This window comes from Enhydra lutris, unplaced genomic scaffold, assembly GCF_002288905.1.
Source record: "Enhydra lutris kenyoni isolate GAN:26980312 unplaced genomic scaffold, ASM228890v2 scaffoldscaffold2, whole genome shotgun sequence".
NCBI classification, from domain to species: domain Eukaryota; kingdom Metazoa; phylum Chordata; class Mammalia; order Carnivora; family Mustelidae; genus Enhydra; species Enhydra lutris.
Genome location: NW_019154086.1, coordinates 88,474,583 through 88,546,671, shown reverse-complemented (window position 1 = coordinate 88,546,671; position 72,089 = coordinate 88,474,583). Strand labels below are relative to the sequence as shown.

General features: G+C 37.0%; 1 pseudogene; it reads right to left on the bottom strand.

Annotated features, from left to right (window-relative positions):
* Positions 1–22,074: 22,074 nt before the first annotated feature.
* LOC111146779 lies at positions 22,075–56,055 on the bottom strand (annotated as a pseudogene).
* Positions 56,056–72,089: the final 16,034 nt, after the last annotated feature.

Here is a 72,089-nt window from a genome sequence, read left to right as displayed (position 1 = left end):
TCAACAAATAACCTGCAACTTCTTCCACTGTCATTACATGTTGAAGTGGAAATTAGTTCTTTGTGTCACATTTTCCAGTATGAGAAGAAGAAAAGATTTATCTTTTGTCAAAGTTACTAAGAAAATCACTAAAGAGCCTATATATCTTTAGTCTTATTAGACAATCATTTTGTTATTTTTGTGAGATTCTGAGAGAAAGTGACAGAAAATGTTAAGAACCAATTTATATGGACTCTGGTCCCTCAGAGGTTGGCACTTTATATTAGGGAGAGAAGTCTGGCTATCACTTTATGTGTTCTTAGAAACTTAAAAATGTAGGCTAGGACTACTGAAAGAGTCCTTGAGATTTTATAATTTGGATAGTAAAAGAAAGTATATCTGTGAAGGATCTGGGATTCTTCCATGTTCAAAAAGTGCTGTAAGCACTAGTAGTGAAGAGAGAGCAGTGGAGATTCAGTGGAGTCTACAACATTTTGGGATTTCTGTTCTTAAGGATGCTGCATTTCTCTATAGTCCTTCATCTGTTGTTCTTTTGTGCTTCCATTATCAGAATTTTGATAGAATCAGCACTAGAGTCCTACAAAAATTCAAGCTATCCTAGGTCAAATTTTCTTTTTTGTAATAAAACTAAAATATTTAAGCTAAGAATGGTAAGTGATCTATGTAATATAGATATAAAAGGCTCAGTATTACAACTAAATTTTATAAACCCATTTTACCAGCCTTTATTGCTTGCAGTTATCTTTAAGGTTATAATCCTTATTCATCCAGAGTGCAGGATATTTTCTACTTCTTGGAGTCATGAATATCAGAGATTTACTACACACTTGGAAAAATATTTCTTCCTTTTTTTAAACTTTTATTAATCTTGCTCCATTTAAATATCAAGTGACACTTAAGTCCAGTATTTTAAGACTTTCTGCATTCCTTAGTATTTTTTTTATTTCAGCTACCTTTTAAAAATGAATTTTACGTTTTCAGATAGAGTTATCTAAATTTTCTATCCTTAAAGAGAAATAAGTTCATCATTTGTTCATTGTGAATGCCTTTCTATGAACACACTTAACTTGGCTCTTTTTTTCCTGAAGTATAGATTCCAGAGCTGCCAAAGTCAAGGACTTATGTTGTTACACAAGCAAAACAACTTAAAAAAAAAAAATAACCTTTCTTATTAGGTTATCTTTTAAGAGCACTCTATATGATCTGTGATTTATGATAATCACAAATTATCTTTCATTTTTCAAAATAAAAGCTCATCTACCACCTTTTTAAAAAAAGATTTTATTTATTAATTTGACAGAGAGGGAGAGATCACAAGTAGGCAGAGAGGCAGGCAGAGAGAGAGGGGAAAGCAGATTCCCTGATGAGCAGAGAGCCTGATGCAGGGTTCGATCCTAGGACCCTGAGATCATGACCTGAGCCGAAGGCAGAGGCTTAACCCACTGAGCCACCCAGGCGCCCTTCATTTACTACTTTTCTACCCTCTCACTGAGCTTAGTAAGACCCCCCTTTTTTTTTTTTTTGCAACTTGTGATTTTTTTTGATATAAAAAAATTTATTGTTAACTGAAAATTGGGAGGTTTCTCAGTGTCTCCCCTCTTTCTTGTCACTTAAAACTATATTCCCTAATTTCTTGTCATCACTGATCTCTGGGGAAGATATATTCTATAGACATTTATAAGAAAGAAAATCTACTATTGTGATTCATTCTTATCTATTAAGTCTACTTATGAGACAAAAACAAACATGAGTTTACATTTACACAAAACTTGTAATCAAAAATGTAAAAGTAGTGACACCAACAGTAAACATCCCACGAACCTATTTTTAGCCCACCTATGAATCTTAAAATTAAGTTGTACCTCCACCATGATGAGCACTGTATAAAGTATAGGACTGTTGAATCACTATATTATATACCTGAAACAAATATGTCACTGAATGTTAACTATGCTGGAATTAAAGTAAAAAAACTTAATTAAAAAAAAAGATGTACCCTCTTTCCCTTTCTCAGTGCCTAATTATGGGAACTTTCTAGTCATTCTAGCAAAATGAATTTGTTCATGATCCCTTCTTGATGGTACTGTGTAAACTAAACTAAACATGTAAGTCTTTTGAAGTTTCCTTTTTTTTTTAAGTTGTTGGTTTGGAGTTTTGACAACTGGTGTGAAAATTCCCAAACTACGTGTGAATACTTGATAGATAATGACTATATATACTACAAGAACAGACATAAAGTATGATTCCATCTAAATCTGTCAACTTAGACCATAATTAGTATAATTCTATATTGTTTTAGGTGCATTACATCATTTAGTTTTAAAGCAAACAAATATTTCATCAGAAGAAAAATGTGTAAATGTCGAGTCAGCAGAGCCTAGAGCAATTTCCTGTGCCTTAACTTCAAGGAAATCTTGCAGAGACAAGTGTTTTAGAAATTTCTGAAATAAAGCTAAAATACCAAGGGCAAATGTCACATTGTTTCATTGAATTGAAATAAAAGTGAAGAGCCCTTGTTATGAAGATTGTAGCAAAAAAGAGACATCATGGTAAGAGATACATTATGTTTCAATGAATAGCATGCTACACATATTTGGACCATGGAACATGTAGCATCAGATAAGAGGTTTGAACTGTAGGAATTTGGCTTTTTGGATTGCTTTGCAGTGCTTTTCATTTTCAAAAAAGAAACAGACAATGTGTTTCCAGGGAATTCCTGTCTCTCTTGGATGGTATTTGGTGTGGATCCTCAAGTATGTCATCACTATCCCTTGATAAAAAAGTATGTCTTTTAAAGCAAAGGGCAACCCTCTGCAGCCAAATAATCATATATTTTTCTCTGAAGGCTGGGTGCGAGGATGGCCACTTTATCCTCTGGGAATGGCTGTGTTTTTTTTTGATTCTCCCACACTCTGGGAATTGTCCTTAGGCAACTTTGGATGGATCCATGCTGGGCTTTTGAGGGTAGAGTTTTAAAGCTCAGAAGAGGAGGTTGAAAAACAATCTTTTTCATCTCCAAATGAAAATTCAAAGAGTTTTTTTTTTTTTTTTCTTTGAACAGAATGTAATTAGCCCAAGTGGAATTGGGCCAAGAAAGAAGCATTAACAGGCTAAATGTGCCTCCAGTTCTTGGAGGATTCCAAAGATGGGTTCATTCTTGACTGTCATGAGGAAAAAGTATAGCATCTATGAAAGTCTGAAATAGGTAAATGGGAGACGTGAAAGAGAGAAACAGTTCAATTTTCTCACAAAGATGACAACCGAAGCTCACCACCCCCTCCCCAATCTAAAAATCCAAAATTCTAAAAATCTAAGCCATCATTGGAATGTTCCTGCTGGGAACAGGACAGATAATATATGTAGCTGGCACTGTCAACAGAGAGAAACTATTGTTCTAATCGGGGAATGGAGGCCAACTCCCTTCAAGACATAAAGAAAAGCTAATGTAGGACACATCTAAAGTAACTGAAATGAGAAAGGGGGAAAAAATCTCAAATTAACTGAGCAGTGTGCCAGCTGACCAAATGTAAAACAAAACAAAACAAAACAAAACAAAATAATGTCCTTCCCTCAAAATAAAAAAGAAGAAGAAAAAGGAACATTGGTCTCTCTGCTTGCTCTGTGCTCATTTTGGCTTGCTTCAGATACTTTTCCAAGTTTAAGTTTGAAATCTGATGACTCCCAGGAGTAGAAATGTTCTTTTCTAGGTGTCATTTTTAGCTATTTCTGTCAAGCCCTTTAATAAAATATCAAGGAGAACCATCATTTAAAAAAAGAAAAGGAAAAAAAGGATATGGTAGATGGTTGATTCCAGAATAAAAGGTAGTAGAAATATAGTAAATTTACCTAAAGAAGGGGGATTTCTTTGGTTAGTAGAAAGAAGTCTGAGAACAGTGCCTTTTGAAATATGACATCTGGAACTCACTAGAATTAACTACTTGTTGGAAAAAAACCTCTCTAGATTAAAAAAAAAAATCTTAGCCAGAAGTTTTTTTCTTTTTTTTTCTTTTTTTAAACAAAATGCCTGTTATTTCATTTTAGGCGAAAAGACAGTCCAGAGTTTTGGAGATAAAGTTGTGTTTATGTGCTTTTGTAACTCAAAGGCAATTTTGATTTTAATATCAAACTCTTTCAGATTTTGGCTCAACATGAGAGCAAATGCCCCAGAGTGTTTGTTTTAGTCTTTAACTGAACCACTTATATGTGAAACTTGAAAGAGATCTTTAGTGTCTCTTGCAAGGATATTTCATACTTGCAATATGGGCTGGTAAGCTGGAGGTTGAAACAACAGGCTTTAAACCTCCAGCTGAGTGAGGCTGGATAAATAATATAACTGCTTGGAAAATGGTGATAATAACACTTGACTTCTTATAGCATAGTTTTATACAAAAGATTAAATGAAATAATAGATGTGAAAGCACACTAAAATCTTTAAAAAGTTGCATAAAGTAAGGTGCTATTTTCCTTTGTGTGTGTTCTTTCCTCAGTAAACTTGCTTTATACTGAGTTTCTTTTCAAATCTTTTTCTTTTTCTTTTTTTAGATTCTTTTTTCTTATTTATTTGAGAGAGAGAGAGAGTGAGAAAGAGCATGAGAGGGGAGAAGGTCAGAGGGAGAAGCAGACTCCTCGTGGAGCTGGGAGCCTGACATGGGACTCGATTCTGGGACTCCAGCATCATGACCAGAGCCGAAGGCAGTTGCTTAACCAACTGAGCCACCTGGGCGCCCTCAAATCTTTATTTCTATCTCATCTCTTTGAGTTGTACTTATTTTACTATATATATATATATATAGTTATATATAACTGTCCATTATAAATATCAAATATATTTATATTATATAAATATATTTATATTATATAAAAATATATATACACACATATATATACATATATATATATTTTTTAAAGAATTAAATGGACAGTTGTTTACATGGTTAAGTTTTTCTCTTTGTTTATTTCTGTCAATTTCTGGAATTCATTTCAGAGATTTTTGACTCAAGGCAGGAGACTTAACTCCCTGAAACCATGCTTTGTCCCACTTTACCAGAATGCACAAGAATCTTGGATAGGAATGGAGGCAAGGGAGCCCAATATAATTTTAAAGACATTACAAACACTTAACATTCCCTAAAATAATATGAACATTTATGGGGCGCCTCGGTGGTTCAGTTGGTTAAGCATCCAACTCTTGATCTCAGCCCAGGTCTTGATCTCAGGGTTGTGAGTTCAAGCCCTGTGTTGGGCTTCACACTGGGCATGTAGCTAACTTAAAAAAAAAAAATGAGGGGCGCCTGGGTGGCTCAGTTGGTTAAGCGACTGCCTTCAGCTCAGGTCATGATCCTGGAGTCCTGGGATCGAGTCCCGCATCGGGCTCCCTGCTTGGCAGGGAGTCTGCTTCTCTCTCTGACCCTCCCCCTTCTCATACTCTCTCTCTCAAATAAATAAATAAAATCTTTAAAAAAAAAAAAATGAGATTTATGCTTACATATGGGGAAAATACAAAGAGGGGGTACTAGAAGAAAATACATGTGTGAAAAGTAGTGGCAGCCCCAGGAGAAAATAGGCAATGACACGTCACTGTGGGATAAGAATCAGAGGGTTTTAGAATTATCTAGTAATACCCACAGCATCATGATATAGGCATCTTTTAAATAACATCTCGAATGAGGGCCACTTGTATTGATTTTTACTTTTCAAGTGAACCAAAACTGCTGTCTCTTGTATGGTGTTTCTTCAACTTTACTGTCCATGTAAGTCACCTGGAGACTTTTTCAAAATGCATATTCTGATCACAGTCTCTGGGGTGATAGCTGGGCTAGTGAAACAATTCAGTGTTTCTGACAAGCTCTCAGTCAGTGCCAACGCTGCTGCTTCTCAGACAATAATTTGAGTAGGTACGCCGAATGTCACTATAATTTTTTTCCCTTACAAGTAACACTCCAAAAATCATATCTATGGAGAAATTGTGGCTATGGAAATACTATACCGGAAAAGTTTCCATTTTTGTATGGCTTTATTGAGCTGAAATTGATGTATAACAAAGTGGCATTTTTAAGTGTAAAATTTGATGAGTTTCGACATATGGTGTATAATCATGAAACCGTTACAACAGGCATGATAATGAACATTTCTATCACTCAGAAGTTCTTTATGCCTCTTTGTAACCTTTCCTTGATTTCCCCTCTCTGCATCCCACATACCCACTAATCTGCTTTCCATTATTTTAGATTTTCCATTTTCCAGAATTTTATATAAAAATTATACAATATAATATGTACTTTTTATTATCTAGTTTCACTCAGCATAAATATGAAATTCATCCATTTTTCCATTTTTGAAAATTGGGTTTTTGTCTCATAATTGATTTGCATGTACTTTTTATTGCTGAGTAGTATTCCATTGAATGCATATCCCACAATATGTTTATCCATCCAGCTGCTGATAGACATTTGTGTTATTTCTAGTTTGGGGCTATAACTTTAAACTGTTATGGGTATTCACAGACATGTCTTTGAAAGGATATATTTTATTTCTTTAGGAGAAGAATGACTGAGTTTATAGCATGTGTATGTTTAGTTTTCTAAGAAATTACCAAATTATCAGAGATGATAGTATCATCCTACATTCCCACCAGCAATGCTTGAGGATTCTGTTTGCTCCCTCCCCACTTGCTTAGTTGGTATGAATGACTTTTAATTTTAGCCACCCTAGTGGTTATATAATGGTATCTCATCATGGTTTTAATTTGCATTTCTCTAATCGCTAAGGATGTTGAGCAGGTTTTCATGTTTATTTTGCCATTCATATATGTTCATTTGTGAAGATCCTGTTCAAATGTTTTTTCATTTTTGAAAACTGGAAGTTTGTCTTGGTATGCTACACTAGTTGTTTTTTTTTTTTTTTTAATATATATATATTCTAGATCAGGGATTGAAAAACATTATCTTTAAAGGTCCAGAGAGTGAATATTTTAGTCTTTATGGGCCATGTGATTTTTGTTGCAACAATTTCAACTCTGGTCTTTATCATGAAAACAACATATAAGACCTAAATGGATGAATAGGGCTGTGTCTCAATAACACTTTATCGCAAAAACAAATGGCAAGTCACACTTAGCCAATGGGCCTTATTTTGCTGATTCTTGTTCCAGATGAAAGTTCTTTCCCAGGTATATGCTTTGTAAACATATTTTCTCTGGTTGTGGCTTGTCCTTCCATTTCCTTAACAGTGTCTTAAACAAAGAACATCGGTTCTACATTTTGATGAAATTCAGTATTTTGTTGATTTTTTTTTGTAGTTCATGATTTTTATGTTTTATTTAGGAATCTTTGCCTAACCCAAGACTTACTCTTAATTTTTTCCCAAGCTAAGGGCTCTTGCTTTTTTTTTTTTTTCCCCTTACTCCAAATGTATATACAAATTGTACAACACTATTTGTTAAAAGATTATCCTATCTCTGTGGAATTGCCTTGGCATCTTTGTTGAAATCAATTGACCATATGTGCATGGGTCTTTCTGAGGACTTCCTTTATAGTTCCAAGGATCTATATATCTAGCCTTACACTAATCACATACTAACTTTATTATTAGAGTTTGAAAATAAGTCTTCAAATAGTGTTGTATAAGTCTTTCAACTTTGTTCTTCTATTTCAAACTTTAACCATGTTGGGACTTTTGTATTTCCATATAAATTTCCATAATAAAGCATGCTGAGATTTTCATTGGGATTCACTGACTCTATAGCAAGAGTTTGGGAACTATGCTATAGCCTACAGGTCAAATCCAGCTTTCAATTTGTTTTTGTGCTGCCCTTCAGCTAAGAATATATATATATTTTTAAGCAGGTCAGTCTAGGAAGAATTTGCACTTTACATTTAATCTTCTTATTTCTGAGCATGCTTTATCTCTCCACTTTTGTAAGACTTCTTTAGTTCTATAAATATTCTATAGATTTTAGTGTACAAATAGTCTACATCTTTGTCAAACTTATTTTGAATCATTTAATATTTTTGATACTCTTGTAAATGGTATTTTTCCCATTACATTTTCTGGGATTTTTTGTTATAGATTTTAATTTTTATATATTGAGGTTGATTTGTGATTTTGCTATACTTATGTATTAATTATAGTTGCTTTTAAAAAAAAATCTAAGATTTTCTATCTAAACCTACTTGACTTTTGTAAATAGTGTTAGTTCTTTTTCTATCATAGTTTTTACCTTTTTTATTCCTTTGTTGAAGCCTGTATTTAGTGCCTATAGTATAATGTTGCATTGAAATGGTAAGAGTGAACAACCTTGTTTTGTTTCTAGTCTTAAGGGAAAAGTATTTAGTCTTTCATTATTGATTTTCCTTTTTTTTAAAAAGATTTTATTTATTTGAAATGGAGAGTGAGAGAGAACACAAACTGGGGGGCAGAGGGTGAAGGAGAAGCAGTCTCCCCACTGAGCAGGGAGCCATAGGTGGGGCTCCATCCTAGGACCCTGGGATCATGATCAGAGATGAAGGCAGACGCTTAACCAACTGAGCCACCCAGCGACCTCAGTTGTTGATTTTTCTTAGATGCCTTTTATTTAGTTGAGGAAGTTCTTTTCTGTATTAGTTTCTTAAGACTCCTATAACATATTATTACAAACTTGGTGGCTTATGGAACACAAATTTATTTTCTAACAGTTATGAGGGCCAGAAGTCTAAAATCAGTTATACTGGGCCAGAACCAAGGTATCATCCGTGTCTAGAAGCTCTAGGGGAGAATCAATTTTCTTACCTTTTCTAGCTTCTAGAGTTCCATTCCTTGCATTCTTTGGCTTATGGCTGTTTCCTCCGTTTCTAAAACCCATGACATAGATTCCTTAGATTCTGAGATCATCACAAAACCCTTATTTCTTCTGTACTAGAATCTCCAAATTGCTTCCTTCTTATTTTGGAATTCATGGTTGCATTTAGGACTCATGTAGGTAATTCAAGATAATCTCATTTCAAGATCATTGACCTACTCATACCTGCAAAGTCCTCTTGCCATATATAATAACATCGACATGTTCCAGTGATTAGGAAACAATTATTCAATCTACCACAATTTCTATTCCTAGTTTACTAAGTTTTACAATCATAAATGGATTGAATTTTATCAAATGCTTTTTTTTTCTCTATTGAGAATACCATATGATACTTTTATTTAATTCTGTCTTATGGTGAGTTATATTGTTTGATCTCCAAATGTTAAATAAAACTTTCATTTCTGAGATAAATCCCACTTAACCATGATGTATAATCCTTTATACATATATTTGAATGCCATTTTATAAAATGAGATAAAGAATTTTTCATCTGTGTTCATGAGGGTCATTAATATGTAGTTTTGTTTTGATTTTTTTGGGCTCTTGTTATCAGAGTAACACTGGCCTCAGAATGAGCTGAAATATCAGTTGGTGTTATTTTTCCTTAAATATTTGGTAGAATTTACCAATGAAGTCTTACTTTGCCTGGAGTTTACTTATTGTGAAAATTGTTAAGTACAAATTCAGTTTTTAAAATAGAAAAGAGACACCTGGGTGGCTCAGTCTGTTAAGCATCTGACTCTTAATTTCAGCTCAGGTCATGATCAGGATCATTAGATTGGGTCCCACCTCAGGCTCTGTGCTGGGCTTGGAGCCTGCTTGGGATTGTCTCTCTCCCTCTGCCTGCCCCCCAACTTGTGCGTGCATGCACACTCTTTCTAAAAAAAAAAAAAAAAAAAAAAAATAAGAAAACCCAAAATAAAATAGATATAGGGATATTCTGTTTGTCTATTTCTTCTTGAATGAGCTTTGGTAGTTTTTTCTTTAAAGAAATTTTGTTCATCGAAGTTATTGAAATTATTATAATTTTTCATAATATTCCTTTATTATTATTTTAATGTCTATAGCATCTGTAGTGAGTCTCTTTTCCTATTTATGATATTGGTAATATGTTTCTTCTTCCCTTTTTCTGGCCAAAAGTTTATCAATTTTATTTATATTCTCAAATAACCTGCTTTTGCTTTCATTGATTTTCTTTGTTTTTCTTTTTCTCTGTCTCATTCTCTTCCCTGTCTCTCTGTCTCTGTCTTTCTCTATATACACATATGTATATATAACTTTATTCTTTCACGATATATGCTCTTAATTTACTTTCTTCTGCTTGCTTTGAATATTATTTGTGCTTCTTTCTCTAATTTCTTGTTGTAGAAGCTTAGTATATTGATTTCAGATCCTTCTGTTTTTCTTACATAAGCACGTAAAGCTTTAATTGTCCCTCTATGAACATTTAACTTGCTTTTCACAAACTTTGACATGTTGTGTTTTCATTTTTATTTAGTTCATATACATCCTAATTTCCTTTTTGATTTCTTCTCGATTATTTACAAGCATGTTGTTTTGTTTTAAAAAAATTCTAGATTTTCCATATATTTTTCTGTTACTGATTTCTAATCTAGTTATCATCAGATGTCATAGTTTTTATGTTTTGAAATATTTTCTATTCATTGAGACTTATTTTATGACCCAAAATATTTTGGTAAGTGTTCAAAAAATGTGTATTTTGTTGTATTTTTCATCTTTAGATATTTTATTAGTTTTTAATTAAAAAATTTTTTTTCCATGTCTCTCCTTAGTATGCCCACTTTTATCTACTTTTCTGGATATATAGAGCATATTTACAGTGACTGTTTTAACATCTTGTCTACTTTTTAATGTGTATCATTTCTGCATCTGATTGATTTTTTTCTGTGCTACTTTGCTACTTTTTTTTTTTTAATTGGATATCACATAGTGAGTTTTATATGTAGTGTGCTACAGTTTTTGCATCCTTTTAATATTTTTGGATTTTATTCTGGGAAGCATTAAGTTGCTTCAAAACGAGTTGATCCTTTCTCGGTGTAGCTTAAAGGAATATCCTTCTAAGGATTCTTTCTGCTCAGTGCCCCATATTTTAGGAAGCTTTCCACTCTGTATGCTCATGCTCATGATGAAGGCTCAAAGGGAGCCCTCTGCAGACCTCTGGTGTCTTCTGTTGTGTAGCTGTCCCCCTTCCCTGTGCTGTAGTCTGGAAACTTCCCTAAATAGCAAATGAGACAATTTTAGGGCTTACCTTGTTTTTTCCCCTTGTCTCAGAGGTCATTGTTCTGTAACAGTGGAGTAAAGATGGAGGCAGAAGTAAAAACAGGAGAAGGAGAAAAGGGATGGGATGACTGGCTGATGGACATTGGGGAGGGTATATGCTGTAATGAGGACTAGATATTATATAAGACTGATGAATCACAGACCTGTACCCCGAAAAAAATAATACATTATATGCTAATTTTTAAAAAATTAAAAAAAAACCCAGATCAGTTTTTAAATGCTGTTCCTACCCTAGACATAATGAGACATCTGATTCAGGTGGGTTCAGATTTAGAAAGTATTAAGTGACCAGTCATTTTTAATACTATTGTGTATACCTTCAACTCATTTGAAGTCTTTTTTTTTTCTATTTTACATTTTTTAGGAGAGAGTAGCACAGTCAAATCCAACTCACCACATATGTAGTATCTTCACTTTATAGTTGAATATTACTGGAGAAAAATACAAGTAGAACAATTGTTTCCCCTTAAAATCTATAATCATATATGTATAGATAGATAGAGATATATAATACTAATATTAAGGTTGTTAAAGAAAATAAAACAGTTAATTAACATAGAACAATTTGAAGAGTCTTATATAATTTTTATCTTTGTAACTGGACATAGTGAACTTTACAGAAATGAATCCAATATACATTTCCTTTCAAACCTATGCATTTGAAAGAAGCCTTAGCAAGGGAGGTATTTCCTTAGCTGTAGAAGCTGGTTCAGGCACATGAACCTGTGAGATAGACAGAACTTACTTTGGTATAGGGTATATGAGTAGAAGGAAGGATTGAATTGAACTGGAGGACAACATTAAATCTATTGCCTCCACTAGCAGAATGTGTTAGAAATATGAGATCAAAACCTAGCTCTTGGTTAAAATCCCTTCGAACTGTTAACTACTGATACGGGAAAAAAAGGAAATAAAATGAACTATGTTAAAAAAGAAGGACTTTATTAAATTCTGTTTTTTTGCATGTTATGATTTTACCAAGAATAGTAGATAACATTTTATGTTAATATATTAGCTGCGTTTCATTTCAAGTGAATTGAGGCACCATTAACTTATACAAAATAAATGTGCTTATGCATGTTATACTCCTTTATTCTGGTTCTCTAATTCTCACATTGATAGCTTGGACATAAAATAGTGCTAAGAAATATACTTCTAGGAGGTGTATGAACTTTTGACATCTGTTTAAAATGAAAGAAAGCAAATACTTTGTTGAGGGTAAAAATGGACTTTAGATTTAGAGTGAAAACATAAATGGTGATTTCTGAAAAGTGCTTGCCTTTTTTTTTTTTTTTAAAGGTTACAGTGTTTCATACAAGTCTAATTTAACCAATAGGACTATATATTAGAGTTGTATCATGGAAGAGAATAGAAAATAGTTACATTATAAATTCAGGGACAGTGTTAATATCTCACAACATGTATTTATTAAAAATTGGAAGTTTTAGCACCATTTTCTGTTCCAGTCTCTATTAGATTAGATCTTTGATCATTGGTGCCTCAACTTGGATGATATTATAAAGTTCTCTTGAGGCAAAGGTTTATTACAGAATCCAAGGAATTTTCATGGGTCAAGTAACATTAAGGTGGACCCAGACTGGAACAGCAGCAGGCGGTCTCTTTTGTCCTCTAAGAGATATGAGCTATGATTTGCTACTTCTCACCATCTAAGGAATTTAAAGTAATATACAATATAATCTCATCCATCACTGTAATGTCTGGCAGGTAATGCTGTTAAAACACAACTGGCCAATAACATAATTTCTATTAAATAAATATGTTGCAGCTGCAAAAAGCTTAGTGACTTTTTGCCCATGGTCAGTTACTGAGTCAGCATAGGGCCAGGAATAGAAATAGAAAATTCAATAACTTATATATCTTCCATATTTTTGCAGCACACAGAAAAACAGTCCCTAAGATGAATGACATATAACATGCTGAGTCTTTGTTCCTCCCAGTAGATTGCATTAGCGTGCCTTCATTGGTTTTTGCCCCAAGTTAATTTTACTTATTAGGTCTGTGAAAAACATGGCCATGTCCTTGGGGCCTCTGGACATGCACACCGAAACAAATCAATTATTTGAAATGCCACAGAATAAACTATCAGAATAAGCTCCTTGGGAGAAGAAAGGTGTCATATAATTCAAAGCAATTTATAAATATCTACTTTCAGACACAGTGTGAGACCTGATCCAAACTTCTTTGAAGGAGATTTAAACAGAGCTGCCAATATTTTCTCTTGTTTCAGGCCTAGAGTAATGTTAAGGCAGCAGAGTTCAAGTATTTTCTCTAATATTGGTAGAGCAATGTAAAAATAATGTATTTACTTATGAAGGGACATACATAGAAAATTACTTTGATTCAGACAGCTCTAGCTTGTAAAGTAGAAATTTATTCCCACTGGGATAGTGAAATTTCAGTGCTATTGAAAATATTTATAAAATAAAATTCTAAAGTAGATGCTTTTCAGATATTATGGGAGTAAGATCAAAATTCTAATATGTTGCTACTAAACATGATAAGGATGATCAGAGAAGGGAATTATGAGTCAATATAAAATATATAAAAATGAGTCAATATTATAGCAGTTATAAAGAAAAAGTCTATGAACATGAATTTTAAATAAGTGGAGTAAAATTATTAAAGTTAAGTTTACATAAGTATTAAGGAAACTGTAATTATGTAGTTTCAGAATTAAAGCAGCCATCTACACAAATATAAGAAAGAAAAGAATTTAATTCATCCTGAAAAATAGCATAGCTTAGTATGAAGATGAATATAAACTAGGCATTAGGATTAGAAACTGACATTTATAAAGCATCTGACTTAAAAATTTTTAAATTTATTTTTAAGTTTTTATTTAAATTCCAGTTAACATACAGCGTAATATTAGTTTCAGGTATACAAAATATAGTCAGTGATTCAATACTTCCATATAATACCTGGTGCTCATCACAACTGCCTTCCTTAATCCCCATCACCTATTTAACCCTCTCCTTATACCACCTCCCCTCTGGTAACCATCAGTTTGTTCTCTGTAGTTACAAGTCTGTTTCTTGGTTTGCCCCTCTTTCTTTTTCTCCCCTCTTTGCTTGTTTCTTTCTTTCTTTCTTTCTTTAAAGATTTTATTTACTTACTTGACAGACAGAGATCACAAGTAGGCAGAGAGGCAGGCAGAGAGAGTGGGGGTGGGAAGCAGGTGCTCTTCTGAGCAGAGAGCCCGATGTGGGGCTTGATCCCAGGACCCTGGGATCATGACCTGAGCTAAGGCAGAGGCTTTAACCCACTGAGCCACCCAGATGCCCCTGCTTGTTTGTTTCTTAAATTCTGTATGTGAGTGAAATTATATGGTATTTTTCTTTCTCTGACTGTCTTCTTTCACTTAGCATGATTCTCTCTAGTTCCAGCACTGATCACCAGGGAAATACAAATCAAAACTACAATGAGATATCACTTCACACCTGTCTGAATGGCTAAAATCAACAATACAAGAAACAACAGGTGTTGGCAAGGATGTGGAGAAAGGGGGATACTCTTACACTGTTGGTGGGAATGCAAACTGGCACAGCTACCCTGAAAAACAGTATGGTGGTTCCTCAGAAAGTTAAAAATAGAACTACCTTCCAATCCAGCAATTGCATTATTAGATATTACTAGATATTTACCCAAAGAATACTAATTCATAGGAATACATGCTAATGCTAAATACTAAAATACTAATTCATAGGAATACATGAACATAGCAGCATTATCTACAATAGCCAAATTGTGGAAACAGCCCAAGTGTCCAGTGACTAATGAACGGATAAAGAAGATATATATAAATACATATATATTTATGTATATAAATATATCTCCACACAATGGAATGCTACTCAGCCATAAAAATAATTAACTAATCCTGCTTTCAATGTTAACATTTTGCTCTGTGCTACACACATTAAGATCACACATCTCTATCCCAAAGGAGATCAGCATTCACAATCTAGTGAGAGATACAGACAAGACAATAATTACAATAAAGTGGAATAAATGTATTTTTTCTGAGAGAGTAAAGGATTCTGTGAGGTCTCAGAAGAAATTCTTCCTCCTTATTCCTATTCTACCTCTTAGTACATGTTCCCATTTTAAGACATTTTTAGTTGATTCTTTTTTAGGTCTCTGGAAGTTTATAATCTGTATAGACTTATTTTGTATATAACACTTTAAAACATCTCAGCTCTGCATTTGACTCCAGCCACTGCTCTGGCAATCCATTCTTGTGCAGGTTTCCACTAACCTCATGCAGATATAACCTGAGAGCATTTTATTTCAGCCATGTGCTTAATTCTGCCTTCCCGTGCCAAAGCTTACTGATGCTGCAGAGAACCCATCCAGCACTGACATGTATGGAACATGGATGTGTGAGTATTCCAATCCCATAGGACCACTCTTTAGCCAACAGGGGTTGGGAGTCAGTGCCTCAATGACTCATTTCATAAGACTTGTCAGATGGTCTGGCAAGAAACAACAGTAAGTTGCTTGAAGTAGCCAAATCCATTTTTCAACTTTACCTACTCTCCTCTTTCACAACCCCTGTACTTAACTCCTACTTCCTGAGCTTACTTCACAAATAAATTATTTGTGCACACACCTCTGTCCCACACTGTGATTTGTGGAGAATCCCTGCTAATACAACTGGTTCTGGGAATGGCCTTTAAAAGCACACACTCTGGACAGGATTTTAGAGTGAGATCATTTGCTGTTAAAAAGCTAATAATAATCCCATTCCTGGTCTTAAGAGGATGGAGATATCTTCTGTCCTGTAGTACCATAAAAGTAGTCTCATCTGTTTTGGTCAGGATTCCCCAGAGAAATAATAAATAGGATGTAGGTATGCATATAGAGATTTATTTTGAGGAATTGGCTCATATGATTATGTGGGCTGGCAATGTTGCTTTTTGGAAGGTAGGTCTAGTGCTGGAAAATTCCCTCAGTTTTTGTTTATCTGGGAAGATCTTTATCTCTCCTTCATTTCTGAAGGACAGTTTTGCCATGTATAGTATTCTTGGTTGGTATTTTTTTTTTCCCTTCAGTTCTTTAAACATATCATCCTACTCTTTCCTTGTCTGCAAGATTTCTCCTGAGAGATCTGCTAATAGTCTCATGGGGATTCTCTTGAATGTAATGAGTCACTTTTCTTGTTTTCAGAATTTTCTCTTTATCTTTGATCTTTTGATAATATAATTATAATGTATTTTGACATAGACCTCTTCAGGCTCAACCTATTTGAAAAGTTTTGGGCTTTTTGAATCTAGTTGTCCATTTCCCTCTACAGATTTGGGAGTTTTTAGCCATTATTTCTTTGAAAAGTCCTTCTGTCCTCTTCTACCACTTCCATGGACTCCCATAATGTATATATTGTTTCTTTTGATGATATCTTATAGATTTTGCAGACTATTGTCATTCTTTTTCATCCTTTCTTTTTGCTCCTCTAACCAGATAATTTCAAATGACTTAGAGTTCACTAATTCTTACTTCTATGTGATTGAGTTCAATGTTGTGTAGCTCTATAATGAATTTCTCAGTTCAATCACTGTATTCTTCAGTTCTAGAATTTCTCTTTGTTTTTATGGCTTCTGTTTATTTGTTGATCTCCTCATTTTGTTCATGTATTGCATTCCTGATTTCATTCAGTTGTCTATCTATGTTCTCTTGTAGTTCACAGAGCTTCTTTTTGATGTTAAGTAGTTTATATATCACCATCCATTTAAGGTTAATGACTGAAGCTTTATTAGTTACCTTTGGTGGTGTCGTGTTTCCCTGATTATTCATGATCCTTGTATCAATATCTGTACTTTTGAAGATATGGTCACTATTTCTGGTCTTTATAGGCTGGATTTATAGGCTGGCATTCACCAGTCACCTGGTGTAGGATTCTAGATGAGCTAGTTGTGGTATCTGTAGTCACCTGGAATCTCTTATGGGGGTGGGGCATGGGCAGGTAAATAGGACCTGCTGCTGGATTCCAAAGTTGTGCAGGATCTGATGCCAGAGTCCATGGTCAGAAGAGACCAAGCATCAGTGTTACATGGTTAGGCACACCTGCTGTTGGGGCCCCACAGTCAGGAGGGGCTGTATAGAGATGATTTGCAGCTAGGCAAAGCCATTGGCAGAGATCCACAGTGTAGTGAAGCTATTGATGGGGTTTTGTCAGTTGGGTAGGATCAGAAGCAGTGCTCCACAGTCATACTGGTGGGGTTCCAAAGTGGGGCAAGGCTACTGATGAGGCTCCTTGGCAGGGCTGATAGGCAGCGCCCCTGGGTCAGGTAAAGCTTTTGTAGATGGGCCAGGCTCTTTAGGGACTGCATGGTTGACAGAGCCAATAAGCAGGGTTATGTGGTCTTGAGGTCAATAACAGGGCTTTGTGATTGGGCAGGGCTAGTTGAGGGGGCTTCTTAGTTGCAGGGCTACTGGCAGGGCTCTCTAGTAGTACAGAGACTTCAGATAGCTTCTTTCATTGGGCAGGGTGGTTGGCGGAGCTCAAGATCAAAATCAAGATCTTGATCTTGATTTTCTGGTTGGGAAAACTGGTAAAGACTTAGTGGGGCAGCAGTTACACAGGCTTGTAAAGCCACTGGTGGAGGTCAAGGGACTAGTGCCAAGATACACACCTGCTAGCATCTAGAAGTCCTGTTCCTTTTATTTGTTACTAGTTGGTATGCCATGGTGACTTAAGGGATAGGTGATATGGATAAAATATTCCTTTTACCCATTTTAATGTGGTTTCTGATTTATTTTTACTACACTGGTGTGTTGTAACCTTGCCCTGAGTTTTGTAATTTTCACAAAGATATTCTCATTCATGGATAGTTGCCTAACCAATCAATGTTTCTGTTGGTGGAGGCAGTGGGAATCTAAAACTAAGGGGTCTCCTATTCTTTCTGACATCACTGAAATGGTCCAGTTCAAAACGTGCAGGGTGGGTTGGCATACTGAGGATCCAAGAAGTTTAGGCCAAAAGTTGTCAGGCTAGAGAGCTAGGAAGGTCTAGAGTTGCAGTTCAAGTCCAAAGGCTGTCTGCTGATGGAACTTCTTTTTGCTTTTGAGAGGCCAGTCTTTTGCTCTTATTAGTTGAGGCTCACTGACACTATGTGGGGCAACTGTCGTTATTCAAGGTCCAATTTAAATGTTAATTTCATCCAAAAACACTCTCATAGAAATATCTAGAAGAATGTTTGACCACATATCTAGGCATCATGACCCAGTCATGTTGACACATAAAAATAATCATTTACACTCCCGTGAAGAAGGTAAATGAAGGTATGAAGGAAGAGAAGGTGTTGGGTTATACCATAACTATTGCATTTGAATGGAAAGGGATAATGAAAATTTTAAGGATTGCAGAGTTGTCTGCCTATAGTAAACTGCTTTCAATGCACTGAGAAAAGAAAATGACTGGTTCATTTTAGGTAATGATTAATTCAAGGTATAGTATCAAAATCAGAGGTACTATATTGGCAGCTTCGGAGGACATTTTCACCTATATTTTCAAAGAATATTATTCTGGAAATGAGGTCCATCATCTAATTATAAGTGTAGCAGACCAATAAAGGATGTATAGACTTAACATTTTCCTGTGTCAGAGACAAGATCTTCATAAAAGGAACTATAAGCCTGAGACTTAGGTTGGAGACTGTGGGCTGGCAAATGTGGCCAGATTTCCCTAAATTCACTGTACTAGCAAAGAATCTGCATACTAGAGAAAAGGCTATTCTTGTTTGGAGAACCTGTAAAAACCTCAACCAAGCCCAGTAACTTAAAACACGATGCTTGGTAGTCTATAACTTCTCTTGCCAATCCCCATTTCCTTCACCCTACATTATGACGAGAGTTTAACACATTCTGAGCTAGAAAACAAAATTCTTGGGACACTGGATGGCTCAGTTGGTTAAGTGTCCAACTCTTGATTTCAGCTCAGGTCATGATCTCAGGGTTGTGGGACTGGGCCCTGTGTTGGGTTCCATGCTCAGCACAGAGTCTGCCAGAGATTCTCTCTTTCTCTCCTCTCTCCCTATGTTCCTCCCCCCACTCATGTGCATGCTTTCTCTCTCTGTCTCTCTCTGAAATCAATCAATAAATAAAATCTTCAAAAAATATTAAAAAAAAGAAAAGAAAAATTCTTTCTATGGGAGGGAACAGTTCACAAACAAGAAGAATCATAAGATTTGGCTAACATATGCTGTTAGGAACTAGAGGAAAGTATGTAGGATCTTGTGGATATTAGAATTCAAGGTATAAACTATAAGCCTGGGTTGGGAAAAACCTATTGTCATGGGGTCATGTTTTAATGTTTTGGTAAGTCTAACCTGTTTAGATATATCCCTGATATGGCTCCTCATAGTTTGGAAATAACAATGATCCACAGCAATAACATGGAGGTACTGGGATTGCTTTAACATAGGAGTGAGGAAGGGGCTAGAAAGCTCAGGAAAATGAGAATATCTGAATGGTTTTATTCTATCAGACCAGAGAACCCCGGAACCAGAGAACTGTTTCCTGGGAGGTCCCAGAGAACATTCACTTTACTGAGACAATAAGAAATGTACAATAAGAAATATACCAGCATCTTGGAGGATCTCCGTGGTAGTTACTATCTGTAGGTTGGTGTGAGGAGTACAAGAGGATGCCATGAGACTGGGTTCCCTAGAATCAAGAGAATAAAGGGAATTATTGAGGCTAGACACCAGCTTGAAGCACATAACTTGCAGAGACAAATTAGATATAATTACTGAAAATGGGCCACAGAATTGAGAGTATTGAATATCCAGATTTTCCCAGATTTTCTGTGCTGACAAAGACTCTGAATGCTAGAGGAAAACAATCAGGGTGTTTTGTTCCACAGTGATTTCCGGGCATAGCTAATAGATTATGGTGCCCACAGTACATGATAGACAATTAACCCAATATAGTACTATCTGGGTTATAGTAACAACAACAGTGACAAAAACAGAAATACAATATCTGACAAGCAAAAGTCTGAAGTTAGACCCTGTGTTGGAAAAATTATAGTGCGTCACTCAGTTTTCAGATATAAATTCACACACCCAGTACCCACTGCTTGAAAAGAGGTTAGATTCTACTGAGAAATACCTTTGCAACATCAACACATAGTTTGTGAGAGAAATTCAGGTTTTTCCTAGGTAGCTGTTTATTTACCAAGGTAACAATTCTGGGGAAAAGAAACACTTAGACTGTGAGCAGAGTTTGGATAAAGATCTGAGGTTACATGTTACCAGATGACCCAGAATGCCATTATGGTCTTCTGGATAAGGTTGGGGCTTATGGAGTCCAGGAACACTGATCCAAGTCAGTTTCATGATGAAACCCATGGTCCATGTATCTACTCTGAGAGTACTTCCCTAGCCATTGGGTGTATGTTTTGTGCCCAGTGGAACTTGAAAATTCATTTCCTGACCTGTGAAATAAGAGGCCATTATTGTAGGAAGCCTCATGGGATGCCCCGTGGTCTGCTTCCTCATTGCCAGCAAAAACAGAAATTCAGAAGCAACAGTACAATCCCAGAGGAACTGCCCAGTTTAGTGCCACCATGAAAGATTTAAAGGACTATGGAGAGAGGAGTTGGTAAAATCATATGCCTATTTAATTTGCCTCTGTGGGCCCTCTAAACACAAATTGGTCATGACAGATTATGATGCAATAAATAAACAAATGATACTCCACTCTCAGTTCTTTTGTTGGATATGGTATCTTTATTAGAAAATATAAACACAATCTAATGGTATATGCAGGAGAGAAGGAAAATTCTGCTAGGGGAAACTCTGATGAATTATTTTGCCTGCTACATTTTTTATTGATATAATTCATGAAGAATGATCCATTTTGCCTTCCTTTTTTAGTGCTTAGTCTGAGAGCGAACCCAGGAAACTAAGTCTTAGGAGGAAAAACTGCTTTCATAATCTCAAGGTAAGCCACCAACAGGCTTTACTGATAAAACCTTCAAAGCTTGAAGAGATAAGAAAGGCAAGCATGTATTCTATTAAACATTTCAGTAAATATGTAAAAATCAGTAATTATGAACATAGGGTTTGTAGAGTTAAAAATGCAACTATTTTCATGCTTTAAGTATTCAGTCCTGATAAGAGTTTTAAGGATAATTTGTTCTAAAAGATTTAAAAATAAAACTTACATTCAAATACACACATGCGCGCACACACACACACACACACACACTATATATGAGTGTGTTATATATTGGGAATTCTCTGTATGATTAACATTCTGGACTGTCCTAATAGTGTCAAATAATGAGAAGCCAAACATGACCCACATCTATGTTACAAAGATAGCACAGAGAAGGAAGAGTGGGAGGATGAATCATTCTTGTCTTTCTTTTATGCTCAATGGTTTTGATAAGTTCAGCAGATGATTATAAAAACAGCAGCGATCTGGGGCACCTGGGTGGTTTAGTGGTTTAAGCCTCTGCCTTTGGCTCAGGTCATGATCTCAGGGTCCTGGGATCAAGCTCCGTATTGGGCTCTCTGTTCAGCAGGGAGCCTGGTTCCGTGTCTCTCTCTCTCTCTGCCTGTTGCTCTGCCTACTTGTGATCTCTCTCTCTCTCAAATAAATAAATAAAATCTTAAAACAAAACAAAACAAAACAAAACAAAAAAACAAGAACAGCAGTGATCTGTTTCCAAATAGCGAGATCCTTCATACTGGCTCACCAGTTACACAAACGCTAAGTATTCATAGAAGGACTACAGGTAACCTTTACTTCTCTCTGGTCCCATTACCAAGCCTCTACTTCACTTATGACATTACTTGTTAATATTTTGCATCTCAAAAATATACAGGTAAACACAAGCTTGCTAATTTTCACTTAACCAAATAAATTTTAAAATAGATAAATGTTAAATTTTCACAACACTAACCTTAGTTTTCATATTCATAAAGCATTTTAGAATTACCCAAACATGAAAATTGGGAATGTATTTGCTTATTTGGAAGAGTCAAAAGCTGAGTCACTTCACTTTTCCTATTGCTTCCAGTTGCTAGAATACTGGCAACTCACAAAAATATATTTAACATATCCATGTAGATTCCCAGCACTGAATTGATGGGATCATATTTTTGAACTTTATATATTGGTACTATTTCTGCATGCTTGATTAATTTTTGCTATTATTTAGAAGGACCACACTGAAAAGAACTAATCCACCATAAACTGCCACAGAATAGAGTGGAACCAGCCACAGTGGTAGGTGGACAAAGCATAGATCCTAGTGAGGATATGAAGATGAGACCAAGGCCTGCTCACAAGGATGTTCCCATGTTCAGAAATTTTCCATTGAGTGCGCACGTGGCCATAGTGGAGGGGCCTCTTCTGATGCCCACTGTGTACTATGCAGCTCTGATGAGAAGAGCTCTCTCCCACCAATATTTGTGAGAGGAACCTCTATGACACTCTTCACATTAGAATATGCTAACTAATTAAGTTGCTTTGTGTCTTGGGCTCTGGTCATATGCTAGTGATTGTACCCACATTCCAGCTCCAGTTATGGCTGCAAAGGTTGTACTGGTTGTCGTCCAAGAGCCTCTCATCATGAAGTTCATAAGAAGAGTTCTCTTTACCTCCATGGTGGACAAAGCTGTAAAATCAGCACTTCCTGCTTAGTACGTATTCTTAGAATGATTTCTATCCTTAACATACCAAGGCCAATTTATAGCCTTTTCAATGGTTCCAATTTCATTATATATTCCTAAGCCATAGTAGCACCATGCTCCAAGACCAAGCAGGCCATCCACCAATAAGCCATCTTGTCATCTGATCAAATTTAAGTATTTTTCTATCAATGGCTCCAATACTGCCTCCTTGAGTTCTTGACCAGCTTTTCCACACCAGATACCAGGTCGTTGCTAGGTGTTAAGCATATTCCCTGCTGCATGTTAAGAGCCATTGATTCTTTGTGATGGAATTCTTCACAGAGAGGAGACCTTGGTGAAAGCTGGATAGAAAACTCTGGAAAGTGGTGTCCATAAACACACAAGTCTTGCAGTCAGCACAGTGGATTTACCAAGCAGATTGAAATGGTCAGTCCCTTCTGAACCATGCAGTTACCCTTCTGAACAGGCAAAATGCAAGTGTGCACACCTCCCTAGCCCTTCACCCACTCCTTGCTTCAAATTTTCTTAAGCTGCTAAAATTTAGAGTGCATTTACTACTTTAGCCTAGCTTATTCTGAATAATATAATATTCCTATTTGGGGCATTTCTCTTTTACTATTGGCAGCATGTCTTACATGAGTAGTTACAAGTTAGCAATACTATCATTAGGGACGGATTAGAAACAATTTATAATATAAAAAATTAATTTCTCTGGTGCTTAATATATTTCTAAAAGAAAGAGCACTTGTTATAAAATAAACATAACAAATATTTTCAGAGTATTATTTTTGCCAATATTTTGATCTGTGTTGATAGATTTCTTAGTATTATAAATTTCTTATTGAAAAATGATTTGTAAAAGGGAAAAATAGGTTTATAATAAACTTTGCCTTGTCAAATATGACAATTAAAAAAAAATTGTCCAGGGGCGCCTGGGTGGCTCAGTGGGTTAAAGCCTCTGCCTTCGGCTCAGGTCATGATCTCAGGGTCCTGGGATCAAGTCCCGCATTGGGCTCTCTGCTCAGCAGGGAGCCTGCTTCCTCCTTTCTCTCTCTGGCTGCCTCTCTGCCTACTTGTGATCTCTCTGTCAAATAAATAAATAAAATCTTTAAAAAAAATTGTCCAATAATATTGAATTGATTTTGAAGAAGGTCATGTGAATACTACAAACAGACTGCTGTGTCCTGAATTATGTCTTCTAAAATTCCTATCCTGAACCCTCCATGATGGGATTAGTGCCCTTGTGAAGGAGGAAACGACACCAGAGCTGTCACTGCCATGTAGGGTCACCCACAACCAAGGAAGAGGGCCCTCTCCAGGAATTTCATCTGCTGGCAGCTGAATCTGAGACCCTCAGACTCTAAACCTATGAGAAATAAGTGTCCGTTGCTAAGTCTCCTGGTCCAAGGTATTTTGTTACAGCAGTTTGAGTAGACTAAGATACAGGTCTAACATTTTCTGATGTTTTCTTTCTCTAAAATCTTGGTCAGGATATTGTAAATATTTACCATTACAATTTACCCTGAGGTAAAGTGTTAGAAAACTAAGCTAGAGAAGGAGGACATCATGTAATTATATATGTAAAGTATTATAGACCTTAAATAGAGCAAAATCTTCTCAGGTTCCAGTAAAAAATATGATTCATGCAATTTGTGTATGTGCTTGTTCAGAGTCAGGAGGTTGTAACAGCGGGGTTGTAGTGGTAAGAAATGATCAAAAGAGCCCTATTTAGAAATTATGCTTTGAAATCATTAGTTAACATATCTTTGATTCTATTACTATTGGGTATAAACTGAAGTTTTAAAATATCCTTACTATTCATGGAGGTATATGCCCTAGTAAAGCAATGATTTTCCAGTGTATCTTCAACCATACAAAAAATTTAATATGATGGGAAAAAAAAAGTCTACTCTTTTGAGTGATAGTTATGTCTTTTTGGTTCTATTGTCAATAAAAATCCTAGCACTAGTGGAGAGTGAGTGTAGAGATTCTGCAGAGACCTGTGGAATTGTACCATACTGATATGGGAAGCTTTTGAAACAAGAAGACATGGGAAGGACTGAAGGCACCAGGCCATGTTAACAGGCTATTTTGTGCAATCATTTGCTGAATAATGTCCATAATTATAAAGAATATATAGAAGTGTGTGATAAAATAGCTAACTTTGGTATATATAGTAATATATAATAGAAGTATTTAGCCTGTCTGCTGTCCTGTGATTTGTGGTTTCTCAATGAGACAATAGAAAATGGGAAGGGGAAAAGACATATTGCCTTGACCATAATATCTTCTCAAAATAATTTTTAAATGAATGTGTAGTGAATCCAGTTTTCAGCATGATGGTTTTGCAGTTCATGACACATCTAGATGGAGTGTTTAGCTCTCTCATTTTAAACTGGTCATTTGAGATTTGAGTAATTAGTTTGGAAACTAAGTGGAGGAAATCCCAGCCATGTGACACCCATTATTTGTTGATTAAATTTTACTTTAGCATGGTGTGGCATAACTTTTGTGTATGTATTTTTTTTTTTAAGATTTTATTTATTTACCTGACACAGAGAGAGATCAGAAGTAGGCAGAGAGGCAGGCAGAGAGAGAGGGGGAAGCAGAGAGCCCGATGCAGGGCTTGATCCCAGGACCCTGAGATCATGACCTGAGCCGAAGGCAGAGGCTTAACCCACTGAGCCACCCACTGAGTGCACCTTGTATATGTGTTTTTGTTCACCCTAAGCTTGTACTTCAAATTTGCAAGGCTAATTGCTGACTGAATCTGAGAACATGAGTTTTATTGGTCCTATGATGTAAATACCCTTATGCAATACCCCTAGCTTATCCAGCAAATTCTAAAATAATACTGTCTCCCACTACTACATTTGACCTTTGAGGTGAATACTTTTTCCTCAAAATTAGACAGGAGACAGTTTTTTTCTTTGTATAGCTTTCATCTTTTTCTTATTTCTCAGCACTCCTTTAAGTTTGCTGATACATGTAGACTTATTGACAAAGAGGAGAAAGATAAAGTGTATAGATTTGCTTAAATTATGAAATTTAATATTTTCATTCCAAATTTTATTCCAAATTCCAAAATTTCCTGAGCATAAAAATTATATTTTCTCATATGAAAGTATAACAGATGTGAATTTATTATCTTTGTATTATTTATATTTGTATTATCTTTGTATTATTTCAGATTATCTCATAGGTCACATAAGCAGAATGCAACCCTGGTCTGGTCTTCACCACTCACTAAACAAAATGTTCATATTTCTTTCTTCAGGTACTATACTAACATCTCTGGAGGCAATAAGTGTTCATTTTTTTTCTTTATTTTTATTAAATATTTATTTATTTGAGAGAGAGGTAAAGAGTGGGGAAAGGAGCGGAGTCTTTAAGCAGACTCCCCACTAAGCGCAGAGCCTGATATGGGGCTTGATCTTATGACCCTGAGATCATGACCTGAGCCAAAACCAAGAGTTGGCCTTAACAAACTGAGCCACCCTGGGGGCCCCTAATCAGTCTTTGAATAGGTGAAAAAGTATTTTCATTAACTGTTTTATTAAACTTTTACCACTTTTTCCTAGATTTATTTAGCAGGATGCTGCTATGTCTTTCTGAACATATGTACATCATGTCAATATGACCGATGAAAAACAACTCAGTGTATGTTACCCATTTTCCCTGAAGTCTCTGGCAGTTTGTCATTCTGAACTACATTTGTAGGCTTCAAAATACAGAAATAACAAAAGCATGCCTGATATTATTTATATACATGTTTTAAAATTTCACAAAAATTAATATAAAGCTAATGTGTGGAAGGCCTTAATGAAAACACGCCCCTGAAGATGTCATGGGAATTAGGAAGAAAAGGAGGCAATGGAGGTTGGAATTACAAAAATAATTTTTCTTTTTTAAATAAAATAAATTGATTAAAGGAGATTAAATGATATTTCATAGAGGGTATGATAATGTTTGCCTGTTTACATTATTTAAACATTAATGCAACATGGACGATATATTCAAGTAAAACAGTTATCCTTTTGGAAATATATTGTTTTTGTCATTTTTCAATACTAAGAGTGACAAAAAAAGTGAAATATGTCTCATTAGGTCACAAGATTTCTAGATGTCTTCTTCTATAATGGCCAATTATAAAATACAAATACATATAATAATTTTTTGTTGTTTAGAGAGAAAGAGAGAGTGCAAATTGGGGGCAGCAGACCGGAGGGAGAGCGAGAATCTCAAGCAGGCTCCATGCTCAGCTCAAAGCATGATGTGGGGCTTGATCTCACAACTCTGAGATCATGACCTGAGCCAAAACCAAGAGTCAAGTGCTTAATTGACTGAGCCATCCAGGTGCCCCAATGAGGTTTTTTAAACATAATAGTTGCATTACTCTTAACCGTGTTGTGCAATGCAATTTTACCTATGTTCAGAGTACATGACAAGGAAATTAGTCTTAATATATTTACTTTGCTTAGATATATCTTCTGCCTCTAACTTCTTTATATTACAATGGAACAAATATATGTTATTCTGTTTGTTACATTTTGAAGGTAAGTGACGAGACAGCTGTATGTTTCTAAAGTGGTAGAATTTCCATGTAGCCATTGCAATTCAGGTGAGGGTCTATCTTAGAAATATGAGAGTCAATACATGTAAAAATTAGAGGGTACTTGGGCTTAACTGGCTAAAGTCATATAAATTAAAATGTAAAAATGTTAATTTTAAAATTTATAATAAAAATTGGAAGAGAGATCAGAGTTCAGTAGTTGGTATACTCTCTTGAAAGGCAAATCACATGCAAACCGAAGACAATTAGAAAGTTGGTAGTAGGAATAGAATCAGAAGAAGAGTTGATCAGATTATATTAATGGCTAGTGTTAGGATGTATGGAATAGTTACTAGTATCAGACAAATCCTTTTGTGGTCCGGAACATTCTTTTCCAAAGTTCTGTGAGGAGTATGTATCTTGGTGGATATCAGTGGAGGAGAGAGAATTGTTGTGGACCAGGTAGTCTTTCTCCTCAATTTTAGAATGATAAGTGATCTGTTTGCAGCTTAAATCACCCCTAGGTGGGGAGAATCTGAGGATTCTAATATAGATTGAATATTTTCTCAAAAGAATCTCTGCAAGACACAATGGAAATGTGACTGATTATGTCTTGAATTTGAGAATAGTAGCTCAAGAGCTGGTAAAATTCAGTTTTAGGGAGAAAGAGGTTATATTTTTACATACCTGCAGTTTAGTGAAATAACACTCACATTCAATAGACATAGGATCCCAGATAGACAGTGGTCATATTTTTGTCCTCATTTTATCCCGTCTCACACTACCATTTGATATAGCTCACTAGCTCCTTTCTTAAAATCATTCTTTTTTTGTGGGATCATCAACTTTTTCTGTAAAGGGACAGATAATAAATATTTTAGGCTTTGCCTAAAATACAGTCTCATGTTACAGCTGTTCAACTTTGTTCTTATAGCATGAAAACTATTCTTAGCTTTGGGGTTGTGCAAAAACAAGCTGGGTGAAAGTTTGGAGGCAGGAAGTGGAAAACGATTTACCTCACAGGCTATAGTTTTGCTAACTCTCGTTCCTTAGGAGTCTATGTCATACATCCACAATTTTCCTTCTACTTTATTTATTTATTTATTTATTTATTTATTTATTTATTTATTTATTTATTTCATTTCTTGTCAGTCCCTTTGGTGGCTATTCCTTCCCTACTCCATTTCTCATTGTGGTCAACATTCTTCCCTCTAGTTAAAAATCTCTCTCTAGGTGATCATATTCATTCCTGTAGCCTTTGTTTTTATTTTATCTTATTTCATTACATTTTTTTTCGGGAAATTTTTGTAGAGAAAGTAGTCACATTCTAAGCTTATAACCATTCATCATTATTTGTGCAAGGAACTGCTTTTTAGTATTCATGTCTTTCTTTCATTGTGTTTCTGTGCTCTGCCCTCCCTTTTTATCATAGTAAAAAACAGAACATAAAATTTACCATTGTGACCATTTTTTAAAAAGATTTATTTATTTGAGAGAGAGAGCAAGAACACATGAGAACATATGTGTGTGATGGGAGGGGCAGAGGAAGAGAGAGACCACCCCCCCCAGCAGACTCCCCATTGAGCCCAGAGCCCACCACTGCTGCTGGATGCAGGGCTCCATCCCAGGACCCTGAGATCATGACCTGAGCCAAAACCAAGAGTCAGGTGCTCAACCAACTGAGCCACCCAGGCACCCCCCCAAAATCGTGACCATTTTTTAAATGTACAGTTTAGTAGTGTTAAGTATACCACATGGTTGTGTAATGGATCTCCAGGACTTTCATCTTGCAAATTTGAAACTTGATACTCATTAAATTATAACTTCCCTATGCCCCTTTCTCTACCTCCTGGTAACTACTGTTCTACTTTCTGTTTTTGTTTTTTTTTTTCCCCCTATGAATTTGATTACCTTAGGTACCTTATATAAGTGGAATCATACAGTTTTTGTGTTTTGTGACTGGCTTATTTCACTTAACATAATATCTTCAAGTCTTACCCATGTTGTAGCATGTGACAGGATTTTCTTCCATTCAAAGCCTGAATAATATACCATCACATGTATATACTGCATTTTGTTTGTCCATTCACCCATTGCTGGACATTTAGATTGCTTTTTCTTCTTAGTTATTTTGAATAGTGCTGCTGTGAACATAGTTATGCAAATACCTCTTTGATACCCTGATTTATTTATTTTTGAATATATACCCAGAAGTGGGATTGCTGGTTCATATGGTAATTTTGTTTTTACTTTTGTCAAATCTCCATACTATTTTCTGTAGCAGTTGCACTATTTTACAATCCCATCAGTAGTACAAAGGGTTCCAACTTCTCCATGTCCCCAACACTTGATAGTTTCTATCTATCTATCTATCTATCTATCTAGTCGCCATCTTAATAGATGTGAGGTGTTATCTCATTGCGGTTTTCATTTGCATTTCTCTAATTATCAATGATATTAAACATCTTTCCATGTGCTTGTTGGCCATTTGTATACCATCTTTGGAGAAACATCCTTTTCCCATATTTAAACTGGGTTATTTGATTTTTTTTGTTGTTGAGTTGTAGGACTTCTTTATATATTATATAGATTAACTCCTTATCAGATATATGATTTCCAAATAATTTCTCCCATTCCATAGATTGCTTTTTTACTCTGTTAGTAGTGTCCTCTGGTGTATAAATTTTTAAGTTGCATATAGTCTTATTTATCTATTTTTGCTTTTGTTGCAAAACCATTGTCAAATCCAATGTCATGAAATTTTTCTTTCCTTTTTTTTAAATTCATTTTAGGAGTTATATTTTTAGGTCTTGTGTTTAAGTCTTTAATCTGTTTTGAGTTAATTTTTGTGTACAGTATAAAATAAAGGTTTGACTTCATTCTTCTGCATATGGATATTCAATTTACTCAATACCATTTGTTGACTGTCCTTTCCTATTGAGTGGTCTTGGAATCTTTGTCGAAGATCATTTGATTACATACATAGATGTTTATTTCTGGACTCTCTATTTGATTCCAATGGTTTATTTGTCTTTATGCTGGTACCATACTGTTTGATTATAGTATTTTAAAGGCATTCATTTTCACAAGTTTCATATATATTCTTTTTTTTTTTCAATTTTATTTTATTTTTTTCCCAGTGATCCAAAATTCATTGTGCACCACACCCAGTGCTCCATGCAATACGTGCCTTCCACAACACCCACCTCCAGGCTCACCCCCCTGAACCCCCTCCTCCTAAATGCTCAGTTTGTCTCTCAGAATCCACAGTCTTTCATGGTTTGTCTCCCCTTCCGATTTCCCTCAACTCACTTCTCCTCTCCATCTCCCAATGTCCTCCATGTTATTATTCCTTATGCTCCAGAGGTAAGTGAAACCATACGATAATTGACTCTCTCTCCTTGACTTATTTCACTCAGCATAATCTCTTCCAGTCCCATCCATGTTGATACAAAAGTTGGATATTCATTCTTTCTGATGGAGGCATAATACTCCATTGTATATATGGACCATATCTTCTTTATCCATTTGTCCACTGAAGGGCTTCTTGGTTCTCTCCACAGTTTGACAACTGAGGCCATTGCTGCTAACAAGTTTCATATATATTCTGATAATGCTTTTTAAATTTTAATAAAGGTATATGTACAATATCATTCAGTTTTTACTATATTTCATTCAAGTCTATAATTTTAAGATCTCTGTGTGTTGCTGAATGTGTTGCTTCTACCTGTTGCATGATGTTTTCAAGTATGCATCTGCCATAATTTAATTAGTGATTTCCTTAGGAATAAACAATTAGTTTAGCTCTAATTTCCTATTGATGCAAACAATTTCTAGGTGAAAATATTTGTATGTGTCCTCCTAATAGACTTGTACAATAATTTTTATATTTATCTAAGAATGGAATCATTGTATCATAGTTTGAAAACATAATTAATAAGAAAAACCCAGATTGCTTTTGACAATAATTGTCATTTTATATTCCCACCTGTTGTGCATAAAAATTCCCATTTTTCTCATATCCTTGAGGATACTTGGTATTACCAGAGTGTTAATTACGTTTCTAATTGTTGCCATTTTGATAGATATGAAGTGGCATGTTAATGTTCTTTTATTTTAATTTTAATGTTTATTAGTGATTTGGAGCATCTTGTAATATGCTTGGACATCTCCTTTTATGAATTGCCTGTTTATATCCCTTGTCTATAATTTCTATTGGGTTTTTTAAAATCATTTTTGTTTGTTTTTCAGGAGCTCTGGGTATATTTCAGCTATTAACCCTTTGTCAGTTATAGATACTGCAAATATTTTCCCCAGTCTATATTCTGTGTATTTAACTTCATCTATAATGGCCTTTTTTGAATAGAAAATTTAAATTTCAATACAGTCAAATCATGCTTTCTTTATCATTTGTGCTTCTTGAAGTCTTTCTTCAGCCATAGGTCACAAAGGTGTTCTACTACATTTTCATCTATTGGGTCTATAAATTTACCATTTATATGTAGCTCAATAATTCTTCTGAATTTTTCTTTGTTCATAGTATAAGGCACGAGTTTAGTTTTTTTTTTTTTCTCCTTTGAGTGTGCCAGCTCTCCTGCAGTTATCTACATAAAAATGTATTCTATTCTTGCTTTGTGGTTTACTTTTACCATGTATCAGTTTCTTATACATACATAGTTTTATTTCTGACAGCTGTATTCTATTTTAGTGGTCTGCTTATCTGTTCTACAATATCATATTATTTTAATTGCTTTGGATGTTAGTTATCAGTATATTTTTAAATATGTCCTTGTTTTAGTTTTCAAAGATGATTAAACAATTTGCCAATCATTATTTTTTATTTCAATATAATTTTTCCAAATTCCCCTAAAATTCTTCTGAGATTCCATATGGAATTTTATTGAATTTAAATCATGGAGTATTGGATTCCTTACAATGTTTATTAAGAACATTAATAAACACATATTTCTCCACATATTGATGTCATATTTTTTATCTTTTATTTAAAATTCTTATGAGGTGATTTTATGTGTTCTATGATAGGTTACTTCTTAGATTCTTTACAAATTTGTTGTTGTAAGAATAGATTGCTATTTTTCCTAAAAATATATAAAGTTTTCTATGTTTATTGGGGACATAATGAGATGTTCTAGATAGATGATCTTATCCTATGAAAAGATTGGCAGTTTTACAGATTCCTTGCCAATTTTTAGAGCACCTATGCATTTTTCTTTCTTGTAGGATTATCTGAGTACTGGGTCTACCACTTACCAGTTTTATCAGTTCGGGTATAACCAGGAGTCAGAAACCACAAAATGATTTGACAATTAATAAAAAGATTATTCACAGGGATTGAAATAACAGGAAATTGACTTGTAAAATAATAAAAAGAGTAGATTAATTGCATGTATAAGAAGCAGCCACGTCCATAAGGATAAGAAAGAATACCCAAGGAAAGAAAACATCTAGAAGACCCTCCTACCCCAGGACTGAGATCCCAGCTTCATTGGAGATAGTACAGCCATGGCTTACCGGCCAGCCGATGTTGGCTGAGGCTACAGGGCTATGCAGGAGTTCTGGTTGGATTCCATGTCCGCAGTGTTTGCTAGGAAGCCATTCTGTAGGGTGCTGTGGGAACCCACCGTGAGGTTATGCTACACCTTAGAAGCCTCTGTGAAGCTGCTCTTTGGGAATGCCTGGCAGAGCCTTTTATGGGGAAGTTGTTGGTTCACAACCCTCTTGGGGCCTCCCTAGTGTAATCTGAAACTGGCCCCTCTACTGCTGGGCAAGGACGACAGACTGAAGAAAGAGGCAGGTCACTCCAGGTTGGTAGGTGGCAGTTTTGATTAAAAAAAAAAAAAAAAAAAGGTGACTTGTCTTGAGTGGCAGCAAGACCAATAGCTCCCTGCACTTCCCTGCCAAATATTAAAAGCTTATAAAGAGGCCTTAACTGGGTTCAGTCATATATATCATGCAGATGTCCTCAATACCACATAATTGTGTGTCCTTGGAACAGCCTCTGGGAGTAGAAAAGGCAAGTAGAACTCCTATTCCAACAACAGGAAGGGGGATGAGGAGCCTCTGATTGCCCAGGTCCAGCTCAAGGGTCACCTGGCAGTCACTTCTTTTCAATGACCTTCCCCCCCAGAAGCACTGGGTTAGCAGCATTCTGCTGGGAAGCCATCTGAGAGGATGATGGAGAAACTGTTCACAACAGCTTCATACCCATGACTCCTCACTAACAAGCCCCCAGAGAAGAAGCTGTCCATCAGGAATTGCCACACACTGTTGCCCGGTGGGTGCTGGTGGAAGCATGTGCTGTAAAAGCTGCACATGCTGCAGGAGTCTGGTACCACAGAAGCTGTGAGGCATATGCTCCAGGAGCCAGTTTGGAGGAGCCCATGAGAACTGGGAGAAGAAATCCCTCCCTTGCAGTATGCCATCAGCACCTCTTACTGAAATAGTTTCATACCATACAGACTGCAAAGAAGACGTATGTACAGGGGGCTATGAGTGGAGTTGTGCTTTCCCAAATTCATCTTTTGACATTCTAACCCTTAGTCCCTCAGAATCGATTGTGTTTGAAGACAGGGTCCTTTTTTTTTTTTTAAGATTTTTTTTATTTGACAGACAGTGATCATAAGTAGGCAGAGAGGTAGGCAGAGAGGGAGGGGGAAGCAGGCTCCCCACCGAGCAGAGAACCCAATGCGGGGCTGGATCCCAGGACCCTGGGATCACAACCGGAGCGGAAGGCAAAGGCTTTAACCCACTGAGCCATCCAGGTGCCCCAAGAAGATAGGGTCTTTAAATAGATCTTTAAGGTTAAATGAGTCATTAGGATGGGCCCTAATCCACCATTTCTGGTCTTCTTTTGAGAAGAGAAGGCTAGGATACAGACATGTACAAAGGAAGACTTGAAGGCAATGGGAGAAGATGACCATCTACAAGCCAAGGAGAGAGGCCTTAGAATGAAACCCACTCTGTGGAGACCCAATCTCAGACTCCTAGCCTCCAGAATTACGAGAAAATAAATAAATGGAAAATAGGGACCCCTGGGTGGCTCAGTGGGTTAAAGCCTCTGCTTTTGGCTCAGGTCATGATCCCAGGGTCCTGGGATCGAGCCCCACATCGGGCTCTCTGCTCACAAGGAGCCTGCTTTCCTTCCTATCTCTTTGCCTGCCTCTCTGCCTACCTGTGATCTCTGTCAAATAAATTAAAAAATAATAAAATAAAAAAAAATAGAAAATAAATTTCTGTGGTTTAACCCAGTTTGTGGTACTGTGTTATGGCAACCCTTGCAAACTAACACACAGTGTCTATTTTTATGACGAGCAGGCAGTGAAGCGCAGATGTGTGGCGGGGACATTACAAATGGATAACTGACACATTAAGTTTATAAGCTTAGAAAGTTAAAAACATTCTCTGAACCTGTTTTCTTATCTTAAAAAATGGAATCCTTGCCAAAATGGAAAGCTTTTTTCCCAAACTCTTAAGAATTACTTCCATTTTCTCCCTCTCAATCACCCAGAGGACTTTCTTATTCAGGTAGACCCCAACCTTTGGAATCAGAAAAATTTGTTCATTTTGGCACTGATTAGCTCTGTGACCTCAGCTAAGTACTTAACTCTGTGAACCTCACTTTCTTCCTATGGAAAATGAGGGCTATAAAACTTACTGCATTGTGATGTTGTAAGGATGAAATGAGAGAATATATAGATATAAAACATGCAGCACTGTGCTTGATGCACAACTAGTGCTGGTTAAATTGCAGAACATTGTTATCTTTGTCACTCTGGTGTTTAATAGAATGGCTGTTATTAATCTGGGAAACACGTATTTGTTGCTGAACAAGCTGAACTGAATAGATTTTCAAGGGGAGAATTGTAGACTTAAGAACAGGCAATGTATGTGTACGTTGGGGAGTGGGGACTATGTTTAGATAGATTAAGTATCTACCTAGGACCTTTAAAATCATAAAAATGTCTGTGATCACATGTAGCGAGGTAGGTGTGGATGGCCAGCCACACACGAGTATGTTGCCATTTTAGTGTTATAGGCAATAATAGATTTCACTGAATACCCAAGAAAGAAAACAACAACAAAAACAACAAAAAACCCAAACAAAGAACGAACCTCCTGAAACAAAACGGAAATGATTTAAATATGTCACCCCCAAAGAGTGAAATCTCTGAGAAAGGAACTAGATCAAAAAAAGGGAAACCCATCAAGCTCAACTTGTTTTCAGAAAGTCCCTAATTAAATTATGACAGCAAAATCCAACAGGTACAAAACAAATCTGATTTTAATAGCTATCAACCTCTTAGCTCTTGTTTTGGGACAGCTTTAATAAGGGCTCCCCCACTGTTTCATATTTTAGAATCTTTCTCTTAAGATAACATGGCAGGAATCAATAAGTTTATTTTAAATCTTACATCTAGAATAAGGTCATGCAAGGTCTTATGTCTTCAATAAACTGATTGTTTCAACCTGAACTTGTGTATTAGTGCTGAGGCGTGAACAAACATAGGGCTTTTCAACACCAATGCAGGGAGAGCAACGCACAATTAGATGTTGAGATTTCTAATGCTAAGTGAACAGAACTGAGATTTTAAAAATTAAAAATGTGACTGCTAACTTTTGCTCTCAAGGTACAGACCGTCACACACATAATTACAAGATTTACTGCTTAATATCCTCTTAACCACTGAAAGTGATTCTGTTTATGTTAGGAAAAAGAAGCCAAGTAGAAAGGTCATTATGTTGTGTCTGCAGTTCTCACTCCTAATATGTGAGTCTCATTTATAAGTAGAGGAAAAAATCAATAACCCTTTTAAGTTGCCTTGGATTCCAAGTGGAAAATGCTTTAACCCACTGCACTGTGGTGACTTAGAGCCACTGTGAGATATTATGCAATGTTGCTTCACCAAGGATCCCAGCTCACTTCAATAGCTCTTGATTGCATTGTTGAGTCTGTCTCGGCTGGTGAAGCAAATGAATGTTGTCACTGCTTCCTCAAAGTTTAACTCTTTTATTCATCAGTTGTTCTTTATCATTTTCTTGAAAGTTACTTTTGATTTTATAGAAGTCACCTGGAAGATTAAAGTGGTTTCAGAAACATAGTTCCAGCAGCTCACGAATGAAAACCTTCAGGCTCTTAATTTAATTATGTCCAACGAATATTGGCTAAGCACCAACTCTGTGTACCTTCTCACATATGAGGTTTAACAGCTGACAAGAAACGGGTAAGACAGTTCCTGTTTTCAACAAGCTCTAATTAACTGTGGAGAATGATTTAATATAAATATCTACAATTTGAAGTCCTATATAAATGCCGTATTAGAAGAGGGAAAAAAAATGATGTCCTACACACGTCAAGTTACAGGGAAGTAAAGGCTTTAGGAGCCTTGAGGGATAGATGAAAATTTGAAATGAAGAAGCAGGGAGATTGCTATTTGGGGGCAAGGCAACTGATAAGTAAAAATGAAGGCAGAATAAAGACCAGACCTTTCCCAAGCTATAGCCCAGGTAATAGAAACAGTTGAACTTGAAAAGTAGTTGGAGTCCAGGTTGTGAAGGATTTTAAATATGGTGCTTTCTTGGGAAAATGACTAATATGATCCAGGCAAAAGATAAGAAGGAAGATTGCTCTGCTAGTAGAGGAAGACTACTGACGTCAGTTAGTATTGGAAAGGAAGAACAAGGCAAGTAAAGACACAAAATAGATTAGACGCAGGTGCTTTTGAAGTATATCACATGTTGATTAATTAAAGATAGAACTATTTTCCTGGGACAAGTTCTGAATTTATCCCCCCAAAATGTGTGTTCTAATGCCACTTTCCATGAAATGTGTGAATTTAGTGAGAGTGAGGAAATGCCTACATACATATGTACCAGCTAATGGTGGACACTGTTCTGGATACTCTCCATGTTTCATTTCTAATAGCCACAGCAATTATTTAGGTAGGCATCAATAACTTCATTGTACAGATAAGGAGCGAAGGCAGAGAGTGCAGGTAACTTGCAAAATGTCAGAGAATAGTTAAGTAGCAGGGTTGAGATTTGAGCCAAGTATTTCTGACCAAAGCCTGTGCTCATCCAACTCGAGGCTTGAATCATTTCTTTCCTGCCTTGCCTTAACTCAACATCTTTTTGTCTATTCCTCAATATTTTAGCTTCTTTATTAATAAATTAGGGTAATGACTTCAAATTTGTTGGGTTTAAATTAAAACGAGGGGCACCTGGGTGACTCAGTGAGTTAAACCTCTGCCTTTGGCTCAGGTCATGATCTCAGGGTCCTGGGTTCGACCCCCATATCAGGCTCTCTGTCAGAGGGGAGCCTGCTTCCCCATCTCTCTCTGCCTGCTGCTCTGCCTACTTGTGATCTCTCTCTCTGTCAAATCAATAAATAAAATCTTAAAAAAAAAATAAAATGACTGTCTCAAAGTTAGTGCTCCATAAACTTACTTTTTGAAGGAGGATGAAATTAAGGAGATTGTAAAGAAGAATCTATAAAACTTGTTTAAATGATGATACTTCCTTGTCTTTAAAGTAAATGCTACTATTCATCAGTGATTTAAAAAAAATATTCTTTTATTTTAGTTCTAATAGCCACTCCATAACCCATCTTTAATTCATATCATTTTATTATCCCAGATTCTTTTTAATTTCTCTACCTCATCCCATATGTTGCATATCAAGTAATAACCCCACAAAATACCTGAATATGAACATGTGAATGTTCTGAGCAGTATAGTTTAATTTATCCTACATACCTTAAACAGTATAGTTTAACGTATTCTATATACCTTACTTTAATGTCCATTGGTGAAAGATTAGGTGACTCTGAATTGATTTGCCTTCCATTTATTTGTTTTCCATATGCTTTGACAAATAGGAGAAGGAGGTAAGGCTGAGTGTCTCCAGGTGGTTCTGGTAGAAAATTTGATGCAGACTGTGGAGCAATGTGTTAAATACATACATGCCAATAAAGATGTATTTTTTAATTGTAGTGTTTACAAAAAAATAAAAAGAATATGACGTACAACAAAACATAATTTATATAAATTAAAAATATGTGTATAGGGACGCCTGGGTGGCTCAGTTGGTTAAGCAGCTGCCTTCGGCTCAGGTCATGATCCTAGCGTCCTGGGATCGAGTCCCACATCAGGCTCCTTGCTCGGCGGGGAGCCTGCTTCTCCCTCTGCCTCTGCCTGCCATTCTGTCTGCCTGTGCTCGCTCGCTCTCTCTCCCTCTCTGACAAATAAATAAAATCTAAAAAAAAAAAAATATATATGTGTATACAAGAAAGAAGCATTTTTAAAAAACACATACTAACACAACCATGTTAAACGCATTAGAATGTTTGCCTGTGGTAGAGGGGGAAGAGCCTGGGCTGTGGGAATATAATGGAATGATAAATAAAACAAGTGTGGGTTTGTGTGGGCCAATGCTGATAATGTACCGTGAAATGAGTCCTATGATTAGTCAACCTTCTGCACCAGAGTCCTTTTGAAATTAGTAGGAGAATGGACTTCTGATGAAACTTTCAAAGAGAAGGGATCTAAGCTTGAGTCAAAGAAATTATCCTACATCAAAAAATGGGAAGTATTTAAAAACGTAGTCTCTGATGACACAGGGGTAAACAAGAAACAGCAGCATGAAGATTAAGGATGTAAAACTATTTCTGGGCAGTCTCCATAGAACCTTACTTTTTTCCTGAATAATTTACTTTCTAAGTTCAAGTCTACTCCTTGGAAGCAGCAGGGTTCAGGAAGAAAGCAGGGATCTTTGGAATCAAGAATTGTTGGATTTACAGTGGAAAAAAGACAGTCTCTTCAGTGAATGCTGCTGGGAAAATTTGTCAGCTATGTATAGAAGAATGAAACTCGACCGTTCTCTTACACCAAACACAAAGATAAACTTGAAATGGTAAAGACCTCAACGTGAGGCAGGAATCTATCAAAATGCTAGAGGAGAACATAGGCAGTAACCTCGTCAACATTGGCCACTGCAACTTCTTTCAAGACATGTCTCCAAAGGCAAAGGAAACAAAAGTGAAAATGAACTTTTGGGACTTCATCAAGATCAAAAGCTTCTGCACAGCAAAGGAAACAGTCAACAAAACAAAGGGCAACCCACAGAATGGGAGAAGAAATTTGCAAATGACATTACAGACAAAAGGCTGATATCCAAGATCTATAAAGAACTCTTCAAACTCAACATTCAAGGAACAGATAATCATGTCAGAAAATGGACAGAAGACATGAACGGACACTTCTCCAAAGAAGACATACAAATGGCTAACAGACACATGAAAAAATGTTCATCATCATTAGCCATCAGGGAGATTAAAATCAAAACCACATTGAGATATCACCTTATACCAGTTAGAATGGCCAAAATTAGCAAGACAGGAAACAACGTGTCTTGGAGAGGATGTGGAGAAAGGGGAACCTTCTTACGCTGTTGGTGGGAATGCAAGTTGGTGCAGCCACTTTGGAAAACAGTGTGGAGATTCCTTAAGAAGTTAAAAATAGAGCTTCCCTATGACCCTGCAATTGCACTACTGGGTATTTACCCCAAAGATACAGATGTAGTGAAAAGAAGGGCCATCTGTACCCCAATGTTCATAGCAGCAATGGCCCCGGTCACCAAACTGTGGAAAGAGCCAAGATGCCCTTCAACAGACGAATGGATAAGGAAGATGTGGTCCATATACACTATGGAGTATTATGCCTCCATCAGAAAGGATGAATACCCAACTTTTGTAGCAACATGGACAGGACTGGAAGACTGGAAGAGTGCTGAGTGAAATAAGTCAAGCAGAGAGAGTCAATTATCATATGGTTTCACTTATTTGTGGAGCATAAGAAATAACGTAGAGGACATGGGGAGATGGAGAGGAGAAGGGAGTTGAGGGAAATTGGAGAGGGAGTTGAACCATGAGAGACTATGGACTCTGAAGAACAATCTGAGGGTAGGAAGTTGGGTGAGCCTGGTGGTGGGTATTATGGAGGGCATGTATTGCATGGAGCACTGGGTGTGGTGCATAAACAATGAATCTTGGAACACTGAAAAAATAAAAAAAAGAGAATTGTTGGATTTAAAATGCAGAGTTTATAGCTTCTTGTTGAAGACCAGATCATGCTACTCAATCTCTTAAAATTTGAGCATATCCATGCATAAAATAGCCACTTTACTGTGTTGATGTGAGAAATAAATGAGTAAAATACTTAACTGTCTATTAGAGGGCTAGGTCAAGATAAGCACATGATCAGTGGTAGTTTTTATATGCTTCATCTTTCCCAGACATTGCTACTCATGGCATTCATTCAAAAACCCTGAATGAGTCACTACTGTGGTTTATGCACTGGATATACAAAAATGGAGGAGACTACCTATGCTTTCAACATCCTTGTAGCCTAGTGGAAAAAACAGAGTTAAACCAAAAATTATAGGTTAAGAAATACAATGATGAAGGTAAATACTGGGTGGTAGAGGGACAGACAGAAAGGGACTGAGAATCAGAAAACATATCTTGGAGGAGAAAACTTGAGTGCTGTCATGTAGATTTAGTAAGAGATAGTAAGGATGCAAAATTCCAGAAGAAACCTTTTGTGTGAGGTAAAGTTCTAAACTCTATCTAGCTCATGGCCATTCCAGTTCATAAGAACTGGTAAATGAGTATTTTAGTTGGCCTTCTATATAAGATATTATTTTCTGGAAAATTAATTGATAGTTCTTGAATACTTAACTATGTGATAAAATTGCCTACTAGCTTCCCCAAGCTGACCCATTTCCACACTTTCCCCTTTTTTATGTAACTTATTTCACTATGCTTTGCTAAGAAACTTCATGGGACAGTGTGGAGCTAATCTTGTTTTCCATAACGTTAAGATTTTTTTTTTTTTTTAGAGCTTTGAAAACCTTGGGAACTATCTTTCTAAACTCTGATTTAATCCATATACATTTGTCCAATGTTTGTGTTTCATGCTTCTTTTTGTTAAGTGAATATTATTTTAAACATACACTTAAACATTTGTGTATATTTACACACACACACATGCATCTTTTTCCTTAAAAGGATAAAATAAGAAAGGCTATGTTTGGAGAGGGCGCTATAAACCCAATACGTGATAGTGATGTTAAAAATTTTTCCTTTACAACTTCTACTGAAATGGCAAGACTTTCCTGAAACAACATTTAGTGTTTGTTTTTAAAACAAACCCACGGGTTTACTTTGTAAAAACTCATGAATGTTTTTTTATTCATCCCATATCCTTTTCAGGGTCATTCCATGCCAAAGGAAATATGATTAAGGCAGCTCAGGAAGAATCTTGGTCAGCAATAAAATACAATGGATATATCTTGTGGGGAGTTCAAAAAGGAGAATGCAAAAATCTGCATGGACATCCTTGGAGGAGCTAGTTATAGCTCTTAAACTCTTGTCAAATGATAACTCAGACTTTTTAAAAAATACGTTCACTTTCAGATGGATGACACTGACTTAAATTTAGCTCCAAAGCTTCTGTTAAAAAAAACAAAACAAAACTAAGTCCTAAAATTTTTATAAAGCCCAGTGGCAATACTAAAGCTGATATTGACAAAACACTTAAATAGATCTATTCCGTGTGTGTTCACTTTCATGGTTTAGATAGTTTAAGATGTAGTTTACTCTGGGAGTTTTTCTCTCCTTGCCTTAAGTATTGACTGACTTTGAAATAAAATATGTTTATGATGAAACCTATGGGAAAAGAGTTCTATTGAAAGCTGCCTCTCCATCCCCAGACTGAAGAATGCATCAGAGTTTAGAACTTGCTTTGATGTCAGTAGAAATGCTGCGTACTGCAGAGAGAGATGTGGGCATAAAGTGAACATGGTTAGAAAAGGAGAGGAGTATTTGGCATCTAACGTTTTAAGGTGTACAAAAGACACAGAATAAATATCTTCTCCAAAATACATTCCAAACCACGTAAATCACATTGATTCACATATTTCGCCTTCTCTTTGGAAACCTAAACTAATAGTTCTGAATTTCCCTACATGTTCAATGTGAATGTAAAGAGTGCCACATCCAGGTTGCATTCTGCAGATATCTGTTTTAATAGCTCAGTTGATATGAACCAGTCAATGGTATTACCTGAGTGAAATACAATAAAAAAGGCAGATAATGGAGAAATGGAACAGACTAGTTTGAAAAGTCTCTGTCACAATTTGAGATTTTTTTTCTTTTAAATAAAGACTTTTATTTGGAGAATTGTCACAGTTTGCATATATTGTTGTCTCTTAAAAGTAGATTTGTAAGAGAAAGCAGATGCTATTTGCAAGTCTTTGTGGCTTTGCAAGAAAATAAATATTAATGATGTTGGCTACCTCAAGGAAAGAACATTAAGAATACCTTTCTTTGTGTATGTGTATTTGTTTCAGGCAAACTGTAAAGTTCACACATTCTCTGGAATGTCTGGATGGCCTCACTAATGCCTGGCAAATTTTCAAAGAATGTTGAGTGACATGCTTTTACTTTGGCTTTTTAGGTGCCTTCTTCATGTGCACCTAAGTTCAACTTTGGTCTCAGTGACTGGCCACTAATCTTTCTTCAGCCTTGGGTTCAGCTTCAGTATTTGTGAAGCCAAATAGTGAATGCTTAATACCATGTCATTTTTTCATCTTCAGTTGATTTGCTCACAAAGGTTATCATCACATTCAGTTAATTTCAGGAACATAGGCAGATATATCATTTGATTTTATTTTTGACATCTGAATATGCATTTTATTTTATTTTATTTATTTATTTTTTTAAATATTTTATTTATTTATTTGAGAGAGAGAGAGAGAGACAGTGAGAGAGAGCATGAGCGAGGAGAAGGTCAGAGGGAGAAGCAGACTCCCCATGGAGCTGGGAGCCTGATGCGGGACTCGATCTGGGACTCCAGGATCATGACCTGAGCTGAAGGCAGTTGCTTAACAAACTGAGCCACCAGGAGCCCCTGAATATGCATTTTAGATGGATAGAATATTCTCCATATCAGTTGGGGTGGAAAATAACCTTAAATGTTTTCTATGTTGAAAATCCATTAATCATTGAAAAGTATACATATTATTTCAAAGTTAAAATACATCACTAATTGATGGCACATAAAGTGATTGAGAACTTCAAGTAAGTAAAGTAAGGGACTAGCATTTACAGCATTAAACTACTTTAACATTTTAAATTTGAAACTACTTACAGTTAGGACATTAGTTAGAACATGACTTTTTCAAGAAAAATTTCTTGTTAATTTTTCACATCTTGTGAAAATGAATTATAAACAGAATATCCAACCAAAACATACTTTGTTCTCACTAATTAAACCTTAAGACAATAGCTTCTAAACAAATAGTTTAAGAAGATAATTCCTTCTAGATGTGAATATATGGAGACTAAACATTCAATCAAGAGTTTGAATTCAACAGCAGAATGAAATAATGACTAATTCTGTACTTCTACTTTTCTCATTGCTTAGGTATTTCTGAGTCTTTCACAGTTTACATTACACTGAGTGTGAATGAAAATATATTTCCAGAATGGAAAAGCTTTATAGAAAGTGTCATGAATTTTGTCACTGATGGTATAGCAAGTATGAAGATTTATGTGTGTGTTCATACTCATTAATTATATGTTCATAGAGTAACTGTTACCTACCATAATATAAGCAGATAACTGACCTTAAGTCAAAGCCAAGCTACATGAAATAATAGAGTTACAGAGGGTCCTCAACTTACTAGGGTTCGGCTTATGATATTTTGACTTTACAGTGATGCAAAAGCAACATGCATTCAATAGAAATTATCCTTTGAATTTTAAATTTGTTATTTTACCAAACTAGCAATATGCAGTATGATACTCTCATGATGCTGGGCAGTGGCAGCAAGCCACAGCTCCCTATCAGCCACATGATCATGAGGGTAAACAATAGTCTGTACCCATACAACTATTCGGTTTCTCACTTTCAGTACAGTATTCAATAAAATAACATGAGTATTAAATAGTTTATCATAAAATAGGCTTTGTGTTAGATGATTTTACCTGACTGTAGGCTGTTGTTATTGTTCTGAGCACATTAAATAGTTTTGGCTAAGCTATGATGTTTGGAAGATAAAGTTTATTCAATGCATTTTCCAACTTACAGTATTTTCAACTTATGATAGGTTTATCAGGCTATAACCCTATTGTAAGTTGAGAAAGTTATTTTTCAATGACTTTTTAAAAAGATTTTATTTATTTATTTGACAGAGAGAGAGACCGCAAGTAGGCAGAGCAGCAGGCAGAGAGAGAGGGGGAAGCAGGTTCCCTGCTGAGCAGAGAAACTGATGTGGGGCTCGATCCCAGGACCCTGAGGTCATGACCTGAGCCGAAGGCAGAGGCTTAACCCACTGAGCCACCCAGGTACCCTTCAATGACTTTTCAGGTGTTCTTTACATATTATAAATATGTGCCAACAAATTGGTTAACCTAGAAAAAATGGGTAAATTCCTAGAGTTTTCTCAGACTGAATCATGACAAAAGAGAAAATCTGAATAGACCAATTACTAGTAAGAAGATGGAGTCAGTAATCAAAATCCTCCCAACAAACAAAAGTCCAGAACCAGAGAGCTTCACTGGTGAATTCTACCAAGCATTCAAAGAAGAATTAATACCAGCCCTTCTCAAACTCTTACAAGAAGTAGAGGAGAGAACACTTCCAAACTTATTTTACAAGGCCAGTATTACCCTGATACCAAAACCAGACAAGGACACCAGAAGAAAAGAAAATTACAGGTCACTATCCCTGATGAATCTAGATGAAAAAATCTTCAACAAAATGTTAGCAAACTGAATTCAAATATACATTAAAAAGATCATATGCGGTAATCAAGTGGTTTTTATTCCAGGGATACAAGGATGGTTAAATATGTGCCTATCAATCAATGTGATATACCACATTTGCAAAATGAAGGATAAAAATTATATGATCACTTCAATAGATGCAGAAAAAAAAAACGGTTGACAATAACCATTTGTGATAAAAACTTTCAACAAAATGGGTATGGAGGGAATATACCTCAATGTAATAAAGGCCACTTATGACAAGCCCACAGCTAACGTGATATTCGATGGTGAAAAGCTAAAGGTTTTCCTTTTAATATCAGAAACAAAACAAGGATGCCCACTTTCACCACTTTTAATGAACATAGAATTGGAAGTCCTAGTCACAGGAGTTAGGAACAAAAAAGAATTAAAAGTTATCTAAATTGGAAAAGAAGTAAATTTGTGACTATATGCAATGACATATTATATATACAAAACCCTAAAGACTCTGCCCCAAACATGTGACAACCAGCAAATAATTCAGTAAAGTTGCAGATATAAAATCAATATACAGAAATATGTTGCATATCTGTACATTAATAGTGATGTATCAGAAAACAAATGAAAAAAAATCTCATTTACAATTACATAAAAAAAATACATAGGAATAAATTTAACCAAGGATGTGAGAGACTTATACATTGAAGACTGTAAGACACCAATGAGAGAAATTAAATAAGACACAAATAAATGGAAAGATATCTGATGCTCATGGAATGGAAGAATCACAGTTGTTGAAATCTCCCTTCTACTCAAAGCAACTTACAGATTCAGTGTAATACTTACCAAAATTCCATTGGTTTTTTTTTTTTTATAGAAATAGAACAAATAATCCTAAAATTTGTATGGATGAACAAAAGGCCCTAAGTAGTAAAAGCAATCTTAGAAAGAACAAAACTGGAGGCATGACACTCCTTGATTTCATACTCTACCACAAAGCTGTAGTAATCAAAACAGTATGGCATTGTCTTAAAAAGAGACATATAGATCATGGAACAGAATAGAGATCCCAGAAGCAAATCCACACTATATGGTCATTTAATTTACAACAAAGAGACAAGAACGTGCAATAGGGAAAGGACAGTCTCTTCAATAAATGATGTTGGGAAAACTGGATAGGCACATGCAAAAGAATGAAACTGGACTACTATCTTACACTATTTGTGAAAATTAACTCTAAACATATTAAAGATTTGAATATAAGACCTGAAATCATAAAACTCCTAGAAGAAAACATAGGTGATAAACTCCTTGACATATGGATTTTTGCTGATTCAAAAAACAAAGGTGGCAAAAAACAAGTAGAGCCATATCAAACTAAAAAGCTTCTGCACAGTAAGGAAAACCATCAACAAAATAAAAAGGTTGACCTACAAATGGGAGAAAATATTTGCAAATCATCTATCTGATGAGGAGTTAATATCCAAAACACTACAACTATAACTCAACTGCAACTTATTTTTGATTAAAAAATAAGCAAAGGATCTTTTTCCAAAGAAGACTTACAAAAAGCCAGCAGATGCGTGAAAAAATGCTCAATATCTCTAAACATCAGGGAAATGCAAATCAAAACTACAGTAAGTTATTACCTCATACCTATTAGAATGTCTGTTATCAAAAAGGTAAGAAATAACAAAAGCTAGTGAGGATGTAGAGTGAAGGGAACCCTCCTGCACTATTGGTGGGAATGTAAATTGGTATAGCCATGTGGAAAATAGTATAGGATTTCCTCAAAAAAAAAAAAAAAAAAAAAAAAAAGAATTACCATATGATCCAGGAATTCCACTTCTGGGTATTTATCTGAAGAAAATGAAAGCACAACTTGAAAAGAATATATGCATCCCCATGTTTATTGCAGGATTATTTATAAAAAAGAAATAAATCTTGCCACTTCCAGCAACATGATAGATTTTGAGGGCATTATGCTGAGTGAAATAAGTCAAACACAAATATCACATGATATCACTTATATTTGAAAAAAAAAAAAAAGGCTCATAGATAGTGAAAGCAGATTGGTGGTTGCCAGAGGTGGGAGATGAGGAGTGGGTGAAATGGGTAAAGGGAGTCAAAAGGCAAAAACATTCTGTTTAAAATAAATGTCATGAGGATGTAATGTACAGCGTTGTGACTATAGTTAATAAACTATTGCATAGTTAAAAGTTGTTAAGAGAGCAAAAATTTCCCATCACAAGGAAAAGAAAATTCTGTATTTATATATGACAGCCTATGACTTACTGTGGCGATTATTTCACAAAATATTCAAATATCAAATAATTATGCTGTAATCCTGAAAAGAAGCCAGTGTTGTATGTGAATTATACCTCAGTGATTTTTTAAAAAATCCTGCTTGAACAAAGAAAACCTTACAGTATGCATTGTAGTTAACATTACCAATATAGCAACACATAACCAAGAGTTGCCCATGGAGTACAATGGCTAGAACCTGCTTGTGAAATGGGAAAATTGTCAATGTTTCTTACATGTTACCTGCAGTAAGGATCCACTTATTAGTCCTTCCTAGGACTAATGCTAAAATTGGCATATAGGTAAGGAGAGCAGAGCTACAGAGAGAAATTCTAAGATGATTTTGTTACTTTGAAATCCAATTACACTGTTCCAGACCACATTTCCAGATCTAAGATTTAAGAGCAGAATTTTCTCAAGGGATCTTTTGAGGTTGCATATTCGTTTAAAAAGCATTAGAAATGGGACGCCTGGGTGGCTCAGTTGGTTAAGCAGCTGCCTTCGGCTCAGGTCATGATCCCAGCGTCCTGGGATCGAGTCCCACATCGGGCTCCTTGCTCATCGGGGAGCCTGCTTCTCCCTCTGCCTCTGCCTTCCATTCTGTCTGCCTGTGCTTGCTCTCTCTCCCTCTCTCTCTCTCTGACAAATAAATAAATAAAATCTTAAAAAAAAAAAAAAAAGCATTAGAAATAAAAATGTAAGCAAGAGCTATAATTTTTTTGGAAATTTTCTTTTTTAACAGCCTTATTGAGATATAATTCATCTATCATGTCATTCACCCACTTAGAGTTTATACTTCAGTGGGTTCTAGTATAGTAGCTGACTTGTGCAACAATCGCTAAAGTCGATTTTAGAACATTTTCATTACCCCAGCAAGAAACCCTGCACCCCTTAGCTGTCATTCTCCAGCCCTCCAGCCTTCCCTCTGGATCCAGGCAACCCCTAATCTGCTCTTTGTACAGATTTGCCACTTTGGACATTTCATATGAATAGAGTCATATAATAAATGGCCTTTCATAACTGACTTCATTTTAGCATAATGTTTTCAAGGTTTATGTTGCAACATGAATCAATACTTCATTTAAAAGAAATAAGAAATAATATTCCATTGTATGGGTACAGCACATTTTGTTTATGCGTTATTAGCTGGGAAATACTTGGTCGTTTTCACTCCTGAGCCATTATGCTTAATGATGCTATGAACATTTGTTTACAGGTTTTTGTGTGGACAAATTTTCAATTTTCATGGGTTTATACCTAGAAGCAGAATTGCTGGTCATATGGTAATTCTCCATTAACATTTTGAGAAGCTGTCAAAATGTGTTCTGAAGTGGCTGCCATTTTGTTTCCACCAGCAATGTAGGAGAGTTCTGATTTCTTCACATCTTACCAGTACTCACTGTCTTTTTTAGCCACCCTTATAGGTGTAAAGTGGCAGCTCATTGTGGTTTATATTTGCATTTCAATAGTGATAAGTGATGTTGAGCATCTTTTGATGTGTTTATTGGGTATTTGTATTCATTCTTGGGGGAATTATCTATCCAAATCCTTTGCCCATTATTCTAATTGGGTCATTTGTCTCTGTATTGTTGAATTGTTTAAGTGTTTTTTGTATATTCTGGGTACAGGTTCCTTAGCAGATACATGATTTGCAAATATTTTCCCACATTTTATGGATGTCTTTTACTTTATTGATGTTCTTTGACATCAATAATATTGTATTATAATCATCAAACTTGCTAAGAGACTCAATTATTCTGGCCACTGAAAAGAGATGATAATAATGTGATGTGATAGAGGTGCTGATTATCACTGTAATGGCAGTCATACTACAATATATAAATGCAACAAATTAACATGTTGTATACTTAAATTTATACAATGTTCATATCAAATATATTTCAATAAATAATAAATTAAAAATTAAGAAAATTAAAAGATGTTTTTTGAGGCACATAATTTTTTTTCAGAACTAGTTAGTAATCTGAAGAGGCACATACATTTTTAATTTTGATATTGCTTATACTTCTGAAGTCATATATAAGAACCCGTTGCTTAATACAAGGTAAAAAAGATATATTTCTATGTTTTATAGTTTTAGCTCCTATATTGAGTGTGTAATCCATATTGAGTTTAGTTTTGTGTGTCTTGTGAGATATTCTAACTTTTCTATATGGATATCCAATTATCCTAGCATCAATGACTGAAAATATCATTTCCTTATTAAATTGTTGTGGTACCTATGTCACAAATCAATCGACAATAAATGTAAATTGTTGAACCTAACAAAATAGGTTTATTTCTGGATTCTCAACCTTATTCCTTTTATATATTTTACTTATATTATGTATTTATGTATTTTGTATATATATTAATGTAGGAACGACCTTAGCATTCAAAGCCTATGGCCAAGAAAGAATTCTTGAGACATCTTCAGTGAAAAAGGTAGTTTTATTAAAGCAAGGGGACAGGACCTGTGGGCAGAAAGAGGGGTCCTGGGGTCATGAGGAGTGGGCCATTATATATTTTCAAGCTGGGAGGGGGTTAGGGATAGCCGAAGTTTCAAAGGAATTTTGGAAGCCAGATTTCCAGGACCTTGAGGGGCAAGGTATTGTTGGGAAAAGGTCATTTATTACTGTCTAATAAAACCTTAGTCATGAGACCCTTCAGATATAGATCAGTGGGTCTTATGCTTGAGAGATGATTGCCAACATGTATCTGTGGGGGTAGAGATAAAGGAAGTTTCCAAAGGAATTTTTATACATGAAAGTAGACTTATAGCATCCTGGTGGGCTAAGATTACCTTTTGACCTTAGCAAAGTATTAATATCAAGGCAGGTGAGTCTCTAGAGGAATGTCATTCTGCCTATTTCAAGGACTTGTCAATGGGCTATAAATAGTAAGGAAATGTAATAATTTTTCTTCTGCTTTTGTTTCCCAAATCATATATATTATATATCTAAACACACACATTATATATATTTTAGGTATTTATGACAGTACCACACTGTCTTGATTATTCTAATTTTGTAATAAGTTCAAACCAGGAAGAATGAGTGTTCCAAGTTTTTTTTTTTTTTAATTGTTTTACCTGTTCTAGGCCTGTTGCATTTCCATCTGAATTTGAGAATTAGCTTCTTAGTTTCTGTAAAAAAAACGATGAGACTTTGATAGGTATTGTATTGAATCTGTAGATCAGTTTGAGGAGTATGATCATTTTAACATTATCAAGTCTTCCAGTTTTGATGTCTTCCCATTTATTTAGATCTTTTACTTCAACAATGTTTTGTGGTTTTCAGTGTATAAGTCTTGTACTTCTTTTGTTAAAGTTATTTCTAAGTACTTTGTTCTTTTTGATTCTATTGTAAATGGAATTGTTTTCTTAATTTCATGTCTTGAGTATTCATTGTTAGTGTATAGGAATGCAATGGCTGTTTGTATATTGATCCTGAAACTTATCTGAACTCATTTATTAGTTCTAACAGCATGTGTGTGTGTGTGTGTGTGTGTGTGTGCATGGGCATGAGTACACAGCACGTGTGTAAATTCCTTAGGATTTTCTTTTTTTCATACAAGAGCATATTATCTGTACATACAGTTTTACTTCTTTCCTTTCAATTTGAATGTCTTTTTATTACTTTTAATTACCTAATTGCCTGTATTTTTCTTTAATGGTTTTTGGTCAGTTATTTGCCCTAATTGGTATTGCTGCTTCAGGCAGCTGTGATGTTATATAATTGCCCAAGATTTCACTTATTTTCTCTTTTCTTTTTCTTTTCTTTTCTTTTCTTTTCTTTTCATTTCCTTTCTTTTCTTTTCTTTTTCTTTTTCTTTTTCTTTCCTCTCCTCTTCCTTTTTTCTTTTCTTTCCGGTTTTGTTTTTAAAGAAATGCCCTGGAGAAAGTGCTTTTCACACTGAGGGGGCTCTTAGTATAGTCAAATGAAGAGAAACCCTGTGAATAGGACTTGCTGCCTCCTGATGGCACAAGGGAGAAGAATGAGGCATGAACAAGTCAGCTGCAAGAGAATGGGAGCAAGGGGTGACAGTAGAAAGGACTGTTGCCCCGAAAAACTCCTCAGTCTCATACTTATTAGAAAGTGGGTAAGAACAAACAAAGAGGCCAGAGTAGATTACACATTGACCATGAGTCTTGCAGATATATAAGAAGAAAGGCAAAGTATGTCTGGTCACGTAGTACATGACCTGTAGTGGGCAAGCCCAAACTAAAGGATTTCTGACTAACTGCTGATGCTCTGGGGAAGGGGAGATAATGGAAAAATGAAGCAGGTGGCATTCTGCCCTGAGTGAGCAGGGCATCCCCAGCTGCTGGGTCTCAAGGATGTCTATCGTCCTCTCCCCCAGAGGTCTGTTGCCAGTACATGTTTTTCTAAAGCTATATCTAAGCATGCTTGGTAACTAGTATAAGTTTTCATAGATTATATTTTAAGCAGTACGTTGTTCTGAGGGATGGTTACAGGACTTTTCAGGGAATTACCTGATAGGTCAATTACTGAAAGTTCTCTGATGATGCAGCTTTGGGGGAGACTCCAAACTCCGTCTGCACCTACCCCATTGATTGTTAATCTACTGTTTTCACAGCTACCATGTTTGAGAGGCTTGCTGATTTCCAAGGTTTTCATAGATCTAGGGAAAGGAGACTGGGAATAGGGTAAGTGAAAGTGCCACAAAACTCACCACTGTTCTTAACCAAGGTTCAGCATTTTTTCTTGATATATGCTCCCTGAATTATTGTAAGCATTTGGTGAATTTCTACATTTCTGAAAAAGTTGATTTTGACAGTTTATCCACTGTTTTTATGTGTATAAAAAGGAATCAAATTTTGAAGTTTACTCAGCCATTCCAGAATTGCTTGTCTTTGAAGGTTGTTATTTTAAACCTGCTTCTGGAAATAATCTGAAGGCATCCAGGGTATTGCAGAAAGCTTTAATGTGTGGGATCTCCTCAGTGATGTTGCATTGCTACCATCAACCAAATGCTGGAGTCCAGAAATGAAAAATAAGTGCTTGTTATTTCATATGAAAAGAAGGTAATGCTGAATAACCTGGGGTGACTTCAGCAGCAGCAGCAACATATATAGTAACAGAGTGAGCCAAAAACTGTCTTGATTTTTGGTGACCTCAGCTGAAAGGGAGCATATGTTTAGCTTCATAATGCACATTACTGTGCCTACAGGAGCGATCTAACTGTTCAGTATGTCGGAAAATAATTGTTCTTGCATGGTCATGTCAAAATTCAGAACTCTGACCCGTGAAATTTTAATAATAAAATTTTAATTTTATTTTTTAATTTTAATAAAATTTCTGATTTTTTCCTTTACTCTGGAAGTTTATCCTGTGTTGTTATTATTTGACATTGGCTTTATCTTCAAATACTGACTTTAACACTTGCTCATTAAGCATTCTTCTAAGTTATTTTTCATTATACCTTAACTTTCTAACTACAAAATATTATAGCCAGTAATTGCGTTCTATAGATTTTTCAGAATTATATACTTGTTTTATATAATGGCAAAGATAAAAGGAAGTATTTTTTTTAAAGATTTTATTTATTTATATGACTGAGATCACAAGAAGGCAGAGAGGTAGGCAGAGAGAGGGGCAAGCAGGCTCCCTGCTGAGCAGAGAGCCCAGTTCAGAGCTCCATCCCAGGGCCCTGAGATCATGACCTGAGCCAAAGGCAGAAGCTTAACCCACTGAGCCACCCAGGTGCCCCAGTAGAAAGTATTCTTAATGTGACAACATGCGTCTTGTGAGAAGAACTATATGGAAGGGTGGAAAGTAAAAGTTGTCTGCAACGTTTCCTGGCATGTGTTTTCCAAACTTGTAAGCCCTTAGGAAAATTAAGAAGAACAGTAAGGAGGTAAAAGAGAGTTTGGGTTTCAAGATAGAGCAATAGCAGTATCTGGCATTAACTTCTACTTTTAAATAATTTTTAAAAATTTCAGTAAATCCTCGTGAATGGTACAGAGAATTTTGGTACAACCTTATAAAGGTCAACTTTATGTGTCAAGTTGACTGGGCTAAGAAATGCCCAGATAGCTGGTAAACATTATTTCTGGGTGTGTCTATGAGGGTATTTCTGGAAGAGATTAGCATTTGAATCAATGGACTGAGTAAAGAGATCTGCCTGTACTAAAATATCTATCACCCAAGCTGGTGAGTGCTTGAAAAGAACAAAAAAGTGGAAGAAGAGTAAACTCTCACTCTTTCTGCTGTTGAGCTGGGACATCCATTTACTCCCACTTTGGAAGTCAGAGTGCCTAGTTCTTAGGACTTTGAACGAGGACTAAGAGCTGCATTACCGGTTCCTCTGGTTCTTGGCCTTCATTTTTTTTTTTTCTTCAAGATTTTTATTTAAGTTCCAGTTAGTTAACATGCAGTGTAATATTAGTTTCAGGTATAGAATTTAGTCATGGTCCTTCAGACTTGAGCTGAATTATCCCACTGGTTTTCTTGGTGCTCCAGTTTGCAAATGGCACAGCTCAGCCTCCATAATTTTGTGAGCCGATTTCCATAATAAATCTCCTCTTATGTATCTATTTATAAGCTATTGGTTCTTTTTTCTCTGACTAATCCTGCCTAACACAAACCTTTACCTGTATTCTACAATTTTTAGTCCTTTACATGTCCTTCTCTGTTTCTTTCTGTCTTGAGCCATTTGTTAATAAGTTGCAGATACAATGACTTAGATCCCCCAAATTTTCAGTGTTTCCTAAAAGCAACGTCACTGTCCTTCATAACTCTAATGTACCCAATAAAATAAGGAAATTAACCAGAATACAATACTATCATCTAACCTCTACACATATAAATTTTACCAGTTTTTCTGATAATTCCCTTTATAGAGTAAAATAATTTTTTTTCTTTCTGTTCATTTCTTTTCTGGTCCATAAACCAATCCAGATGACACATTGCATTTAGAGGCCAAGTGTGTTTAGACTTGTAAGGACATATTTAGAAACTGTCCCTGCTCCCCTTCCCCCAGGGGATTTACTTGGAGACAAGTCCCAGAAACCAGCTTCAGGTAACAAAGCCCAAATACAAGGGTGGGTCAGGCCAGGTGGAGACCTCCGATCAGTGGGGCAGGGGCTGCATACTGTCTCCCTGGTTACCAAGGAGTATGGGCCCTGCCCTTTGGGAGCCTTTTGGGTGCCAATCCCAATCAAGGTAAAATAGGCTGGTTCAAATGTCTACTAGGGTAAATTGTAACTCAATTGGTCACCTAGCATCACTGTGGAGTTTCCTGTGTGTGTTACAATCTCATTGGCCACCTATGCATGGCCAGGCCCGCCGCATGGCCTTTGCCCTTAAAAGCTAGTCTGTGATCATATCAAAAAATGGGCAGAAGATATGAACAGACACTTCTCCAATGAAGACATACAAATGGCTAACAGACACATGAAAAAATGTTCATCATCACTAGCCATCAGGGAGATTCAAATTAAAACCACATTGAGATATCACCTTATACCAGTTAGGATGGCCAAAATTAGCAAGACAGGAAACAACATGTGTTGGAGGGGATGTGGAGAAAGGGGAACCCTCTTACACTGTTGGTGGGAATGCAAGTTGGTGCAGCCTCTTTGGAGAACAGTGTGGAGATTCCTCAAGAAATTAATAGAGCTTCCCTATGACCCTGCAATTGCACTACTGGGTATTTACCCCAAAGATACAGATGTAGTGAAAAGAAGGGCCATCTGTACCCCAGTGTTCATAGCAGCAATGGCCACGGTCGCCAAACTGTGGAAAGAACCAAGATGCCCTTCAACAGACGAATGGATAAGGAAGATGTGGTCCATATACACTATGGAGTATTATGCCTCCATTAGAAAGGATGAATACCCAACTTTTGTAGCAACATGGACGGGACTGGAAGAGATTATGCTGAGTGAAATAAGTCAAGCAGAGAGAGTCAATTATCATATGGTTTCACTTATTTGTGGAGCATAACAAATAGCATGGAGGACATGGGGAGTTATGAGAAGGGAGTTGGGGGAAATTGAAAGGGGAGGTGAACAATGAGAGACTATGGACTCTGAAAAACAATCTGAAGGGTTTGAAGAGGTGGGGGGGGTGGGACGTTGGGGGAACCAGGTGGGGGGTATTAGAGAGGGCACGGATTGCATGGAGCACTGGGTGTGGTACAAAAACAATGAATACTGTTATGCTGAAAATAAATTTAAAAAAATGTTTTTAAAAAAAAAAAGCTAGTCTGTGAAACAGAGAAGGGTCGCCCTCTCTTGTAAGAGGTGCGTCCCCGAATGTTCAGTTAAATTCTTGATGCTTGGCGCGAAATAAAGCTTTACTTGACCTTCGCTTTGTATCAGTCTCGCTCCTTTAATCACGGACCCAAAATTGGGGGCTCGTCCAGGATTAAACGATGAGAACTGAGCCAGCATCAGAATTTCTGGGAAAAGCCTCGAGGTAAGATCTCACAGGTTTTACTCTGTGGGATCCGCCAATCTCCAGGTGCTCTGTGAGATAGGTTGGTCTGTCTGGGTGGAGCTCCGGTTATAGCCCACCGGGGTGAAGCCGGACGCGGCCATGCTCCCCAGGGCTGGAGAGGATGCGGGGATGCCCCTTCCCCCCACTGGTAGATCGCCAGGGGGTTCGAGTCCCCCTAGACAGTCACGAGGTTCGAGTTCCCCCTAGGCAGTCATGGGGTTTGAGTCCCCCTAGGCGGTCACCTAGGCGGTCGGGGGTTCGAGTCCCCCTAGGCAGCCTGGGGGTTCGAGTCCCCCTAGGCAGCCAGGGGGTTCGAATCCCCCTGGACGGCCAGAAGATCAAAAAGTCCCCACCGGTGGCAGGTTCTGGGTAAGAACTGCTGGGCCTGCGGTTGTCTTTGTCTTGTCTTTTTGTTGTCTGTTGTGTTTGTTGTTTTTGAAGGAATGGGGCAAGCAGAGTAAGAGGACTCTGACTTTCGTCTCTCCATTCCTTCTAATAGATGTGGGGCTTCTCCCTCACTCATTTCGTGTGTTTAGGGCTATAACTGGAGCCAACTGGGGTTAGTCTAACTCGAGACAGAGACTTAAAGGAATATTCCCAAGCAGCTGCCGAAACAAACTTTGTTTCGGGGACATTCCTTGCCCTCTCTGGCCTGACGGAGACTGCCACGCCCCTCCCCCTTGCTGGCGGGAAAGCATGATGTCTGCTCCTCTCTTGGAGCTGATGAGCCTTAGAACTGGGAACCCTTCCTCTGCCTTCTGGTGGCCCTTTGTTCTGTTCTTCACTGTCGGGAAACAAGAAGAGCGCCTCCTGGACCTAACACCCCCCACTCCAGATCTTCCCACCCGTGTCTCAGGTAAACATTTGAAACGGAGTGGGACCAGGTGGAACGTAAATCAGTATTTGAACTAAGTTAAGTTTGTTGGGTTAATTAGGATAAACATGTCTTTTGAGTTAACAGTAGTAAATGTGAAACTTCAGAGTTTTTACTTAAAGTCAAATAAGCTCTTGTTGTTAAAATCTGTTGAAATCTGTTAGCAAAGAGATGACTAGAACTGATGGCTAATTGTCTGTCTCAAAGTTTTAATGGGTAATTGTTAAAGTAACTTTCAAAGTCTTTGCTAACCTGAAACTTCAACCAAATGGGATAAAATACTAGAGCGCTGATCACTGGTTTTGAAATCTGTTGGTAAACATGTTTTGTGCTTAACTGATAAGTTTGTCACCTAAAGAATTCTGTTGTAACAGCTCACAATTGGTTTATTTTTATTTATTTATTTTTATTTATTTATTTATTTTTTTAAAGATTTTATTTATTTATTTGTCAGAGAGAGAGAGAGGGAGAGAGAGCAAGCACAGGCAGACAGAATGGCAGGCAGAGGCAGAGGGAGAAGCAGGCTCCCTGATGAGCAAGGAGCCCGATGTGGGACTCGATCCCAGGACGCTGGGATCATGACCTGAGCCGAAGGCAGCTGCTTAACCAACTGAGCCACCCAGGCGTCCCACAATTGGTTTATATTTAATCTTCAGTAGATGTTAAGGTATTTCTAAGAGTACAAAATTCTGTTAAGTGTAATTAAGACTGATGGAAATAAGGGAAACAACTCGGTAGAAAAGTAGGAAATATGTAAAAAGGACAGAAAAATACCAGATGCCCGATCCTGTTTGAATAAGAAAGAAAAACAGGCCCGGGGCCACTGTCTGAGCTAGATCCATTCCTAAACAATGGAAGGGGAGACCCGGTGGGGGGAGGTGTGCAACCTCTTTGAATCTGAAGAGTGTCTGACCGTGTGAATGTGTCTGTATGGCTCCACCGCTTCGGCTACTGAGTCTGACTGGGCTGCACCCTGAGTCTCGTGGGGCGTCATATGGCATAACGGTCATCTGCTCCACGGAGCAGCCTGGTCCAGGGTTTATACGGACAGACCTTAGCTAAGACACTCCTAAGTTCCCGCGAGGGATGCGAGCAGGACAGCATTTGAAAGATCCCCCTCCCTTTGTCTGCGACGTCATTCACGATGGGAGGGAAACCCAGAAAACTCATATCTTAAGGCTGCACTCTTAAAAAAAATAAAAAAAAAGGAAAGACACTGGTATAGAAAAGCTGGTTTTCTCTCTGTTTAAAAGGGCAAAGTTTTCTTCGGTTAATTGAAATGTAAATGGTTTTCTCTTTGCCTGCCCAGAGTTGTAAATGAGGCCTCTTTGACTCAGGGCTTTTCCTTGATATGCTAAGTTATCCAGTACTGCTAAACCTAGGATAAACCTTGTGTTACATTTGGGTAACCGCCCTAAAGGAAAGTCAAATGGGAGATGTTCGGGACAAATACAGGTCTTTGATATGTTAAGATCCTGGGAACTGAAATGGGTAAGAATTTCCAGAAGTAAAAGCGGCATTCGGAGTAAACCAGAATTAGTAACGTGGGACTAGATGAACTGAAGGAAGTTGTAGTGTTGTGTCTCTTAATGTTTTGTCTTGTTTTAAACATGACCGGTTCTGTAATGTTTGCTCTTCCAGATTAGGGAAACTTTTTCCTAAGTTATCTATAATTTACAGAGATGTAAAAGTACTCATTTGTAAACGAATCAAGGCATTCAACTTTTCTCTCTATCTGAACCCTCTGAAACCAAAAGGTCTCAGTAAGTATTCTTTCATGGCAATCAGTCATTTGCATAAGTTCAATAAGAATCTGTTCTCCTTGTAACAGGACACCATTGGAAACACTGGTTATTTTACCAAGGCTTTGATTGGGATGTCATATTTGTAAAGACTCAGATATGACCAGACAGTTTAAAGGAACTAAGGTTGACTTTACAAAACCTGGAGCTGTAAAGCCCTTTGGAACTGTTGGCCTGATACCTTGCTTACAAAGTTCCCAGCAGCCTCACCAGATGAGTAAAGAATGTCAATCCCTGGTAGGAGCAGGAGCCTCAAGATACTTTGGGTACCTCAGGGAGAGGAATTTGCCCAAGTCGACAGGTATTGCAGGCATGTCTGATGGCAAGTACGTGGCTTGGCTTCTGGCCCGGAGAGGCTACTAAAAGTTCAACCTAGAGATTCCTTATAAAAAGTTCCAGCAAAGCAGATTCTAAAAGATCTATATGATTACTTACTGTTCTTGCTGAGCTTATGTAAACAATTAGGCCAAGTTTGTTAAAACTGGACTGTTTTTCAAACGAGTTAGTCCTGATTTGGCTATCTCTGGAAATGAGGGTTATTTTAGAGAGAAAAATTATGTTTTAGTAACACACCTTTATGGGTGTTAAATTCTAGATTTGATTATCTTTAAATGTTTGTTTACCTAAGGTAGATAACTTGAGGTAAACTTCGGAGAAGTTGCACGATAACTCGTGTAGACCATCTTGCTTTTGCCAGTCAGTCAGCCCCAGAGATACGGAGGAAACTTCAGAAAATTGAAGGATTTGACAGGAAGAATCTGAGTTAGTGGGAATAGTGGAAATAGCCGCTGAGGACTATGGGTCATGCTTGCAGGGGACGAGAGCTCTCTTACAGACTCCGCAGGAAAAAGCGTATCAGGTGTCAGCAATGAAAACACAGCTTTGTGAGAGCCACGCCACTTACTTAGAGATTGGTCTCCATGAGGGAGTTTCTTGGGACGTTGGACTACTGCAGGCTGTGGATACTGAGGTTCACGGAGATGGCGCGACCTCTCTACGAAGTGACTAAGGAAGGACTCACTATGGTAGAGTGGACAGCTGAGGCAGAAGGAGCATTTTGGGAATTACAAACAGCCTTACTGAGTGCCCCAGCATTGGCCATCCCAGACATTACCAAGCCCTTCCACTTGTATGTGGATGGAAAGACCGGGGTGACTGAAGGAGTTTTGACTCAGACTCTGGGGCTTTGGCAAAGGCCAGTAGCCTATCTTAGCAAAAAAACTAGATCCAGTAGCGGCTGGGTTTCCCCGTGCCTTCGCATAATTGCTGCCACAGCCCTCCTGGTCAAGGATGCAAGTGAATTGACTTTGGGTCAAAATCTTACCTTGACCACCACCCACACTGTCGAGGGCCTTCTCCAGACTCCACCAGACTGGTGGGTGACAAACGCCTGAGTGACGGGGTATCAGGCCCTCCTCCTCAATGAACCAAAAGTGACCTTCCAGCCTCAGGCAGTGCTAAATCCAGCCACGTTGCTACCAGAGGTGCTGGCTGACCACCCACACAACTGCAGGAAGGTCCTAACCCAGGTTGCAGGAATAAGGCTGGATCTCAGACACTCCCTTCCTGGATGTGGAGATGACTCTGTTCACGGATGGGAGTAGCTACATGGTCAATGGAAAGAGGTACATGGGGGCTGCGGTGGTTTCTCCTGAGCAGGGTCTCTGGACGACAGCCCTGCCACACAAAACCTCGGCAGAAAAGTGGAGCTGATTGCATTCACCAAAGCACTACAGAGGGCCAAGGGTAAGACCGCCAACATCTCTACAGGCGGTAGGCTGGGTAGAGGCTTTTTCTGCCAAACATGAGATGACAGGAGTGGTAGCCAAAAAGGCTACTAGAGGTTTGGGTTACCTCTCACGACTGGGTCAGACGATGGCCCTGCCTTTGTGAGTTCAGTCTCACAGTCATTGGCCAAGGCCATGGGCACTAATTGGAGACTACATTGTGCCTACCAGCCCCAGAGCTCTGGGCAAGGAGAGAGAATGAATTGGACTCTCAAAGAGACCTTGGCAGAGCTAATTCTGGAGGCTGGCGGTGGATGGGTGGATCTCCTTCCCTTTGCTTTCCTCAGGGCGCGATGTACACCCTGTTTAAACAAGGCGTTGCAGTCCGTCTTGGAAGGAGCCATATTCTTGCCAACCCAGGGACTTGGTTTGGATGCGCTGCTGCCAAGTGGGAAACTTGGAGCCCCACTGGAAGAGACCGTTTGCTGTCATCCTGACCACCCCCACGGCGGTGAAAGTAGAAGGCATTGGGGCCTGGATTCACTCGGGTCATGTCAAACGAGCCGGGGACGAGAACACCCCCCAGAGGTGGATGCTGCTGCCAATGGACCCTGCCAATCGTGGACTAAAACTAAGACTCAAAAAAAAGAGTTCATTGAATTCATTGTTGGCCCTGTTGTTAAGATATAGGCGGGAGGTATAAGCAATTGCGAATAAAAAAGGGGGGGGCTTAATTTACTGTTTCTGATAAAAGGAGGAGGGGGACTCTGCATAACCTTAGAAGAGAAATACTGTTTCTGGGTAAATCACACTGGAGTCATTAAAACAGTCTGGCAGCTGTTAAAAAAGGGTCATAGAACTGGCTGAAAAGTCAAAGATTTGACTAGTCTCCAAAGAAAAGGGGGGAATGTAAGGACCTATTTAGAAACTGTCCCTGCTCCCCTTCCCCCAGAGGATTTACTTGGAGACAAGTCCCAGAAACCAGCTTCAGGTAACAAAGCCCAGATACAAGGGTGGGTCAGGCCAGGTGGAGACCTCCGATCAGTGGCGGGGGTGGAGGGGGCTGCATACTGTCTCCCTGGTTACCAAGGAGTATGGGCCCTGCCCTTTGGGAGCCTTTTGGGTGCCAATCCCAATCAAGGTATAATAGGCTGGTTCAAATGTCTACTAGGGTAAATTGTAACTCAATTGGTCACCTAGCATCACTGTGGAGTTTCCTGTGTGTATTACAATCTCATTGGCCACCTGTGCGTGGCCAGGCCCGACCGCATGGCCTTTGCCCTTAAAAGTTAGTCTGTGAAACAGAAGGGTTGCCCTCTCTTGTAAGAGGTGTGTCCCTGAACGTTCGGTTAGATTCTTGATGCTTGGCGTGAAATAAAGCTTTGCTTGACCTTCGCTTTGTATCAGTCTCACTCCTTTAATCACGGACCCATTATTGGGGTACCCAATTTTGGGGGACCCAACAGACTCTTTCAATCTTTATCTTTTATGGCCTTGACTTTTTTTTTCTTAAGATGTATGTATTTATGTTTTCTTCCTTTCTTTTTTTAAGATTTTATTTATTTATTTGACACAGAGAGAGAGAGACAATGAGAGAGGGAACACAAGCGGGGGAGTGGGAGAGGAAGGAGCGGACTTCCTGCTGAGCAGGGATCATGACCTGAGTCAAAGGCAGACACTTAAGGACTGAGCCCCCCAGACGCCCCTCTATGATGTTTTCTTATAATTTGTTTCCAGCTGTGCAATTTGGGAATACCACAAAAGTAATAAAGTGTTCTTCTTAGTCTATCTTATTGGAGGGCATACAGTTTGTCCTATAGTTAGTAAGATTAGTTTTTACCACTTGTTTAAAATTGTGTCTGCCAAATTTTTCCTTTCTAAGCTTAATAAATATCTTGTACTTATACATAAATAAAAAATATTTTGTGGGAGGATACTTTGTGACTATGTCAATATCCTGTTTTGCATCAAACATTGATCTACTAATTTTAGCATCCATTAATGATTCTTTCCTGAATTGCTTCTTATGATGATGATCATGGAATGGTGATTTTCTAATTTCACTATGCCTTCTATAATTGTTAGTTGCCATTCTACTATAAGGTACATATTTCTCTTCCATTTTTAATTTTCAATGGGCTACAATAAATTACTATCACTATATATATTTTGATATTAATTTTTTCCCAGGGTTAGTCAGTGGGGCATCTTAAGGTCAACTTCTCTATGCTTTTTTTTTTTTTTTTAAGATTTTATTTATTTGTTTGACAGAGAGGGAGAGAGAGATCACAAGTAGGAAGAGAGGCAGGCAGAGGGGGAGAGGGAAGCAGACTCCCTGCTGAGCAGAGAGCCCAATGTGGGACTCAATCCGAGGACCCTGAGATGATGACCTGAGGTGAAGGCAGAGGTTTAATGCACTGAGCCACCCAGGCACCTTCAACTTCTCCATTCTTTTAAAATGTCCCTATCAATCCTTCAATAAGCTCTCTTTTATTCTGGCATAACAGAATGTTTTAGGTTAATCTTACATTTTCCTAGCTAAAGCCCCAGAAACATTTTGTTGTTGTTTTTTAATTGGAGAATGGATTTAGAACCCCCCATCTGGGAACCAAGTGTGTGTTCGTTACCTATAGGGTGACACACAAATGCACTTACACATTATCTGTATCTATTTCTATGTAAAAACCGTATGTTCACATGAGTACCTCAGATTTGCTCTAGCTTTGTCCCCTTTAATATTTGTACCTTCTTTACCTAACAGTAGAACCCTAACACTTATTATTCTGAATAGATTTACTTATTTCTTCAATTTGCCTGTGTTTTACCAGTCCTGCAATGCTCTGGACTGTTTCCTTAGTGTCAGCTTTGTGAAACATGCCGGTTATGCTAACTAAATATTCCTCTCCAGCTCAGAAGCCAGGGACTCATGCCATAGCACAGGTGAGATACCACAGGAAAGGAAAAGGGAGGGAGTTAGCTAGAGCATTTTGAAGAAGCAGTTTTCTCACAGACTCATACAATTATGGCATTAATGAAGTGAGAAAAAGAAAACTGACTATGTGGTGATTCTAGTAAAAAGAACCAAAGACAACCGTTCAAAGTGACTGGCTCCCAATCAAAGCATGGGAGCTGAAGAGAACCGATGGTCCTGGAGTAGCCATGTAGTCAGGAATAAGGACTTGTCTATGAAGAGAAGTGATTGCTATAATGCCTTGGTGCTGAATCAAGATACCAGAACTATAGAATGGCCTGAAGGATGGGAGAAAGGCTGAGTATCTGAAGGGAAAGGGACGTGGAATCAGAAATAACATTGACTTGCAGAAAAGAAAATACTACTTCTTGACCACTCAAGTTTAGGATTGAGATATATAGCTACTGCATATGGAAATGATTTAAGATAACCATGCAGATATAAAAGAAGGGAATTAAATATTAATATGTAACTTGCAATACTGTTAAAAATTATATGACTAGATTTTCTATGACAAACTACAGAATTAATGAAATTATTGCATACTTGTCATAGGCTTGTGAAACCGGAAGATATTTTTTACCTCAACTGCCTTTAAAAATTTTTATATATAATATCAAATCATCTACTTTATAGGATAGCTTTCAAATTTTGTGAAAATTTTAAGAAATTCCATTATGATAAATTTAAATGATAGATGATTTTTTTTTTTTTTTTTTTTTGCAATGACCTACACATTCAGAAGTCTTTCTTTGCCCTTTGTAATCATAATTCTAGACCAAGTTCCCAGATGGGAACCACCATCCTTTGACATCACCTTGATAAATGCTCTATATTATGCACATCTCCTCTGCCTCTGTCAACATCAGGAACGGACACTGGACTGTAGAGTCTATTTTTGTCGAACAAGCTTCTCATTTGCTTTGCTTGTCACAGCAGGCTAGCGTGGACTTCTTTTTGCTGACTCTGCCTTTTCCTTCTTGTTCTGCATAATGTACACACAATATGTCCCAGACATTTTAATAGTAACAGAATTTGAATCACAAAGCAATATGAAAAAGTATGTTCATATCCTATTGCTTTGACCTAACCTGGCAGATTTGTTCTCTGCTGTTCCAAGTATCCACCTTGCTTCCTACAACCTGCTTTCTTTGCTCATGTAATTCTTTCCCAAGCAATGAAATTTTGATTGTCATGCCTCAACTGTTCTTTCAGACCTTCTTTAAACCCCATTTTCTGAGAAGACATTCCAGATCCTTTCCATGTAAATTATTATTACTTTTTCCTTTTGTGGTTCTTCCATCACAATTTGTACCACTCATGTAGCACTTACCTTATTCTTTGGATTATAATTACTTTGGTAAATACAGCTATGAGGAGGCAAATGCTAAAGTTTCAGAGGAAAACCAGGTATGATTTCATGACATAAGACTTTGAAAAGGAGGGCTAATTTTTGTGTACTTTCACAAATGGTTTTGATGAAGAGGAATTCTCCAGGAAGGACATAAAGAAACAAACATGATAGCACGAATTCAAGCGTGCAGAACAAGAGACAGAAAACTTTTCTACTGATTGTTGTTAGGAGAGAATTCTCCATGGGTGTGTCATTTATGCACATCTTGCAAGTAGAGGCATTCAGTTTTTTTTTTTTATTTTTTTATTTTTTTTTAATTTATTTTTTTTTAAAGATTTTATTTATTTACTTGACAGACAGAGATCACAAGTAGGCAGAGAGGCAGGCAGAGAGAGAGAGAGGGAAGCATGCTCCCCGCTGTGGAGAGAGCCTGATGTGGGGCTCGATCCCAGGACCCCGGGATCATGACCCGAGCTGAAGGCAGAGGCTTTAACCCACTGAGCCACCCAGGTGCCCTCAGTTTTTTTTTTTTTTAAAGATTTTATTTATTTGTCAGAGAGAGAGAGTGAGCACAGGCAGACAGAATGGCAGGCAGAGGCAGAGGGAGAAGCAGCCTCCCTGCTGAGCAAGGAGCCCGATGTGGGACTCGATCCCAGGATGCCGGGACTCGATCCCAGGATGCCGGGATCATGACCTGAGCTGAAGGCAGCCGCTTAACCAACTGAGCCACCCAGGCATCCCGAGGCATTAAGTTTTTTAAGATTTTTTCAGGAGGTTTAGATAATGAAACAGGCTTACAAGATAGAGAAAGCATCATTTCTGTAGAGCAGAGAACAGTTTTCTTTGTTGTCCAGTGTAATAAAGATAATGCATCTCTCCAAAGGGCAAAGGTGGTGCAGGCTTTCTCATAGCCCATTATAAAGAATTGGAAATTCCTAAAATCGATTTCTCAGCTGTGACTGAATCAGGTATGGGTAATTTATCCCAAGGTAAAATTCATCTCCAGCTGTGAACCTGTATCCAGTAAAACCAGAGTACACATATAGTATTATGTTCTTACAAAACACAAACATGTGACAGGCATAGGATAGACATTCCCATTCCAAAATGGGGAAATTAGAAAGAAGAATCCAGTCACAGGTCTCAAGTAAGACTAACACCTAGCAGGAGAAATTCCTTTAGTTTTTAAGGCTTGAGATAATCCTCTTTGGTTCAGTGCTCTGTCCTCCAGGCTCACAAGATGGTGTTCTCATCTTCTGGGCGCCCTGTTGTGGTAGTGTTGCCCAGTCAGCTCTGGGCAACAGTCCTGCCCTACTGAAACCAAGGCAGAGACCACCTTGGGCCTGCATCTTCTATAGCTGTAGTGGTGGTGGCACCCTACTGATCTCTTCATTACCTTCTGTGTCATTCTTCCCTTTTCTTTAAGGATAAGGAATGTTCACAGCCAGATAACTCTGTTTTCCTGTCTCTTCTGTTCTGACAGTTTTCCTTTGTTTCATTTCTTTTCTGTTCTTTAGTCCAAGCTGGTGGTGTTTCTACTGGTAGAACCCCATGTCTATTCCCTTCTGCTGAGATATCCTTAGATACAACCATGTATGAGTTAGATATGATTTATACATATGACTCACACATGTAAGTCATACCCATAATCTCTTCATCAAGTGATTGTTCAGCCACACCCTTGGTGTTCTCTTCAGAATATAGTTTTTCATTTTTTGCAGTATGGATAGGTTGAGGATTTTTCAAAGCTTCAAGTTCTGCACCCTTTGTGTTTAATAATTCCTTCAGTTCATCTCTTTCTTGTATTTTACTACAAACCATGAGGAGAAATCAGCCTATACCTTCAATATTTTGCTTAGAAATCACCTCAGCTAAACATTGGATTTCATTGTGCACAAATTCTGTCTTCCACAAAAACTAGAACACAATTCAGACAAATTCTTTCTGATATGAATTGCCCTTCCATCAGTCCAATAACATGTTCCTTATTTCCATCTGAATGACTTGACCAGAAGCATCTTTTATATTTTTACCAACAATCTCATTTTAAAGTAATTGTCACTTTTTCTCACGTGCACATCAAAATTCTTCCAACCTTGACCCTTTACTCTGTTTTAAAGCCACTTCTGCATTTTTAAATGTTTTTTACAGTAGCACCCCACTTCTCACTACCAAAATCTGTATTAATTGCTTAGGTTGCCAGAACCAAATACCACTAACTAGGTGGCTTAAACAATAGAATTTTATTTTCTTTCTGTTATGGATAGAAGTCCAAAATCAAGGTTGCAAATGTTTGGTTTCTTCTGAAGCCTATCTTTTCAGCTTGCAGATGACCATCTTTTTGCTGTGTCCTCACATGATTTTTCTTCTGTGTGCATCATCACTGGTATCTCTTTGTGTGTCCAAATTTTCTCTCTTATAAGGACCCTGGTCAGATTGGATTAAGGCCCACCCTACTGCCCTCATTTTAACTTAATTACCTCTTTCAAGGCCCCATCTCCACATATAATCATATTCTGAAATACTGGACATTAGAGCTTCACAATATGAATTTCATGAGAAAATGATTCCGTTCATAACACGGGAATATTGATATTCAATGAAGACACCCATTTTGAAGAACATAGTTGTTGAAACAATCTGGTATTACTCTGTAAAAGCATTGTCCCTCACGGAATATCACTTCTGTTATTAAAAAGGGAGAAAAAGCCTGTGACCCTATCAGTTATAGCTTTCATTTTTACCACTGTTTTTGGGTAACAACTGTATTAAAACTATCTTTGAACATAAAAGACAATGATGTAGATAGTACTTCATTCCTTAACTGAATTCCTTCTGTATTCTATAAATTACACATATTATTTCCTCAGTGTAAGGCCTCAGACTGAAAGCTAGTTGCTTGTTGTTGTTTTATAATTAAAAGACAATAAAATTTGTTTTTAAAAATGTCTTTAAAATTTTCTTTTCTAACCTTACACACTAGGCTAATTTATTTATCTCCTTTTTCTAGTTTAACTTTGTACTATTACAGCTTGCCAGAGAAAATTAGCTGCAGGTTGAATGTAGCTGCATTCAATAGGTTTTGCTATTTAATTTTAGTCAGCCTTTTCACTTTTGGTCAATAATACTTTAGTTATTATTAGATTCTTATATTCTGAACTAACATGTTTCTATATATCTAAGTACTCCTATTTTGCTGTGTTACCTTCATTATTCAGATAATAAGGTTATCTAGTAGCATAACCTTATTCTCCCATTTTATTGAGATAGGCTCAGATAAGGCTGTTGATTGAGATAGGCAACAGACAAGGCTGTTGTGAGAGGGGAACCTGGGTGGTTCGGTGGGTTAAGCACCCAGCTCTGGATTTCTGTTCAGGCAGTGATCTGAGGGTCCTGAGATCCGCTCAGCACTCACCCGGAAGTCTCCTTGTTTGACATCCTCTCCTGCTCCTGTTCCCTCTGCCTCGCCAAAATAAATAAATAAAACTTAAAAAAAAAAAAAAAGGCTGTTGTGAGAAATTTCTCTGTTCTACATTATATCTTAGAAGTGCTATTTATCTTCACTTGCTACTTCTATTTTTTTATTTCTTAGAGAAAGATATATGGAGATTTTTTTTTCTTGCCCTGGTTTTTCTCTCATTTATATACAAAATTAATTTTTTATTTTGGGAACTTGTTTCTTCATATATTCATTTTCTTGCTTATAGTGATCAGTCTCAGCCTTCCATAAATTCCTTCCCGTTTGGAAGCAGTCAGGCTCAATCTCTGTATATCCTTATATCTGTCCATCCATCTAATAACGTCTATCTATAATGTATATATTCATAATTCTGATATTTTAATGTATGATCTAATAAGAATATAAAATTATTTTCTTCCATTCAGAGATAAGCTTCCTAAAGAGCTGATCTAATGTTCTGAATTCTTCACTTAATTTTAACCAATACCTGAGAATAAGAGCAATTAATTCCTAAATCCGAAAGATATTACCTAAAAATAAAATCTGTGAAATGTGTTCTTGGGTTGACTGACAAAGGTATGCTACCATGTAAGTAACTAACTCCATGGGAAAAAATACATAAATATGTGACTGAGGAGATCCTGGATATCCATTTTCAGTTAAGGTTACTTCAGAAGATTTGGAAATTGATTGTAACAGAAAATTAAATTTAACAAGTTAGTTAACCACTGTCAGAAAGGAGAACATATAAACAGAAGGGCAATCATTAGCTTTAATTCTAAAAAAGTAGAGCCTGAAGCAGCACAAGGATTTGCCAGAATGTCTTTAACACTGCCTAGGGGAAAGAGTAGCTATTTAGTGGGTGGATTTCTTTCAGGATTCAGGCTATTCCCAAGCTTTACATTTTTTCTATAGCTCCCCAATTAATGCCAGGGTAAAGTATAAATTTCTTAGCATGTAAAAGCCTTGGCTTGATTTTGTTCCTGGCTACATGAACATCCCTTGTCACACTGATTACACACACATCGCAGACATAATAGATTACAATTTGAAATTTTCCTTGTAGTCCGTACTACCTTTGCACACGGTGTTGTTTCTGCTCAAAATACTTCTCATTCTTCTTTCCTAGTTAACATCTACTAATCCTTAATACCCTACCCAGATATTCCTTACCAAGAAACTCCCTGGATCCATTAGTCTATGTAAGTGCCTTTATTTGAGGTCTGATGTACTTTGTGTGTACGTCTGACATAGCACTTATGGTGAATTGTATTATCCTTCACTGTTTTTTCGCTTCACTATGAGCTCCTTGAAGACATGTGCAAAATTCAAAACCTTATTTAAAAAAAGAAATGAAGAATGTCACTGTAGTGAAGATGAGTACATCAGGTCATTATAACTTGGTGTTAATAATCTTTAATTAATCTAATGAACATATTGGTTCTTACTTCTTTTTTCATCAAGTGAATTTCTGATTATAATTTCCCTTCCCTTCCTGTGGTAATTTGCCTTCCAGCAGAAAATATTCTGCTGAGGACTTATGCCTCTCCTACTCTTGGCACTTACATCTCTCATTGTATCCTAGATATTGAATTGTGATGTGCTGTGTAGTTTTCCCACAAGATGTATTTTCTATTATTTTGCACCTGATTATTTGCCCCAAGTGATTGATTTAAATAATATACATTAATGGGCTCTTTTGTCCATTGGCTCCTTGTATCTGGCCAGTGGAAAAGCCCTAAAAGTAAATAAGAGGGCAGGACAATTAAGGGGTCAGAATATTATTCCACCCTGTGCCTATGACGCTTATGTGCTTTGTGTGACACTTAACTGAAAGTTACTAATTCTTTCAAGATGGTCTTTTCTATAAACTCCCCACTTCTGGCTTCTGATAATAACTCTACCACCCTCCTTTTTCCTGCCCAGACATGTTCACAGTCCACTGTTACTAGGCCTAAGGTAATGCAGTGTCCCCATGTGGTTTCCCTTTTTCAGCCTTTTTCAAAATAACCTAGATAGAGTATTCCTTACTGGAACCATATTGAGGGTAGATTAACCACATTTGGTCTTGGCTAATAGAGTAATTGTTTTAGGAAAGAGCTCCAGGAAACAGATTCTCAAATGGAATTCTAGAATGGAATCATTCATATGCACAAAAATCACAGGGATAATAGCTCTTTGCCAAATGAGATGAGGCCTGGGTGGTCCATGGCATAGCATGGCATTATAATTAATCAAATCAAATCATTAGATGAAGCATAGATAGAGGGAGATCAAGTGGCTGTGGCACTTAGCAGTCCTGGCAATGGTAGTGATTATAAAATTGTTTGATTTCTTGGATTCAATTTATAGCTTTAGGGATGTATGTATAGGAAAAGTGAAAATATCAGCTACGAACAGACGATTATGAACCCTGTGGAGACCCAGAAGGCCTTTTGGCAGTTTTGAAGGAATCCTTCATCACTTGAATTCATAGGGCATGTAATTCTAAAGACCAACAGGGTTTGATTATAAACATCAATGAAATACTTGACCTTCCTAATTATTTCACACCAAGATAAGGACCATGGTGGGGAAGGATAGGATGGAAATGGGGTATTTCCATAGTAGGACAAAAGCTACTTATTCTGTTTTGTCTCAAGGCTGTGTCAAATCTACTGTCTTACATGGTGTAGTCTGGGGCATTGCTTCTCAAATTTTAATGTACACGTGAATCACCTGGGAATCCTTAAAATGCAGATTTAGATTCAGTCTGGGGTGTGGGCTGGGTGTGGAAAATCATCTCAATTCTTTACATCAAACACATTGTGCTAATTGAAAATTGTGAATAAAAAATAGTAAGCACCATAAATGTTTAGGTAAGCTATATGTGTGCCAGAGAATGGAGATAAATGCTGAAATATTTCAGTTGTATGCCATATCAGTGAAATTTTTAGGGGTTCATGGTGAGATAGCTCTTCTAAACAATGAAACAAATTTTTCCACCCAACCTAGTGAAAAAGAAACAGCTTGGTGGATCTTTTTGAATTTGGGAGGCAATATATTCTACATCATCTTCTTTCTTTTAACCCGTTTACTTATCCAGACCAGTAAAGATACTAGTATTGATTCATGTCTCGAATTATAAAGAGCTCTGAAACAAGCCTGGTTTAGGGTTAAGCCAGTTTATAATTTGGAACTAATAACCTAACATACCCAATGATTTTTTTTTTCAAGTATTTATGACAGACACAATATCGTATGAGACTCTTCCAAACTCAAGAGAAATCACAGCTCAGGCAGCTACAGTTGAGGAGTGATGCAATACCCTCCATATTCTTCTATCAACTGTTTCTAGTTTGTCACTGGACTGTGATAGAAAGTAGATTCTTGGCCTTGTAAAATCCTGTGATTATGTGAATCAGATTGTCCAAGATGAGTTAGCTATATGTTATCCAGAATCAGCCCAAGTATAAAATTTGGATAGGAACAGCAGCATTACTTTGTAAAATGAAGGCACTATGTAATAGACTAAGCCCAAGCCAAGCTACTTTGGTAGACATAGTAAATAGCACAATGGATGAATCAGTTGAACATGGTACCTGCTTTATTTCTTTACCATGCAGAAGGAAAAAGAATGAACCTGGTTTACTGGTAGATCTAATTGTTATATCAACATCAGTTTTAAGTAGGCAGTGGCTTCCAAGGTGGTCCTGAAAGTGTGGCTGCATAGAGGTCATGATCCAATGAATATCCTCTAAGACTGAAATGTTCATTTCTTCTGCTCCTGGGAGATTTGGCAACCAACTGTTCTCAATTGAGTTCTTGTCCAAGACTTTGTTTTAGTTGAAGGGATTCTACCTGCCTAAAGTCATGCCCTCTTCCTAGAGACAGCTCAGTTCAATAGTTGGTCATACAGAGGCATTAAGGTCTGCCCCAATGCCACAATATAGAGCATCTCTAAAGAA